Genomic DNA, 60,948 nt, shown 5'->3' on the forward strand with positions numbered 1-60,948 from the left:
TTCTGCTCTGGACAAGCAAAGCACCTTCTCTCAGACTACTAACACTGTTTGTGGTTTGGGTTTTTTCAATGAAAGGTTTTCTTTAAAAATAAAAATGGCACGTTGCCCCGTTACAGATGATCACAAAGGCAACTCAACAGTCATAGGCACTGTAGGAATTTAGAACAGAACTGTCCATACGAAAGACTGAGGGCTTGAAACCCATCAGTTTTTCAGAGATAAACAAACTTAATGCATGCAGATTTTGTTGCTAGTCTCCCTAGTGACCAAATAAAACATCACAATCTGTCATACTTGGCACTGTCTTCCTGATTGTTATGCAAATATATGAACACAGTTTTGACTATTAGAAATTCAAAAACTGCTAAGGTACAGAATGTCAAGCAGCAATCCAACTACGAAATCAAGAGAAAGCAATAACTCAAAATATTTCCCCCTACAATGGCCTATTCATTACTCTGCCACTTCTCTGAAACACCGTGGATTTGCAAAGAAGTGGTGCAGGACTGCACAAATTAAGGCTGAGTGGTACTTACAGACACACAGCACCACGAGGAAGATCACGTACGTAATCAGCTCCCGCAAAACGCTTCTCAGGTATCTCTCTCTGCTGGTGTTGTTTTCTTCCATCAGCCTTGTGCCCCACAGACCTAGCAAGAAAAACATGCATAGTTACATACACAGGTGTCTGATAGCAGATACCTGGAGACATGGCCAATGATATACCCAATGGCAGACATGGACTAAAGTGCCAGATGGACTTGAAAGCTTCACTAATGTCATGTCTGAAAATATTATCAGATAAGCAAAAATGCACATTCCACATCAAAACACTTTTAGTAATTTTAATTAATTAACCAAAAGAAGTGTACATCAGCCAAGCACCTTGAGCTTCACAGTGTCATACTTGTGAACTGAGTCACGGCCAGAGCCATTGATTGAGCACCTGTGGAAAGGACCCAGTCAGCCCTGGGAGCACAGGTGAAGGCAATTCAGCTGTGAGACAAGAAGGGGTGAGCCTGGCTGTACCCTTCTTAGACCTCATTGAAGGGCTGACTGCCAGGGAAAGGATCTCTTTTTAGAGATCCCTCCTTGGTGGAGCTTTCCCCTGCAAACCTAGAGTCTTCTGTTACAGATAAGCAATCTTCTTCCCTTCCTTCATAGGACCTTTCCACTTTCCATAGTACTAATCCTTCCATCATAACACCTCCAGTGTAATGCCTTTCCCATCATATTGATCTGTCCAATTGCTACAACTTGGCATTCCCAAACATGCAGCCTAGGAGAACTTGTCAGACAGCAGTCAATCCTACCAAAAGGGTAACAAGAAAGCAAAAGTATCTTTTGAATGGAGCTGCTATCAGAAATAGCTGTGTGAGAATGGAAAGCAGTTGGTGACTTCGATTCTTATTTCCAGTGTCTAATACAAACCAGAACAAAACTGGGAATGGCTGCTGATATTCAGCCGAGAACTGCTGCTGTTGGGGAGCATCTCTTTATTGAAGCCTAAATACAGCAAGGTGATTTATCTAAGCTTATGACGGGAGAAAAAGACATCTCAAAATGGAAGTTCTCTATTGCCAAACTTCTACCCTTTCAGGTATTTTAAATTGCCAATCTTTTAAAGCATCCTTCACATTCTCAAATGATGGCAACAATGCAAACCCAACATTCCTAGGAAAAAAATTTTGATCCATCAAATACACCACAGTAACTTGAAGCCACTTGAGTCACTATTAATATAGAACTCCACAAATCAAGACTTCAGTATAGCAGTACGTTGCACTAGCAACCCTCATAATAAAAGCAGGAAAACATTACAGAAGAGAGGAAGAACAGGCTGGAACAGCCAGTGAGCAAGCTGGCGAGCGTGCTGAGTCCCGGCTGTCAGCACATTACTCACCAACAAGAAATGCAGTGAACAGAAAGCTTGCAAGCTCCATTTCTGTCTTGGTAGAAAATAGCTGCAAGTCAGCAGTGAACAGAAAGTTGCATACAGAAAAAAAAGCCAACAACAAAAATCCAACACGAGAGATCACACAATGATCCTTCCATTAAGTGGTCTCTAGATTTGCCTGGCAGCCACCTGTAAGCACTCACCAGTAGACACGTTTTTAGAGGACTTACAGTACTCTCCTTTTTGCTTTATTTGAATTCTGTTCTATGTGCATCTAAATGCACAGTGGTTGTAAACAATGTTGAATTTGAGTTGACATCTTCTGCCAGTACCAAAAACATCACTTCTAGCCTTGATTAAGGATTTCCACTTCATTTCTTATGTAAACTTGCTATTTCTCCACTTTTTGACTTTACATTTATATACTTACACACACAAACAATTTGTATGTATTATGTATATATATGTAATATAAGCATGCAATGTGAGGAAGAACAGGTTAGGAAGAAGAGATGGAGGAAGCGGAATTATGAACAGAAATGAAAAAAAGAAAATGTGAGAAGGAGAAGCAAAGTAGAAGGGATGAAGAAGAGAATGAGAACAGATGAAGAGGCAAATGTGAGGGAACAAAAGAGAGAAGATGAAGGAGTGGAGATGAAGGAGTGGAGATGGGAGTGAAGAAAGGATAGAAAAGGAACAAAGAAAGAATGTAGAAGAGAAGTAGAAGGGATGGAGGAATGGGAATGACAGAAATGAAGAAAAGAGAAAGATGAGAAAGAAGCAATGGAGAAGGAGTGAAGAAAAGAATGAGAAAGAAAGGATAAGGAACAGAGAAAAAGGAAATGAAAAGCAGAGAAGAAGGGATTGAAGAGCTGGGAAGGAAATGGAATGATGAATAGAAAGTAATGAAGAAAAGAAAATGATGGGAAGGAGACAAGAAGGAGAAGGAACAGAGAAGGGAAGGAATAAAGAAAAGAACAGGAAAGGAATGTACACACATATATGCACACATATATGCACACATACACCTTTACATGTGAATATCCAATTTATAAGGTACAGAATGCATTCATTTGTTTTTATGAAAAAGTTCTGAAAGTACTCAGTAGTTGTGCAGAGACAATTACAGCTGTCCCTCACCACACAGTGCCAAAAACAAGTCCAGGTGGGCACTGCTAGCTAATCTGCCTACGAAGAAGTTCAAGTGCTAGCAGAGAGTGAGGACCATAGCCCTGAACAAAAGCTGATTCCCCCCAAGAGAACAAGGGCAACAAAACCACATAACATTCAAAAAGAAGTTCACACTCCTTCCTATAGTGCTGTCAGAGCCAGCACTAATTCAACTCCGTACAAATTGGATGATTTTTATCATAATGAATTAATGACTGAAAATGGCATTTGATATTTCCACCGAACAATAACCAGGAAAATCTTCCAAGACAGCCTCTGTGTACACAACTTTGTACTGACGCATGTGATGACATAGTAACACTGGGAGATGGAGTACAGCTCTGATGAGAAGATTGCCTTTCCAACCTGGCTCTGGAAACAGATGTTAATCTTATCCGTCAACACTAATGAAGACTGAATGACTTCCTCTTAACAGAGGTGAACAGCCGTGACCTCTTCTCCCTGGGCAGCTGGGATGGCTGCTGGGGAGATCTGCAGGAGAAGAAAGTTTAAGGCCACTTAATGGACACTTACACCAGAGGTCAAAGAGGATCTCCGAAGACAGGAGAATGAAAGACAGATAATCATATGCAGTCAAGTTTCTACTCACTTGCTAGCTCCTGCTACAGTCTCCCTGATCACTGAAGTTACCAAAATCCTATTACAAGCAGATGTACTTCACAACTAACAGCAAGAAAAACTCAAGATGTCATTGAATATCTCTCAGCTGCTGAGCAGCAGTCTATCCATGTTACCACCACCACTATCTGTGATATACAAAGGACTAATCCTCTGCTTTCTTGCATTGCAAGAAAAACCATAGAATCATAAAATAATTAAGATTGTAAAGATCACTAAGATCACCTAGTTCAGTCATCAAGCCCATGCCTGTAACTACTCTGGACCACATCCCTCAGTGTCACATCTGTCTTTTACTTGAACACCCCCAGAAACAGTGACTCCTCCACTTCCCTGGGCAGCTTGTGCCAGTGCCTCACTGCTCTTTCTGAAAAGAATCACAGAAACACCAAGGTTGGAAAAGACCTACAAGATCATCCAGTCCAACCATCCACATATCACCAACAGTTCTCACTAAACTATATCCCTCAATACAAAATCCAAATGTTCCTTGGACACGGTGACTCCACCACCTCCTTGGGCAGCCCATTCCAGTGCCTGACCACTCTTTCAGAGAAGTAGTATTTCCTAACGTCCAGCCTAAATCTCCCCTGGTGCAGCTTGAAGACATTCCCTCCAGTCCTATCACTGGTTACAAAGGAGAAGAGGCCAACCCCCAGCTCACTACAACCTCCCTTCAGGTAGTTACAGAAAACAATAAGGTCTCCCCTGAGCCTCCTCCAGACTGAACAATCCCAGCTCCTTCAGCCATTCCTCATAAGCCCCTGTGCTCCAGACCCCTCATCAGCTTTGTCACCCTTCTTTGAACCCAATCCAGAGCCTCAATGTCTTCCTTGCAGTGAGGGGCCCAAAACTGGGCACAGTACTCAAGGTGCGACCTCACCAGAGCTGAGTACAGGGGGACAATCACTTCTCTGCTCCTGCTGGCAAAACCGTTTCTGATGCAGGCCAGGATGCCATTGGCATTCTTGGCCATCTGGGCACAGTGCTGGCTCATGTTCAGCCTAGCATCAGTCGATACCCCCAGGTCCATTTCCTCTATGCAGTTTTCCAGCCACTCTGCCTCAAGCCTGTAGTGTTGCCTGGGGTTGTTGTGGCCAAAGTGCAGGTCCCAGCACTCCATCCTGTCCAGATCCCTCTGTAGGGCCTCACTACCTCCAGGCAGTTCAACACTTCCAGCCAACTTGGTGTCATCTACAAACTTACTGAGGTGCACTCAATGCCCTCATTCAGCTCATCAATAAAGATATTGAAGAGGACAGGCCCCAGCACCAACCTCTGGGGAACACCACTCATGACTGGTTGCCAGCTGGATTTAATTCCATTCACTACCACTCTCTGGGCCCAGCCTTCCAGCCAGTTCCTTATCCAGTCAAGAGTGTACCCATCCAAGCCTCGGGCTGCCAGCTTCTGCAGGAGAAATTGCTCCTAATATCCAACTTGAAACTCATCTGGTGCAGCTTGAGGCCATCACCTCTCATCCTATTGCTGTTACATAAGAGAATATGCCAACCCCCCACCTGACCACAGCCTCCTTTCAAAGAGCTACAGAGTGATAAGATCTCCCTCAAGCCTCCTCTTCCCAGACTGAATCAGCCCAGAAAATGCAGCTTTACACCACTTTCAACATAGCACGCATTTGATTAATGGGCTTTCACCTACATCAGCTGAATGTATGCAGGATGCTACTACGCCAGAGGGGTCCTCATCTTTCAGCCTGAAAGCAGAAATCAAAGGCTCGAGTGACAGATGGGCACCAGCTCTCCAAGTGCTCCTTCCAGCACCAGAAATCTTGATACATGTAACCACTGCAGTTATTTTCTCCTGGGTGTTTTGCTCTCTTGTTATAAAGTGACTTATTTATTGCAACACTTTCTGCTGCAAAGATCCTCCAAGCCGTGACCTCTGCAAGCTGACCGTATCAGCGCAATGATCGGGAGGGACTAACTGCGGCCCGGGACAGAACTATCGTTACAGCAAATAACTTCTGAACGCACACGAAAGACAAGCAAAGGCAGAAAGCAGAGGAGACAGCCCAACTCGAACCCCCTGCATAACACCAAGTGTGTTCTGGCGCTTCTGCCCACGCCACGATAGGCAGCGACTCGAGGAAAGTACATCTCACCTCGCAGCCGCCGTGCCAGCCGCTTGGCCCAGGCGCTGCGGAGCGGCGCGGAGCTCTCGGGCGGCCCCGGGGGGCGGCCCCGCACCTCCGCCGGGATCCGCCGCTGCCGCCGTCCGCTGCCCACCGAGGACGGAGCGGCCGCGGGGCCGCCCCACTCCGCGTCCATCTCCAACGCCGGCCCCGCCGCCACCGCTCCCTCCTCCTCCTCGGGCTCGAAGCCCGGGTTGTCCCGGCTCCAGGCGGACAGTGGAGGGGACGGCGGGCAGCAGCCGGCCCGCGCCGCTTCCCCGAGCCGCCCTAGCTCCAGCTGCTCCCGCCCGCGGGCCGCCATCGCCCGGCGCTGAGCCGCCCCTTCTCCGCCCTCGGGGCCGGCCCGGAAAGCCCGGGGCACGGTGGGAGAGGGGGTCGGGCCGCCCTGCTGCCTCCCGCCCCTTCCCCCTCCTCGGGGCCGTCCCACTGGAAAAAGTGTTTTTGGGGTGGAAGCACGGGGAGGGGCTGGGTGTTGGACCCGATGCAGGGAGGAAAGGGGTAAAAGCTCACACAGCTGCCACAAAGCCCAGAGGTTTTTGTGGTTTTTATTTCAATCCGGTTACAAAATATACACAGGAGCAGCGGGACGCGCAGCATCCCCGCGGGCAGCGCTCGCCCCGGCTCGGTACGGCTCAATGGCACCGCGGTGCCTCGACCTAAGCACGGCCACACGCTCTACATTTACAAACACACGCCGCTATGGTTCTTCTCCCTCCCCCCAGCCCTGCGCTTGCACAGAAATTACAAAAAAGAAAAAAAAAAGAAAAAAAAAAGAAGCAATGCACAGATTCTCCTTAACGGGTGACCTCATTGTTTTCAATGCTGCGCCGATCTTCGGCATCCTCAGCGCTCTCTAGCGTCTGGTTGCTAGTGTCGACGGCGGGCACGCTGCCCTGGCTCTCCCTGCTGTCCACCCCAGCACTGGCCTTGCTGTCACCTCCGTCCACCTCAGGGCTGTCAAATTTTGGCTGGCTGTCGTTCTCCACGCTCTGATGTTGGGCCAGCTCACGGCTGTCCTGTTCGCGGCTCTCCTTGGGCCACCAGAGGCCCGCTAGCTGGCTGCCCCCAACCTCTGCGGTGGCGTCATCCTCATTGAGCTGCATTGCATAGAGGTAAAAGGGAGAGCATCAGCAGCTGAACATGAGCCAGCAGAGTGCCCAGGTGGCCAAGAAGGCCAGCAGCACCCTGGCTTGTGTCAGAAATCGTGCAACCAGCAGGAGCAGGGAGGAGATTGTCCCTCTGGACTCAGCTCTGATGAGACCACATCTTAAGTACCATGTTCAGTTTTGAGCCTCTCACTACAAGACAGCAAGACCCTGGAGCATGTTCAGAGAAGGACAGGGGAGCAGCTGAGGGAACTGGGATGGTTCAGTCTGAAGAAGAGAGGAGGCTCAGGGGAGATCTTACGGTTCTCTACAACTGCCTGAAAGGAGGTTGTGGTGAGGTGGGGGTTGGCCTCTTCTCCCAGATAACAGCAATAGAATGAGAGGGAATGGCTTGGTGATCTTAGAGGTCCTATCTCAATCTTAATGGTGCTATGATTAACTGTTCCCATCCTCACCACCCTTCCCAATAACCCAGGTGCTGCTGCACAGTGCTGCTCACCTTCCTGGCAGTTTTGCGGAGCTTGCTCGCCTTTACCATGTGGGCTTTGGCCCTGAAGCCATATGCCACACTGTCACCCCGGCCTGCGTTGTCCCCACGGTTGAAAGGTGTCACGGGTGCCTCTGTGGGGAAGTCTGTGACGACTTCATCAGACTCATCAGTGTCATTGGAATCATTGTCATCATCATCATTGTCATCCACGGCCTCTTGGCTCTTGCTTGGAATGTCAGGAAAGTCCTGGAAAGCATTTAGCATGTATGAGACAAATTTATTTATCCAAGGCATCTCCCTGTTCGTTGCAGAGGGTTTGGACCAGATGGTTTTTAAAGATCCCTTTGAACTCAAAAAGCTCTGTGATTCTATGAGGTGTGCTGAGAGGTGTCCCTCTGGTAACCCAGTGCTTAGGTGCTGCTGCAAACTTAAGTTCATAAATTGCTCTCAGTCAGTCTCATCCTGCCCAAAACCTTGCATTATTTATGAAGAAGTGTTACTACAAGAGCTGCATTTAGATGAGGAAAGTGAGTACTTCTATGCACTGGCTGCCATCCAGAAGACTTACCGGCTGTTCTGGGACATCAGCATTTTCTTCTGAAGAGTAATGAGTCTGAAAATAATAGAAAGCTCACTGTTAGCACACATAGTAGAGCAAGAAACAAGCTTGATGTTCTTCAAGCCCTCAGTTCTAAATCTTGGCACTGGGAGATGTCATGCTTTCTCCCCAGAAGCTGGCTCTACCTGTTGAAGTGAAGCCAAGTCATTCTGTGTCTGCTGCAGGTGCTCCTGAGACTGAGAATCCACGTGATCCTCGTGGTACCTGTGTGTGTGATGGCTCCTGGGGTCCTGCAGGAGAAGAAGGGAGGTTTTAATACCCAGAGAAGCACAGCAGAGCTGATGGCATCATGTGTCCTTAGATGGCACAGGTGAGCAGCACTGATGCATCCTCATCCATTCACTGCCATAGGGAGAGGACTAGGAATAAAGCACCATATCCCATTTGAACATTAGTCTTAACAACTACTTTATTAAAGAAAACAGGCAGAATGTTAACAAAAAGGAACTTACGTATTTTTCTTCAGAGCTGGCAGAAATGGCATGCTGCTTGGATTTGCTCACCTTGAAGAGAGGAAAGAGAAAAAGCATTTGTGAGTATTAATTTATTGCTAACATGCCCAGAAAACATGCACGTGACTGCTAATGACATTTAGGATTTACTCACTGGCCATGCGGCAGCGATGCTGATAAAACATAAGCAAAGAAGTGCCAGCTTCATTGTGATGTTTCACCTGGAAAACAGGTTGGAACAGGGAATCATTAAGTCAAATACCCCCCAAAACACCTTTCCTTTCTGCTGTTTTTGTTGTGCCAAGAACATCTTTCTGGCAAGGATTTAGCCTGCCCATGGCAAAGTCATTCCTCCATCCTCACAGCTAGCTGGCTTTATGATGCTTAGAAACTGAACAGCAGCAAGAATTCCAACTCAGGTTTGTTTTTCAGTTACTTTAAAACTAGTTTTCAGAATTATTAACTAGAATGGCTGTAAATTAAGTTTACATGCTGCATTTATGGCCAGACCTTCATTTCACCCTGCAGACGTTTGACCACAGTAACCTACGTTTCCAAGCAGGAGTCAAAGATCTGCTCACATTGCAGAGAGAAGCCTTCAGGGCTTTCAGTGACCTCCTGACATCCATCAGCACACAGACATAAAGCTGCTATTTTAACTGCCACACCTGGCATCACTTAAGAAAACACCTTCCTCCTAAAAGCAGAACTACTCCCATAGAAAAGCATCAAATATTCCTCCCCAGTAATGCAGCTTTGCAGCCTAATGCCTCTTGAGCAAAAACTATGTTCATAATGGCACACAGCATGTGAAAAAGTAAAAAAAATTACCTTTCCTGTGCTGGAGAAGACAGCTGTTCGAAGGGGTTCTGGCAATCCCAGCAGCAGCTCCTACTGTGGGCTGAGTGAAGCTCTGGCTTTCTCCCCTTGTCCCTGACTGCCTGGCATCTGCACCCGTGGGGAATTTAAACCCTGTCCCAGAGAGCAGCCACCAATCCCTGCACAGCGGAACAAGCTGAGGTCATGAGGCTGTTGGCCACCATCCTGCCCACGTTCTCATCCACTTCCTCTTTGGCTTTGTGGCTTCTGAAGCAAACAAAAGCTACTCTATGGTTAAAACATTACTTATGGGCAAGATCATTAACCAGCAGGTCTGCTGAATGCACAGCTGTTGGTATCGTGTAGGAGGGTTTTGGGGGCACATCCGCCCTCCTTTTGCAAGGAGTCAGAGCCTGGTTCCCAGAAACCCTTCACGCCCTGTTCTGTAAGGGGTAGGGATGTGTCATGTCTGCAGTATGAGGAATGCCAAGAGTTTTGGGAACCAAGGGACGTCATAGGAACAAATCCTATGTCTGCTATCTAGCAGCAGTGTCAGATCTGATCATGGGGGTCTGTTTCAGCTGTGCCTTGCCTGGATCTGGGGGCCTCACCTGTCTCATCCATGACATGCTGTAGGTCTCACAGAGGATCACAGAATCATTAAAGTTGGAAAAGACCTCTAAGATCAGCAACTCTAAGCCAAACCCATCCCTATCATGCTCACTAACCATGTCCCTCAGTTCCACATCTCCACATTTCTTGAACACCTCCAGGGTCAGTGACTCCATCACCTCCCTGGACAGCCTGTGCCATACTCTTTCCCTCAGTGTATCTGTGAAATTGCGATGAGATGTATCATTAAAGCACAGAAAATCTTTCCATGCAGTCTTTTAGAAGGCAAAGTGTTCATAGCTGTCTTAAAGTTGTTATCTCTCTCTACAATTTTGATCAGCAAACCACAGTATGGTTTGAGTTGGAAGGGACCTCAGAGTCAACCCACTCTAGTCTGAATCTAGGCTGATTGCCACCCAGCAAATCAAGCTGCCCAAGGGCTCCATCCAACCTGGCCTTGAGCACCTCCAGGAATAGAGCATCCACAGTAGCATACCTGGCTACTGATTTTGCAGCTTTTGAAGATGTTCACTTTGTGAGAGAGAACGGCTGATTGCCCTTAATCGCACACAGATGAGATAAGCGCTTTGTCACAGCCACAGCCACCAGGCATCCTGTACTTGCCTACATTTCGTTGTCTGGTTAGAAACTCTGGGAGAAGGAGATCCAAGTTCTCTCAGTGACTGCTCATGACATCATCATGCCCACCTATCTAAAGACATTTTTGGTCTGATAATAGCAACAGACTGCATAATCTGCGTAATAATAGAAGTGAACAGCCTAGGAGAAGATCTAGTACATCTCTAGCACATCAGTAACTGCTCTACATGTCCATAAACCCATGTCTAGATCCACGTGAATGGTGACCATCACAATTTTCATCTTTGGAGCAATGTGGGACCCTTGTTACTTACTACCTCAGTGAATACTATCCAGAGCTTTCCGGAACAGAGATTTCCTGGGGATTTAGATGGTTTCTGTTGCAGAATCATTAAGGCTGGAAAAGACCACTAAGATCATCTAGTTCAACCATCAGCCCATCTATGTCCTCTCCCAGCACGTCTGCAGCTTGGTGCTTCTGGAAGGCAGAGCTCTCCCTGAAGCCCCTGAATTCAGACACAGGCTTCCAGCTGCAGGTAGAAATTTTCACTTGAGCATTAGGTAGCATGGGATATGCCCAGATAAACACACATTGATGCTACTCAGTGGATTCTTCAAAACGGCACTGTTTCTCTCCCCCAGAGACGTGATGTGCCACAGGGGAGCTGTTTCTGGCTGGCAACCAGTGTTTTTGCCCACTGGGATGTGACAGTGCTTTTGAACACTATTCCCAGAGCTGGAGGGCTGTTTTGCAAGAGCTGAGCAATGACATTCATGTTTCGCAGTAATTCACAAACAGGACGTGAAGTGACAGTTACTAAAGAGCTTAATTTTATGCAAGATCAGCTGGTGCATAGATGTAGTAAATTTAGCACTCGTCTCACATCCCTCATTATGTGGTTATTCATCCTGTAAATTATTTTGCCCAGCCGAGAAATTCCTGTCCCTTGGCAGGAGGCAGTACTCCTCATTCTCCCACTGATAAGGAACAAGCAGGGAAAAAGAGGACTTTCACCATTTCCACTTCCTACATTGAAATTCCTACAAACTCCAGAGGGCAGGGTAACAGCAGGATCATAGAAAAATTAAGGTTGGTAAAGATCTATAAGATTATCCAGTCCAACTACCATGTTCACTAACAACGTCTCCCAGTGCCACATCCACATAGCTCTTGAACTCTTCCAAGGATAGTGACTCCACCAACTCCCTGGGTAACCTGTTCAAATGCCTCCCCACTCCTTCTCAGAAGCAACTGTTTCTAATATCCAACCTGATCTTCCCCTGAGCTCAATTCATTGCATTTGGAAAAGCGGGAGTGCACCATATTTTGACTTTTGGGGCTATTGGAGTTTGTAATATGTAATCCGTTGCAGGTAGGTGATGCTTTCCCTTTGATGTTCTGTTAAACTCTGAGCCCTTGTCAAGGGAAAACCCTGCCCATGATGCCCTGTCCTAAAGTAGAGCCAAACTCACTGCAGGTGAGCCCAATGTGTATTTGGCCATCCCACAGCCATCAGCATTCTGGGTGCAGGTCATCCTGGCTCTGGTATTTGCCACGGATCCCACTTAGCACACATAGGGCTGAGAAATTCCAGCTGTGCTCTGGGACAACAGAGCAACATCCTCAAGAGAGAGCACTGAGTGGAACTGAACTTCACGCACAGCTTTGCAGAAGACTGCTTTTTGCACAAAGCTTTGCAAAAAGCATGGTGACTCTTTTTTTCCCCAATCCCCTGCCATCTCAGCATCCCCGTTTCCTATTCCATTGGCAAAATTTTCTCCTCCAAGAAGAGGGCACACAAATGGAAACATCTGCATGCATAGAATAAATGTGGAAAGAACATTGCCTTGTTCTACCTTGCGAAATCACTGGAAAGTCACCCGACTCCTGTGACACAGAAGCACAGGCAGCAGAACAGCTCGCAGCACTTTTTGCACCCTGCATGAACCTGCAGTCACATTTTCATGTGCTCAAGCAGAAGTGAGCCCCAAAAATCTTGCTGTCAACCGCAAACGTAAGAATTTGTAGGGCACTCTGTTCCAGGCAAGGGCTTGGTGCAGATGAGTTACAATCATAGAATCATTAAGGTTGGAAAGACCACCAAATTTATCTAGTCCAATTGTCAGCCCATTCTCATCATGCCCGCTAACCATGTCCCTTAGTGCCACATCTTCCCTCTTCTTGAACATTTCCAAGGATGCTGACTCTACCATCTCCGAGGGCAGCCTGTGCCAATGCCTCACCACTCTTTCTAAGAATAAACATTTCCTAATATCCAACCTGAGCCTCCCCTGGTGCAACTTGAGGTCATTCCCATGCATCCTGTTGCTGATAGCTGGGAGAAGATGCTGACTCCCACCACTCTACCACCTTCATTCAGACAGTTGTAGAGAGAAATAAGGTCTACCCTCTGAGGCTTCTCTTCTCCAAATTAAATTATCTCATTTCTCTCAGCTGCTTTCCATAAGACCTTTATGTGCTCCAGAACCTGTACAGCTCCACTGCCCTTCTCTAAACACACTCCAGGGCTTCGATGTCCTTCTTGTAGTGTGGGGCCCACAACTGAACAGAGTACTCAAGATGTGGCCTCACCAGAACTTAGCCCAGAGGGACAATCATGTCCCTACTCCTGCTGGCTTTACTATTCCTAACACAAGCCAAGATGCTTCTGGCCTTCTTGACCAACTAGATGCACTGCTGGTTCAGGTTTAGCCAAGCATCAACCAACACAAGCAGAACATTTTCATCCATGCAGCTCTTCAGCATCTCTGCCCCAATCCTGTAGCGATACATGGGCTTGCTGTGACCAAAATGCAGCACCCAGCACTTGGTCTTGTTGAAGCTCATACAATTGGCTTCAGCCCTGATCCTGCCTGTCCAAATCCCTCTAGAAGCCCCTCCTATCCTCAGGCAGATCAATTCTTCCTTCCCACCTTTGTGTCATCTGCAGTACTTTGATATTGTGTCTGACTATTAAAAAAAGAAGTAAAGAGGGCACAGACAAACTCAGTATTCTCTCATCCTCAGTGATAACATGTTCCTCACTACATCCAACAAAAGTGGGAGAGACTCACTGACCTCCCTCTAGCTGTTAGTATATATTTGTATAACCACTTTTCTTTAACAATGGTGGCCAGATGAAGCTCTTGCCTGGCTTTTGCCTTTAGGAGTTGGAGCAGTGGCAGGCAGGAGAGCAGGCCAGATACCTGCGGCTGCCTGCACACAGGGCCTCTAGTCTGCAGCCTGCTCCTCCAGCTCCAGGAGAGCTGAGATATGGCACAGGGCTGCTGGGATCAGCTATGACCCCACTGCTCAACCTGAACCCAGACCCAGCCATGGCTGCACACCACAAACCACCTTGCTTTTGTACAAGTTTCATGTTTTCTGTGAGTGGTTTTCATGACTTCTCCAGGACTGGAGGGGGACGGATGCAGCGCTGAGTCAGCATGAAAACAAATATCTCCCCCGGGTGCTGCGTGCCTGGAGTGGGAGGAAAAACCCAGCCGTGGGCATGGCGGGGGGAAATTAGAGAGCTGGGTACCTGGTCTGGGGAGGAAGCAGCCTGATCTGATTTTGTGGGGGAACCAAACACTGGCAGATTGTGTCATGGCACAGAAAAGTGGCACAGCATGGTTGACAGAATGGCAGCACTGATGCTTTGAGTCCTGGTCCCCTTCTGTGCCTCCCAGTGCCTTTGGAAGGGGAGTTGTTTTGGAGAAGGAAAGAAGATAATCATATCCAGATTTAGGAAATAACATTTTGCACATAATTCTTAGTGGCTACCTAGAAAGATTGTTGGTTGAGTTTGCAGCTATAAATTTGGCAGAATAAATGGCAAACTGTGGTTGGCATATGGATGCAAAGCAGGAAGTAAGCTGTAGCTATACATTAACTAGAGAAAAGGAGAGCCTAAGAAACTTGGTTAATAAGCAGGCTAGAAAACAAACAGCAAGAAGGGGCAGCCAGCTCTGCAGACACATACACGACATCAGGGATTTGCATTAGGAACATTGGGGTCAATAAATAACAAGCCAGAACTGCATGTTGCTTACTGAGTCTTGCTTATCACCAAGAAGTCAGATGACTTCTCCTCATCCATGGAAAATGTGAGCACAGAGGGTGACACACAGTTTTGGGAAGAAACTTCCATTCTGTATGGAGAAACTCCATCTTCTAGGCCCAAAATAGCTGATGTTGAAACACAGCTTAAGTTGCAGCCAAGCGATCAACCAGGCAGCAGGAGGCAGGGCTGGGTTGGGAGCAAGGTGTTAGCAGTTGGTAGGTATGGCACAGGCTCTCCAGGGTAGTGGTCATTGCCCCAGGCTGTCAGAGCTCAAGGAGCTTTAGGTCAGTGCCATCAGACATAGGGTTTGGATTTTGGGTGGTGCTGTGCATAGCCAGGAATTGGACTCAACTTTCAAATCAGGATATTCTGTGGTTCTATTCCTATAGCACTGCTGTGCTCGGTCACAGGCACAGGTATAGAAACACACACACACAGAGTTAATATGTGACATCCCTCTCACTGGACCTCATGAAACTCTGGAGATCTGAGTCACACAGAAGTAACAAAATAAATGGAAAAAACCAACACTCTGGATGTGTGAAATGCCAGAAGTCCTAATGCAAATAGCCGAAGATCCCTGCTTGAAGCTTGAGATGGAAAGAAGAGGGCTGGATAACGTAGAATTTCCACCAAAGGTAACTACAACTAAAGCACAGTAGCTTCCTGGCAGTTATCCCAGGAAGATGTTCAGACTTTCATTCTACCTGGCATCTACTTACTATGATATTAAAACAAGAGGTTCAAATCACTTTCAGCACAGGTAATTTAGACTGGATATCAGGAAGAAATTTTTTATACTGAGGGTGGTGAGGCAGTGGCACAAATTGCCCGGAGGGTTGGTGGATGCCACATCCCTGAAGATATTCAAAGTCAAGCTTGACTGAGCAGGTGATAGAGAGGTAGATGTCCCTGGTAATTGCAGGGGAGTACGTCTAGGTGGCCTTCAAGGGTCCTTTCTGATGCAAATCATTCTGTGTTCACATTAATTTTGTCCCTGCCCATTCTTGCAGTGTTGCTGCACAGGATGAACTGGTCCTTGCTGATCATGCATTTATCACTCCTGGGGAAGGTTTAGAAAAGGATCACTGGTGCCACATCACTTTGCCCATCAATTGTCAGCTCATGGTTCAGCACCACCTACACATCAGACATGGCAATGATGCCTGAGAGAAGCTCAAATCTCACCCCTAACCCACAGCTGTGCCCACGTTTCTCTCAACACACTGATTTCCCATCAGCTACTACTCTCCAGGAAATCTCGATCCGCGCAGAACCTGCCCTAATGAGTGCGGGGGGAAATGGGGCTTTCCAATGCAAACAGCAGGCGGTTGGCTTGTTTGTGTTTTTCTTTCAGTGCAGTAATCTCTAGCAGGACAGTCTAGGAAGGCAGAGGAGAAACGTGTCTTCTGTGAAATGTAATTAACATGGTGATCTTCCTGTCACAAGGTATAATTCCAAATAGAACCCAAAGCACAAGAATGGGGCTATTTTGAGCTACGGGCTGTGCATTTCAAAACAGCGCAACGGGTTTGGTCTGTAACACTGAAGAAGGGCAGACGTCTCTCTGCCTTCCTGTTTAGGGCAGCGGTCTGGGACGGGCTGCCACAACCTATAATGACAGCTGGCCTGCTGCTCCTTTCTCCCCGTCTATAAATGCAATTCTCCAAAGAGTAAACATATGCCACAACATGCGCGTGCTTGTGAGCTTCAGCTGGACACAACAAACCCCGTTCTGATCTCAGGTAGTTGTAAAAACCCACGTACAAACACTGCTCCCCACAGCCCTCACATATACGTGTCTGCATGCACAGCAATGTGGGATGTTCCTGCAAGATTCTAGAAATCTCAGCCCACAGAGCTGAAAAAAACATCCACCACTTCCTACCCTGTTCCCCAAAGGTGCTACAGACATTACAACTGAATCCTCTGATGTGCATTTCTCATGTTCAGGAACCTTCCTGGGAGGAGGTTTTTGGCGGAGATGATGCAAACCAATCCACAGTATGGGGAGAAAAGAGATGGCAAAAGTACCCCCAGATATGCCTGGCGTGATGGGAGGACTGGGGTGATGGGACACAGTGTGGTGGTGGGACGTGGGGTGGAACCAGAAGCAGTGGTGGTGGAACAGGGTGGGGGGACCTGAGTGTCAGTGGTGATAGTGATGATGATAGGACCTGGAGCGTTGGTGGGAAGATCTGGGTAGTGACACTCAGGTGCTGGTGGCGTTGGGATATGAGGTGAGTTCTTGAGTGCTGGTGGTGGGACCAGGGTGATGATGGAAAGATATGGAGTGGTAGCAGGACCAAAGTGATGGTGGGACATGGGTTGGAACTTTGGAGCAGTGGTGGTGGTGGTACATGAGGTAGAACTTGGAGCAGTGGTGGTAGCACTATGGTGATAGTGAGACAGCTGGGGTAGTGGAGGGAACCTGGGGTATTAGTGGACCCACCTGCCGCTCGCTACTGCTTTGGTGGCCCCGGCACTGCAGATCTCCAGACGGGGCTTGCAAACAGGCTGATGGCCTGGGAAAAGGAACAGCTGCTGCCCTCCCGAAAAGCAGGGGAGGGGCTTCCTGGGGGCTAAATAGCTGTGGGGCAGGGAAGCCCTGGGGAGGTTTTGAGCTCCTCTTGGTGCAGCTGTGTGTGTTGCCTTGGGAAGGAGTGACACCTGACAAAACTGGATGTTTTATCTGTTGGGGATGCAGCCAAAAACCAGCGCATATGATGAGGAAGGTGCTGAGATGCTGAACATGAGCGGCAGACACGATGGTTTCTGCGGAGTACTGCAGTGTGGATGTTGGGCTTCCCTCCTGCATGGGGAGTGACAAGAAACCCTACAGTACTGCCTCAAACGCCACCTGGTGACAGCTCCCAACCCAGGGACACCACTGGGACCAGCGATGGAACGCGTCACAGCTCCATAAGCCAGGGCTTCCCCCAGCATCTACAGTTCCATTGAGCCAGCGAGCACATTGTGCCAATGGCAATCATACTCTGCTGGAATGCCCCAGTAATCAGCCTTTCCTCGGGAAACTTGGAAGGGTTGGAAGGGTTCCTTCCAACTCAAACAGTTCTACGACTCTATGAAACACACAGCTCAGCTCTGTGCTTTAACCCCGTTCCTAGATGGTGTGTAGGCTGAGGAGCGCTCGCCCACCAAAACGTTTGCCCACTAGATGGTGCCCAACGCTCGCTAGTGGCCATAGCCGGCATGGGGACGAGCTTGGGTTGGGGACGAAATTAGACAAATGGCAGCCATAGTGATAGAAATGCCTTTATTTCTTCAGAAGCACGATGAGGTTGGAGGGCTTTTCTCCCCACGGTTTTCCTTGGAAACAATGCTATCCTACACCGCCGAGAGGGTGCTCCATCACCCTGACACTTTTGAGGGCACTCCTCAGAAGGATCCCCGGCCATGGGGATACCCTCTGAACTCGTCATCCTCTTCAGCGCTGTCGCTGTGGCTGCCCCACTGCCCCTCGTAAGACTGGCTGCTGTCGGCGCTCCAGGGGTCAGCGTGGGCTGCGTGGGGCTGCAGGGGGCTGCCCACCCCACTGAGGCCATACAGTGCCCGCTCATGCAGGCGCAGCCGGTCGGCATGCCTCACCTGCTCCACCTGCCTGGAGTGCTCCAGCTCTGTCAGGCCCCCCATCCTTTGCCCTCCGTGCAGGTGGGCAAAGCCTCCTGTCATCTTGCTGCCCCTAGTGTTCTGGGCCTGGGGGTAGGCGCTGCCCCACACCCAGGGGTCCCTTGGCACATCTGGGGACTTTCCCATGGCATTTCTTTTGTCCCCATTATAGGCTCCGCTGGGAGCTGGCCTGGCCACCCCCAACACTCCAGGTGCTGGTGCTGCCCCTGGCCAAACCCTAGCCCGGTGCCCTTCTGGGGCCACAATTCCCCCCATGGTGTTGGGTGCTGGTGCCACCTCTGGCCTCGTTGCTTGTCCAAGCCTGGCTGATTCTGGTCGCATCCTGGCCCTGTGCCTCTCTGAGGTTACTGTTTTTCCCACCATGCTGGGTACTGGTGCTACTTCTTGCTGAGCCCTGCTCCTGTGCCTCTCTGGGGCTGCTGTCTCCACTGTGCCAGGTGCTGATGCCACCTCTGGCTGGCTCCTGATCCCATGCCCCTCTGAGACCACCATTCCTCCCACCACACCAGGTGCTGGTGCCACCTCTTGTTGGGCCCTAGCCCTCTGTCTCTCTGGGCCTGCTGTCCCAACTTCCCTGCTCTCTCCTTGCCCTGCAGTGGCCCTCTGGCTCCCTTTCCCAAATGGTGTGCTGGCAGCAGTGCTGCAGTCCCCCGTAGTCAGCCCTGAGGAGGCTGTACCTCTGGCACCCTGAGTTGTCATGGTAGCAGGAAGGCTATGCTTCCCCACTGGCCTCTGCCCGCTTCTCCCCTTGCCACTTTGGCCACCGACTGCCATGGTGATAGTGGCATCATCACCAGTTCTCTCCCGAGGGCTAGGGACCCCCAGATCTTGTCCACTGTGGATGGCAGTGGCACCATCCCCACTGTTTCCCACAGAAGGGTGGCCCCCAGGCCTGCTGGCGGCACTGTCCCCGTGATGCAGGGTGGCCATGGTGGCTAATTCCTCAGGGTACCCCTGAGGCTTGGCCGTCACTGCCATAGGGATGACATTGGCCTCTCTGGTAGCACCAGTGCTGCCCACACTGCTGTCATTCTCACCCACTTGAATGTTGGCTCTTCCAATGAAAATCTTCACCTCATCTTCTGGAGAGATATGTGTTTCACCGTCCTGCCCCTGGGTGATGGTGACAGCGTCTACATCAGGGATGTATGCAAACTCATCTATGCCTTCCGCATCCACATGGACATCCTCCTTCTTGGTGACAGAAGTGATGGCAGAGTCTCCCGTCCCCATGGTGCCCGCTTGCCCTTGGTCGGGCGCAGTGGCATGGCTGCTGTCCTCACCCCAAACCCCTTCAGAATCGGTGGCCCTCTCCCTCCCTGCTGTCACAGCCCCATCCACCAGGACACCCAGTGTAACACTGTTACCACCAATGCCATCTCCATGAGGTCCACCAGGGCGGGTGCTTTGGGGGAGGCCATCTTCGCCATCGATGATCTCCCCCAGCAACATCGAACCCATATCACCGCTGCCTTCCACACTGGTCAAGGTGGGATACACACCATTGCTGTCACCAATACTGGGGCGCAGAGCACGGCCTTCCCCTTTGCTTGCTGGAGTGATGTGGCTGTGGGGCTTGGGGCTGTCTTTGTCCTCCGGCACATGGCTGCTTCCAATACCTTGCCCCGGGGCCTCCCCATCCACCTTACCCAGCCAGCGGCCGTGGATTGTGCCCTGGTGGTCACCTTCTTCTTTCTGTGGGGGCATGGGGAGGGTGAGCACAGGGCAACAGGAACACCCCAGCATCCCATGCTGTGCCCCCATCCTGCTCACCTTGACCTGTGTCTGGTTTCTCCGCGTGAAGAAGGAGTACATGTACTTGAATACATAGAAGCCGTGTTTGGTGTTGCAACCTTTCAGCAGTATCTTGGGTGAAAGAAAAAAAAATTATTTCCTTCCATCACTTACGTGCCCAGCGTGTCTCCATCCTATCTCACTCAAGTCCTGCTTTTCTCCCTTTCCACACCCATTTTAGTGGAATGTGATCTACCTGGTGCTGTCCAGGGCAGTTTCCTCTTGCCCTGGCTGGAGGTGGCACCTGCAGGCAGGAAAGTATCAGCATTAGATGAGTATTCAGTGGGGTAATAAATGAAGTAATCAATGGAGTATATAATGGAATATTCCAATAGGTTAACTGACATGTTAGTTAATAAAGTATTAGATGAGGTATTTGATGGGTAGTTAATAGGGTAGTTGATAGAGAAGCTATTGGGATATGTAACGGTTTACTTGATGGATCAGTTAATAGGGTATTAGATGGGGTTTTCAATGGGGTAGTCAACAAGATATTTGATGGGGATAATTAAGGGAGTATTTGAGGGGGTAGTATATGGGGTATTTGATGGGGTTATTGATTGGAGTATGGGTATTTGATGGAGTAGCCAATGGGATATTTCACAGGAGTGTTCAATGGGGTGTTGAGTAAGATAGTTAATGGGATATTTGATGGAATATTCCATGGGATGTTAGATGGGGTATTTGACTGAGCAGTTAATAAGGTAGCTGGAGTGTTGAATGAGATATTCTGTGGAGTATTAGATGGGATATTGAATGGGGTATTCAATGGGATATTTAATAAAGTAGTTAGTGGGATAATTAATGGGATGTTGGATGGCACATATGATGGGACAGTTAATGGGGTAGTTAATGGAGTATTTTACAGAATAGTTGATGGGGTATTAGATGGGACATTGGATGAGCCATTCAAAGGGATAGTTAATAGAGTAGTTAATGGGGTGTTGAATGGGGTAGTTAGGAGAGAGGGCAGTTAATGGGGTACAGGACAGAGTGGTTGATGGAGCAGTTAGCGGGACATTAGATGGGCTATTCAATGGGGCGTCGGAAGGGGCATTCCCGGAGGCAGTGCTATACTCACGGGTGTGGGCAGCACGGTGCCCAGCAGGCAGAGGCAGAGGCAGAAGAGGGCTGCGCGCATCCTGGCTGGCTCCTGGGGGCACAGCATGACCCTCTGTGAGGTGCAGCCCTGTGCTGCAGACTGAGGGCAGGGGGGAGGGAGGTTACCTGTGCTGCTTGGAACCCAGTTCTGCAGGCGATGCTGGGGGCTCTGCACCCTGTGCTGAAATTTAAAGTTGCCCAGGAGTGCCCAGAGCCAATCAGCTCCAGCCCAGGGCCATTTGTCAAGGTCCGCGGGTGCCGGGGGGGAGTAATTTCCATCTAAAAATGTGCCTGTGGTGGCAGGCAGCTATCAAATGTTCCACCTGGCCGCACAAACAGAAAGCATGATGTATAAATATCTGCCCCAGGGCCACAATTGCTTGATAATTAGTGCGGCACCCAGCCAGTCCTGCTGCTGTGGGGACAGGGCCATGGGAATGCCGGGGCTGACGTGGGGACCAGGCCCTGACGTTGGCAGCCACCCCAGGGTCTTATTGGTGTATTTGTGGTTGCGGGTCTGGGCAGGGTGCAGTGTAGTGAGGTTATTGCCTGAGTATTGCCTTGCCTCTGCCATTGGATGCTGCATTTATCCCACTGTGCCCCAAACCACTTTTTTGGAGAGGACCACATTGAGGTGCTTTCTGCTGGCTGGTACAAGGCAATGTGCAAAGTTCACACCCCAAACAACCAAAACCCCATGGTTTGCAGGGATCCCCAAGGCGCACACAACATGTGGTCAGAAGCAAACCAAGCCTTGTGCACGAGCTTCACTTGTTGCTTTATTGCATTTCTGCGATACATGGATGACAATACTCAGGCCAGGGCGGTGTTGTGTGTTCCACCACTCACTCACTGGCTGTAGTAGTAATCCTGCCCATAGATGTCATAGCCATGCCCCTTGTAGTAGCCGTACTCATCCTCATAGGCACGGTAGCTGTCCCCACGTGCTGGCTCCTCCTGGTCCCCATAGCTGCTCTCAGTGGGACCTTCGTCCCCGCGGGCTCCCACTGTCACTTCATACTCCCACTGCTCCCCAGCTGTTGTGGCCTCAGAGTGCTGCTCATCACCCAATGTGGTCGCCTCATCCTGTGCAGTGGTGGCAGCAGTAGTGGTGGCTTCAGCTTCCTCCTCCTCCTCTTCTTCCTCTTCCTCCTCCTCCTCATCATCCTCCTCCTCCTCAGCCACTGCAGTGCTGTTCCCATGGGGTGCCTCTGCTGTGGTGTTGGTGCTGGTCCCATTGACACTGACATCCTGCTCCTCTACCTCTTCCTCCTCCTCCTCTTCCTCCTCTTCCTCATCACTGTCCTCATCTTCCGAGTCACCCCGTGTGCCCTTCTGGCCCCCTTTGCAGCCCTGCAGCACACAGGGACAGGGCAATAAATAACCCAGCATCAGCCACACCTCAGGGCTCTGAATTCAGAGGGCTTACCTGATGGGTGGATGCAGCATCACCTCCCAGCCCCCCGTCACTGGGGGTCAGACCCTCACCTGCTCCCTGAGTACCTGCATGGGGCGGTGCCTGTGGAGTGAGGAGGAAACACAACAAGAGGCTCACACTCATCCAGAAAGCTGGGGGATGGTTCAGATGCAAGTCCCTGAGTTTCTGCATGCTGGAAGCCTATACTCACCCCCCCTTCCTCCTCCTCCTCTGAGCCGTCCCCCTCTTCCTCCGAGGAGTCACTGCCCTACGTGAAGGGAGAGTAGAGCCATTGCCATCAGTATCATGAGCATCACAGCCTCAGCCCAGCGGGGGCTTTTTGAGGCAATATCCCTGCACATGAAGCTGGGACCCACGGAACCCAATGGACCCACCTTGTAGCGATGCAGCGGCGGGTAGGCGTAGCGGTACAGGTAGTACCGGTGCCGGCTCTTCAGCACCTGCCAGGAGAGGAAGGGAGTCAGCCCCACAGCTTGGGGGGCCGCAATGCTCCAGCACCGTGGTGGCACAACCCTACCGCATTCTCCTCCGAGTCGCCTGCCCGGGCTCTGCGCAGCCAGCTCCTCACCGAGAAGGCAGAGGCGGTGGCCAGCAGGCAGGCAAGCAGCAGCGCCGTCCTCATGGTGCCACTGGGCCAGCACTGATTTCTTGTGGCCGCTGCCCTGTGGGTTATAAGGCAGTCGCGGCCCCCCCTCCCCGCCACAGCCTGTCACCGCCCTGCCCTGGCTCTGCCCGCCCAGAAAACCCCCAAATTTTGAAGTGCCCTGCTGCCAGAAGGGATGCACCACAGCACTTAATTGAGGGTCTGGCCAGGGCTGGAGGGTATAATAATGTGCTGGGCCTTGGTTAAAATAAATATTGGGAAATCTGGCTTGGGGATTGTTTTCTTTTTCTTTTTCTTTTTTTTTCTTCTTTTTTTTTTTGCCACCTCCCTTTTTGGGAAATTCTGCCACTGTAAAGCAACCCCCCCCAAAAAAAAGAAAGAGTGACCTCACCACAGTCCCTTGGGTGAAAGCATTGATGGAGAACAGGCTGAGAATGCAAGCAGAGGAGACTGCCTGGAGACATCTCTTTCTGCAACATGAGGAAGAGACCACATGGTCCCAACCTCCCATGGGGTGACACGGGCTGGGGATGCGCTGCTTCCCATCAGTGCAGGTCAGACCACGCTGATTTCTGTCCTTGCCTTCATCCCAACATCGGCTTGGATGTTTTGGGGAACAGCTCATGCCGTTCCCACATCTGAGTGGGGCAGAGAAGTCCCTGTGGCCACCCAGAGGTCCAGTGGCCCTGGTGCCCCCAGTGACCACCCTGTTCCCACCCCCAAAGGCGCAGCTGCCCGTGGTGTCCCTGCAGTCATAATTACAGGGGACGCACAGGGCTGGCCACAGCTTTCAGCCAACACTGCCTCTGGCCAGGAAAAGCCACAAAAAAAATAAAAATAAAAGGAAATATCTTTAAAAAGCAGTGCGGTTTTCCAGTGCCAGCACTGCACTCGCTGCTAAAGAGGTGAAAAATGTGGAGCTAGATGGGCAAAATGGGGATGGGCATCAACAATGGCGATGGAGATGGAGACAAGCACAGCTTGCTGAGTTTGGAGTCTAAATTTAATTGGAGAGTGCTGCCAGGGGTGATTTTTAATGTAATTAGAGGGACACTGGTTTAAAAAAAGAACTTTGACTCTAAAAGCGCTGATTTCACCCAAGATCCCTAAAAAAAGCTGGGGCATAATGACCGCATACCCAGTGCCTATTTTAGCTGGCAAGGAAGAGCACGGTCTGGCACCAACCAGCCCCATGTCCCTGTGGTGCCACACGTGGGGCTCGGCCCCACAGAGCGCAACCCAACACCTACAGGCTCCACAATGGGCTCATTAGGGCAGGTGATGACGAACGCAGGGCCCCCCAGGAGAAGGAGGAGGAAGGTGAGGAGGGCAGCCTGTGCTCTGCCCCATGGAGCCATGTCCCATCCCGGTGCTACCCAGCACGTTGCAGTGCGCGGTGGGTATTTTTGCAGCATGGTGAGGCGGTGCCACCTCCCTGCAGCTATGCTGGCAGGAAACCTCAGCACCAAAAATAAGCACAGCAAACACAGGCAGGAGCGCACGGTGCTTGGCTAAATGCATCAGGCCGTAGGTATGAGCATCTGACCTGGCTCTTTGCATCAATTCAATCTGTGTTTTATGCCATTTCCCACGTTACGTGGCAGGAAGACAGGTGAAGGGAATTAATGCTATGTGCAGTGCTGCAGTAGTTCCGGATCCAGCAGCAATACGGAGCTGCAAGGCATGGACAAGGAGCTGAGCATGTCAGGAAAAAGTGTTTTTACTAAGAGGGGTTTGGAAGTTCATGCACCGCAATGGACTTCATGTGCTGTAAATAGACTTGGTGTATTGCAGGGGCTATGCTGTGCTGCAGCAGATCCCACACACAGGAGAAACGTGGGTCAGCACCGGCTCTCAGCTGGCAGAAGGCTGGTGCTGGCACAGCTCTGCTCCAGATTCAGCTCTGATACACAGAAACCTGATCCCAAGACAAAGAGTCAAAGCAGTGCCTCTATCCAGCTATGCACTGAAACCACTGTTCATGTCCCCTCTGCCCAGCCATGACCCCAAGTCGCAGAGAGAAGCAGCAGCAGAGCTGCAGCACTGGGGTCTGATGGTTTTAATGTGAACCAAGGACATACACAGGATACATTTCAGCATGGAGAGATAAGTGCCGTGGACACAAAGAGGTTACAATCGAAGGCTTTCTGTACATTTCTTACAAAATATTACATACACCCCCCCCCCCCAGCGTGGTATGATGTGCACCGGCATAATGCTGTGTGTTGCTCCCAGCAACAAGGGCAAGGAGAGAGCATTGGGATGCCCCCACCTGCAGGTCAGGACTTGGGATTCCCCACAGCTAGCCCCACCACTCACTGCCCACATGGCCAGCCCTCACCCTGTCTGTTTGCAGAAGCAGAGGCTGATCCAACTCCACCACCACAAACAAATGATGCAGCAGTGCCATCAGTACCCATCCTGGCAGTCATCATCATCGAGCTCAGCAGCCTGCTTCCTGTGGTAGGCACCCGGCCGCCGCCTGCGGTTCTTCAGGCTGCGCAGTGAGCTGGCATCCCCACGGCTGGTAGCCTCCTGGGAATGCTCATCATCATCATCATCATCATCATCCTCCGGGGAAGCACTGTTGGTGCTCTCTGTGGATGTGCTCTCTTCACTCACTGTCTTGTCCTCCTCACCCTCACCGTCCTCCTGGCTGCCCTCTGGGGATGAGCTCTGGCTCTCAGTTGACGCACTTGGAGCATCCTCGTCAGGCTTGGAGACATCTTCCTCTGTCTCCAAGCTGTCCTCTTTGGACCTGCTCTGTTCCTCCTCAGTGTCAAGGTCAGACATTGTACTTTTGTTCTCTGCGGACGCCCGCTCCTCCCTGCTGCTGCGTTCTTCGGGTGTGCTCACCACCTCCTCTGAGCCGTCCTCTGCAGACTCCTCATCTGATGCCTCCTGTGATGGGCTGTCCCCATCCTCCTGGGATGGGCTGTCCCCATCCTCTTGGGACGGACTGTCCTCCTCTTCCCTGGATGGACTGTCCCCATCCTCCTGGGATGGACTGTCTCCATCCTCCCTGGACCTGCTGGCCTTGCTGTTCTCCTGTGAGTGACTCTTCTCCTCACTGTCTTCCACAGAGTTGGTGTCCTCAATCTCTGGGGATTGGCTGTCTTTGTCCTCCCAGGGGCTGCCAGAGTTTCCTCGGCTGTGATGCCTGCCACCCAGGCTTTCGAAGACTGAGGGGTCATCACCCTGCATGCCTTCACTGCCCAACCCAATGCTCTCCGCATCATCCTCTTGGCTGCTGCTGCTGCCTCCTCCCCACCTGGAGCCGCCATGGTATCGGATGTGGCGGCGAGGGGCCATTGCACTCTCGCTGCTGCTGCTGCTGCTACTGTCACCATGTCCTCCAGTGTCCCCAGTGCCGTAAGCAGGCCCTTCACCCTCTTCCTTATCCTCATCAAAGGTGTCATCCCCGCTGTCATCCTCCTCATCCCCAGGCCAGGCAGGCAACCCGTTGTGCTCAGCAAGGTCTCGCTCCACATGGTTCCCAATGGCCACGTCCGCATCACCGGTGTCCCATGGCCCCACGCCGGCACGGAGGTGTCCATGGTCTTCATCACCCAGGAGAGGACCCAGTGCATTTACCACATCCCCTGGTGCTGCATCCTGTGGGCAACACAGCACGTTGGGTGCTCAAGCATCACTGCATCCCTGCTGCTCCCAACCACAGCCCCACAGCGCTTCCCAGCTCACCCCTTGGGCTTGGATGATGGGAGTACAAGGCAGAGGGACGGCCCTCCTTAGCCATGGGCAGGCATGACTTCGGTCTTTAACAACTTGTCATCTCGTACAGATACAAGTATATGGAGGCTTTGAGCTCAGGGAAGCCCAGGCCACAGCAGTTTGGAGCACAGAAACTCCTATTTTTTATTAGTATGAGCACAGCATGGCATACCAGGTTAGCAGAAATGGCATGAACTGAAGCCCCTCCAGTTCTAATGGCCCAAAGCAGTGGACAAAGCTCCCAGACCCACAGCACTGCTCCCCATCAACACCTCATAAAGAACACCCTACATCCATGGGCACACCACCTTACCTCAGGCTCTTGGGACACAGAGAGATGGCCAGGCACCTACACACAAAGAGAAAACCTTGGGTCAGTTTGGGGCAGAGCCAGCATGTCTGAGAGGAGAGCCAACTGGATTCGGAGCAGAATCAGCTGGTTTCAGGGCTGTGCTGGGTACTTACAGGGTGGGCGCGGGCTGCAGCCCACAGCAGCAACATCAGCAGCACAACCTTCATCCTGCAGCTGAGGTGTAGAAGCGTGTGGTGCTCGTGCTGCCGTCCCGGCACGGCTGCCTGGCATTTAACTGCTGCCCGGGGCCATGGACAGCCAATGGCACTGGGGCCAGGCACGGAGGTGTCAGCGGGAAACGGCCTCCCACGCTTCCTCCGGCGGGACGCCAGCCCCAAAAACAGCTGCTGGTGGGGGGGGGGGGGGGGGAAGGGTGTTGAGCAGCCAGCCCGGCCCTGTGTTTTCCTTGCTAAATTTACCCCCTCAGTGCACACTTCCAGGCGTGACGTGCAGGAAATGAGGCACCCACACTGGACCCCGGCCCTCGGATGTATAGTGTGGGGCAGGGGGAGGGAACAGCAATAGGCACAGGTCCTTATGGGCATACAGTGTGTGGATGTACCAGCGGATGGATACATCCAGCAGTCACTCCAGGGTCCCCTGAGGCAAAGGACTGGGACCAAGACCATGCCCATGTCCCTGGAGTGTTACGTGCATTTTCTGTATCACACCACTACACCCCTCCTCCTCCTCCGTCTCACCCTGCAGATGAGGTGGGATGTGTTTTCCTCTTGACCTATGACCAAATTATACCCCTGGCCCCCGCCAGATGTGAGCATATATCACCAGCCTTATTTTAGGCGCCTCGAACAATTACCACCTGCTGTTGTTTGGCTCTTGGCGTCTGGCCTGCATCTAACTCAACCCCTGAAGACCCAGCACCAGTGAACACAAAAACAGGCAATGCACAGCCAAACCCCTGCAAAACAGAACACAGCTCAAAATTGGACTAAAATGCCCCAAATTCCAGGCATAGACTGCAGCACCTCTGTTCACCACCTTTCCCCAGCATGGAGATACCTGAAAGACAGCCATGGTTGTCACTGAGCTCTGCCATCATCATGCTATCCTCCAGCTAAACGCATTGCTGTAGCTGGGCAGAAGCATGGCCGCAGCCACATTCTCACACACTAGTGGGAAGTAAGCAGAAGTGTGCCCACCTGCAGCAGGTGATGGCCCTCTGCTCCCCCCAAAAATGGTGCAAACAGAATCATAGAACCATTAAGGTTGGAGAAGACCTCTTAGATCCTAAGTCCAACCACCAACCCATTCGCCATGCCCACTGACCACGTCCCTCAGCACCACATCTCCACAGTTCTCAAACACCTCCAGAGACAGCAGCTCCACCCTTTCCTTGAACCCTGAATCCTAAGCTTTGAGCGTCAGAGGGACAAAAGAAACATAAATACAGTGAATGAAAGGGCAGCTGGAAATGCTGCTCCCAACCTCTGAGCATCTTGACCACACACACCAATCCAACCCTAGCCATGGGCTGGTGTTCATGTTTCTGTTCACGCCAGCTGTCTCACATCACCTCTGGGGGCCACAGGGTCCAAGCATGGTGACACTACGTGCACTGTGTTTCGCTGGACAGAAATGGTCACCAAAAAGTGCTTTATGCATAACACTGCACATTACACTGCTCCAAATGCCTCATTAATGCAAACACACACACACCTCAACACCAAAGCACATCGTGACATCTCACATCTACTGAATCAATATAGCTCAGAAACTTTCAGGTTCCATCCGTATCTACCTGGTGCTGGCTGAACCACCCTTCCTGTTCTTGGTTTTGTTTTGCTTTTTTTTAATACGTCTTTTTAAGAATTCACTCCACTTTGGCCAATATAGAGCATTAGTTGAGTCAGTCTGGCTGAGGGGCAAAAAATAGCCATCTCTCTGTCTGCACTTTAAAATAGCTGCTCCCCAACGGGAGTCAAATGTTCCCGGTTCAGGAGGGATGTTTATTTCTCTCCCTCTTTTTTAAACTTTTAATTTCAGCTTGCGTAGGCAATGTGGTCAAACACAACACAGCCCAGCACTGCGGCTCAGGGGCGACAGACTCAAGTCTCTAATACAGAGAGCACAGCACACCCCGGAGGACCAGCACTCGATTTAGCAGTCACATACAGGCAGCAGCAGCAGTGTTGGAGCCACTTCCCGCTCATCACCTCCATACGTTGTGAGTATGTGAGGACCTGAGTCCTGGCTGCTGTTCTTTCTCATCTCCCATCAGGAAAATCACGTTACAAACACATCTAAAACAGGTTTATTCAAAAGTGATAATGAAAAAAAGAGAAAAAAGAAGCAATGCACAACAGCAAAGTGATGATTGGTTTTGACAGAGTTCCCCCTTGGGCTGGCTTTGTGCTACGCAAATAGGGCGCAGATCAGTGCTGCAAGGAGGGATGAGCCCAAGGAATCCGTGTGGCCACAGCCAGGAATTCCTACAGTTATTTTAATAAAGAGCAAGAAGGGGGGAGTGGGACACTGGGATTAGATGAACCATGAAAGCACCTTGCGTGTATGGCTCTACCTTGGTTGTAGAAATGTAGATGATGAAGTAAATGGACTTAAAAACCCTCTTCTTCTTCTTCTTCTTCTTCTTTTTTTTTTTAATCTTATTCTGCATGTGCTTGTTTTCATTTTCTTTTTAATGAGATGCCACGTTTTGTTGACATTTTTCCCCTCACTAAATTCTTAGGAAACAGCTCAGCTAGAAAACACACATTGTCAGCTCATACGTATTTATTGTCACGCTCTCACTGAGTGCGAGTTTAGACAGGGCATAGGAGAGTGCCATCTCTCATTAAGAAGTGTAAGTTTTAAATTTCAGAAAGCCATACGAACACTTACTTACTCAGACTGTAAGAATTCCAGTCTGAGTTCTGGACGCCCTCAGGAGGCATTTGAGTTTTCATTCCTTGGGGGTAAAATGGACAGATGGAATCAAATACTCATTTAAGTTGGTACAGAGGACAAAATTTAACACCGCATATAAACCAGCATTATACAGTCCCTATAATTACCACTGCAATTATGCTCATAGCTCCATCAGCACTGTCTGGTTGAATATAGACCCAAGCCCCTAGCAAGCCCTAGAGAAGGCACAGCAGACTCCAAATGCTTTCACACCCTTTTTTCCCTTCAGTAAATTTTTAAAAAAGAAAAAAAAAAAAAACCAAAAAAGAAAGCATAGACACATAAGCAGATATTATGGATACAACCACTGGTGTATTTACACAATTTCTTTACGTATTCTAAAGACCACCTGAATTTCAAGGTGTTTGCATTATTCCTAATGCGGTGTAAAGCAAATCTGACAGAAAAGTCAGGTCTTTGACTTGCTTTATTTCAGAACCAGGACCGGCACTGAGGTTATATTGCACTTGACATACAGGAAACCTGTGAATCCATCCTTTGCACCTGGTATGCAAATGGTGGCTCAACACCACTCCCTTGTGGGCACAGGTGTGAAGGTCTATGACTGCACTGAGCACACAGATGAGCACAGCTCCAATAACAACAAACCTGTCCATGCAGTTCCTCCTGCCTGGCAATAAAACACAAGACAGTTGTTTTACTAAGACAAGCTTCCCCCAGCTCATCCTCCTCTTACTTTGCTGATGTTCATTTACCAAGTGTTCAGTCCCAAGTCTACAGACATCGGAAAGCATCTTGCCACTGACATGGCTCCTGGGCACACAGGCAACAAGCACAGCCCTGAAATGCAAACTGAAGCCAAGGCAGCAATGCAAACTATGGGGACTGCTGGCATAACACAGGTATGCAATGTCAATGCAATGAGGTCTTGACCTTCTACTGCCAAACCACCATAAATACTGCCACACACCTTGCCAGCTGTCACCTCCCCATCAGACACACTAGCATCCAATCCATTGTCCCACGTCAAATACAGGTGGGGATAAGATATAATTATTCAGTTTCCAAGTGATATCATCTAATGAGTCACAACAGTAATTTTGAGGTTGCAGTCTTCCAGGGAAGGAGCCACTTGGCTTCTTTCCCCCCCTATACTTAACCCTGACAAGTACAGCACCTCTTCTTGGGCCTGGATCCATCCATCCACAAACAAAAGCATTCCCTACAATGACCCCTCTGGCACAGCAGGGCTTGCTATACACATTCCCAGTAAAACCAGTCAGATATTGCAAAGAGAGATGTTTACGGCGTACCATAAAGCTTTGAATAAATAAGAAGGATCATCTTTTTTTAAATGCACAACAAAAGGAAAAAACATAAGCTCTGAAAGCTCACCTCTCCCTTCAGACGCTGACTAGCCAACAGGACAGCAGAATTTCAACTCCAATAGGCATCAATCAGTTTCCAGGCAGAGAAGCAGAGATAAAAGAGAAAGGGATTTATAGAGTTTCTCATGGTATTTTGTCAAAGTTTTATTTTCTGCATGGACTACAGAAACAGGGCTTGGCAGTGATATTGTTCCTTTTTTTTCACTTGTTTGGATTTATTACCAATAAACTCTGTAGTTGGCCATACAGAAGTTAAGTTTTTGTACAGTGTAGGAGTGGATCCAGCTGCATCTAGGTCCTTACCTTTGTGGTTCAGGGGTTAAGAGAGCAATGAGGTCCCCTCCACACTTCACGACACAAAGGTAGGGAGGGCCTCCTGGACAAAGATACTGAATCTTGGTGCAATAAATAATCAAGTGCATCCAGCCATCTCCAAACTTGTTAGACCACCATGTAGCATTATACCAATAACATACTCCTGTTTCTCTTGCAAGTGAGGTGCACAGTATAGTTGTTTCCACACACAGCAGTACAACTTGCAGATTTTCACACATATACCAGCTCCCTCTGCTAGCATCATCACTATCTGAGAGATGGCACAGCCATGGCAACAGCACTAACACAGGTAACTCAGGAATTATGCAAGACTCCAAGACTGATTTTTTTAAAAATTACTTATTTATTATTATTATTTTTAATTTAGAGCTTTGCTTTTATCTCTATTTCTTTCTTTCCCTCCACAGACTTGCATGTACATTGCACGGTATACTGAAACAGCTCTGCAAAACTTAGCAAGGACCAGCATGCTCCTTGCTTTACTTGCTTGCAGCCAGTCAACATGACTGTCCCAGCTGATCTCTTGTTCAGCTCTTTTGGGGCCAGAGTGACAGAAACTATTGCACCCATTCCCTTTGGCACCCCTCCCTCTGAAAGGCTAAATACGCCCTTCCCACACTATTGCTGAGCCCCACTGGCCCAGAGCCTGCGAGCACTGAATGCTTTTTCTCATTTGATTAATTCAGCAGAATTTCACTAATTCATCCCCCAACCTCTGCACCTCATCCAGTGGATGCCCAGGACCGTGCACCATTCCGTTTTACTGAGATCCAGAGTCAGACCTTCCTCCTCAGAAGCTCACAAAAAACACGCTTTCTGAAAGATTCCATATTCAATGCCAAAATATACCACGAGAAAAATCTGCAAGGCTCACGGATTTCCAGTGCACCAGTGGCTAACCAAGTAGGAACACCTCCTCTACTGCTATGGTACTGTTTCTTATTAATTTCTCAGTTAAAACCTTAAATGTCTTTTATGTAATCCTCTATTTTTTTGTTGCTAGGTTGTTCGTGTTTTTTTTTTTTCCAACTGAATTTCTTAGAGTATTGTTTGCTTTAAGGATAAACCGTATGAGGCATTTATGCCTGGAGCAGTGTTTTGTGGAAGAGAAGGCACAGTGTAATTATTGTGTTGAAAAAGGTGACCTTTATTTTACCAATGAGACCATTATTTTCCTTCTGATTCCACAGAACAATAAAGCATTATACGATGACCAACAAAAAACATACAGTCGTCTACCATGAGAGGTGCGTGGTGACCTGATTTCCCACAACACCTGCCACATCTCCTGCAGCATCAGTTCAGAAACCTCATCCAACAGACAGGGATACAAAAGGCAAGGTACAGCCTTGGCCCTTCCCATAGGCAAGAGCTGAGGCAGGAGATGTGGTTGGTCTTGAGGAACCTTTCACAAACGTGGTTGCAGAACAGGTAAAAACCCGCAACACGTATAGCATCTGCAAAGGAAATACAGATTCCAGGATGTGATAACAGACAAATTTTTATCATCCTGCCTGTTTAACAGGTCTCATCTTGGAACTTCTCAAATTTAATCAAAATAGCTCTTTTTTGGCTTGAATTTGGCTTAAACTACATGGGGCAAGGGGTGAGGGGGAGTATGGAAGAAAAAACAGAACTTTAGGAAAAATAAAATCAAATGCCTTATTTTGTAGAAAGAGTATAATAGGTCTAACAATTTATATTACATGAGAATTGTTTAAAAACCATTCCCAAGGTCTCTTGACATAATGCTGTTTTTCCTATTACTGAACTGAGAAGCCATAAAGGACATACAGCCGATGGCTTTTGCAGCTAAAGAACAGGTGGTGTCAAAGAGATTGATTCTTATCACTGGAACAGAGTAAAAGAGTATAATTCTTCTCTTCTGAAATCTATTTTCTAATTACATTCTCTTCGTTGATTCTGTTCAGATCCAACTCTGTCTTTGCTGTATATATGCATACACATGAATTAGTTTATGGATATGTATGCGTGTACACACACACACACTCCTACAAGAACTTTTGAAACAGTCTGTGCTTTACCAGCTGCACTTGAAGAAAATCAATCCTGTTACCACATCCTGATAACAGGGAGACATTGTACAGTTCTTAGTTTCCATACTGCAATTCATGACTTTCCCTTAGATATTTGTACACAACTGTGTACAAATCACAGTACTGTGATTATCATCTGCCTATGAGGTACACATATTTGAAGTATTTACCCGTGAGGATGTGGGCATCAGCATCTGCATTTCCTGCTGAAATAGACTGTATCATTTTACCAAGATATTTCAGGGTACGTGAGCAAAAGCTCAGTTCTGAAGCCTCTATTGCTTAAATGATTATGAAAAAAGTTGCAGTGCCTTTTCACATTTGACTCAAAAAACTCATCATCTGAGTCCCATCCTCATGAGACAAGAATTTGTGCCCGCTGTATACAATGAAATACTGAGTTCCAAAGCTGACTTGCCTTCTCATTCTCTTTCCCAAATCCTGGACAGCTGCCACACTCATTAAGGGTGACAGAAAAGGCACCTCCATTTTTCTAGAATTAGGTCTAATGACAAAGGACTATGCAGAATTTTCTCCCACTGCCAAAGCTGAAACTAGGTCAGTTTACATGCTTTTGTTTATCACAAGGCATTCATCACCTTCAGCTGCAACCTCTGCCAATTAATCATTTCTGGGTGGCATTTCATAAGCCTTGAATACATGATGGCTGCATTGGATTTGCTGTGCCAGCGGCTAACCAAAAATGCCCAATTAGAAACAAAACACAAAGGAAGAAGTAAAAGCTGCACTTTCCACCTCATCTATTCTTGCAGATGGTTTTCTCTCACTTCCCATTTAAGCTGCATACTTCATGCTGTGAGCAATGACAAACAGTGAGCCCTGGTGAAATTCCTGGTTGATGAAGGGGAACTGGTCTTAGCTAAGAATGGGCAAGACTGGCAGGCCAGATATCATCACCTGAAGACCTCTAGACAAAAAAATTGTGTCATTGATCACATTACAAGTGACTGCTGCCACACTTGACAAGAGTGGTAGCCCCTGTGTAGTACTTTTGCCAGAGATAAGCTCATAAGTAATTGCTGGTCACCAATAGTGCATTGCTCACATGCTCACAATGACACCAGCAACTGCAGGAGCACTAAAAGTGAAATAAAGCCATAAACAAGCATCTCTGCAACCTGAGGTTTGAAGACATTATCAGAAGTCTAGGTAGAACTTGAACAGGTGGTTATAACTTTCAGGCTTCCCAACAGAAGAGATGCAACAACAAAAACGAGTTGCTTAATATGACTTAGTGCATCCACATCCAATAGGGCTGAGTAAGAAGCATCCTTAGGTCCATCTCCACACAGCAGCTCTGTGCTGTTCTCTGGAAAAAAACATCATTCCCAGGTTGTCTACCCAAAATAGTTGCCATTTGTCAGGACAATTTTTTTTTTTTCCCCCTTTTTAAGCCGAGATGCATGTATCCTACAGGGGACTCACTGTAGGAGTAAGTGAGTCAAAGCTTCTGCCTCCTCCAGGTTTCAGGCAAATAAATTTCTTCTTTCCTAGACTGGAAAAAAAAAAAAAAAAAAAAAAGTCGGTGAAAGCCTAGTTAGCAATGCTTTCTCAGTATGCCAGGTGTTAAATTCCCCATTTCTCAGAGCAAGATACTGCTATGCAAGAAATCCATTCCATGTTTGTCTTTTGATCAAGCTTCCTTACAGATCCTCATTGCAAAGCACGGTGACTGCGTTTCTTGAGGCAGGGGCGTGCTGCTTTCAGAATAGCTCCATCTGCAATACTGACAGTTCCGCTCATCTGAAGTGACACAAAAGCTTGTTTTTAGAAACACAGTTCTGTGGGACAAATTTGGAAATGAAGGAAAGAACAAAGTGTCTTCACATTTAGATTTCAGGGTAGAAAAAAAAAATAGCATCACAATGCAAATCCTTGCATCATATGACAGATAATGCTGAGCTTTTTCCATGACCGTCATCTTAGTTACTGTGCATTACATTTGCACCTGACCAGGCAGTAAGTCTGTAACAAGAATGACTTGTCTTTTCTAACATCAGAAGACTAAATGAGAAAGTGCAAAAAAAATCCAACTGCCATAAACCATGACCTTTACAGTGAGAAGGGCAGCAAGCCTACAGGAAGAGTTCCCGGTGCTTTTCTCTCCCTAAGCTCAAACTTTGCATTCCTTGCCTCTGGCTCCAGTAAGCCACCTCAAATCCTTCACCCAAATTGCTTGTACAAAATAAAACTGTTCTCTTGGGCTCTGGCAAAAGGTCCTGGCATATTTCACAGTCATTCCCTGGCACTTCACTGAAAATGAAGTGATGCCAAGAGAAACATTCCTCTCAACCTTGGAGGATGGAAGGGCTACAGTCCATTGTACAAAGATTTTTTCTCCCTTTGTTGAGGCAGCTGCTATGGTTATTGACTTTGCAGCTTTTATGACAGTAATCCCAGCTTCCCCCACCGCTCCCTCTTCTTTATGAGTGCAGCCAGCATTGAAAAATATTTTTTTACTGTGGCTTTTGAAGTAGTCTGGTAGTTTCCATCCACCTATTGCAAACAGCTCCCAGCATAATGGAACTGGTAGCAGAAGACAAGAAATTACCTATTTCAGCAGTGAGGACCAACATGAGGCACAATCAGCGCTCTAAAAACCGATGTGAGGAGATGCTTCCTGCTCAGAAACAAATCTTGCTGCCTTCTGAGAAAAAGTCAAGCAACATGATTAACAAGGGCAATACTTGCACAAACATCATAGTCCAAGAAGGAGTTTAACTCTTAAAGATGCTGCTTACTGTTTAGGGCAGATTAACCTGTATTTGGGTAGTTTATAACTGCTGGCAACTCCTTCGGACTACTGTAACATGAAAAAAGATACCTGAATAGGCTGTATTCTTATACTCAGTTCAAGACTGTCAAGACTTCTCCAGTAAATAAAAAGTAATGGTTCTCATGGGCCACTGCAGGCTGGTGATAGGAAAAAAAAAAAACACATCAAATTTCTATTTTGTTATATGAACTTCAGACTGACTTCAACTACATTTTTCATTATTTGGACAAAGGCAGAGGCAATGGAGCCAGCTTGCAAGCCAGTAATTATAAATTTATTATACATTTATAGCTATCAAACTGCTTTACGAAAACAAATACACGTAATGGGGTTTCAGAACTGAGAAACTCAGTGCCCAGAGCTGTACTGCTGATTTGAAACAAAAAGAAAGGAAGGCTATGCAACTTCTAGTACTACCATTCAAGTACTTCTTCCCTACCAGGTCTTCAAGAACACAGCATACTGTTACAAGGGCTCTATATCTATATTGTAAACAGATGTAGGCATGGCAACAGCCAGATTGGTTGTTTCTTAGCTCACATAAATACGAGCTTCCCTGGAATCCTCTTTTGAGGTTTTGGTCTTCCCCCCCCCCCCAACCAAGAACATTTTGAAAACATACACTGAGCCTCATTTGAATTACATTTGAATACAACTGACCCAACTGACTGAAGTACTGCCAATGTTTTCATGTCAGAAAGCTCCACCTGTAAAAAGAGACACCATGAACTTCAGATAACAAAGTGACAAGCGTTTCACTTATGTTGATAAAGATACATGGAAAGGAATGAAGATGGAAACATGTGAGGTAGAAATTGAAAATATTTTAAAGAGCAGCGAGGAGAGGACAGAAGAGAATTTCCAGAGATAAAAACAGTCAGTAGAATGCAAACAGGCACAGAAGCAAAGTGAAAATCCCAGCGATTACTCACAACCACAGGGAAAAAACATAGGACAAAATAAAAAACAGAATGAAAGCAAAATAGTGAGTAAGATCAAGGAAAAACTGAAACAATGTTTTATTTTTTGTATTCCTGATGATACAGCTACTGCCATATGAAATTCCAGTGCATATATACTGCAAAGGTGAGAAAATATGCCAGTGATTTCTGAAAGGTAAAAACAAATTGCCTTTCGCCCACTTGAGAACATTAGCACAGAGTGAAGAAACCCCTACATGCTCTTCCAGCCATCTGCCTCATGCTACAGTGCAGCACAGTTGGGTTTGGTGCTTCCTGAGCAGGAAGGCTCTAGAGCTGGTGGATGTAGCACGCAGCCTAAGTCTTGTAAATGGGGCAGAACCAAAGTGCCCTCTAGATCATAGAATCAAAGAATATCCTGAGTTGGAAGGAAACCTTAAGAATCACCAAGTCCAGCTCCTGGCTCCACACAGAACCACTCAATATTCAAACCCTATGTCTGAGGGCACTGTTCAAATGCTCCTTGAAATAAATTGATCAAGATCCTTAATTTATATAGACCTGGGCATTGCATGGAAATGTTGGGTTTTCTGACTGACCTTCAACCTACAGCAGCCGCTACATCGCTTCCATCAATGATTTCTAAACCATGATGCCTACACCCTAACTTTGTTTCACTTCATGTTGCTTGCAGAAAGAAAACCTTCAAATCCTACCACTGAACCATTAGTTACCATCCTGATTAAGATCTGAAAAACATGAAGACTGTAGTGCTCCTGATTTGTCTTCTAGGATCTGCTTTCACCACTCCAGTAAGCACTGTCCATGCCATTATTACTATGCACTTGAACTTTCCATTTCCATGAAAACTCTGTTAGCCCAGATTTATAAACAGATTTTTAATATAATTGTTTCTTCTAGACCTATCCCCTGAACTACCAATTTGGGGCCCATGGACAGAAAACTGCGGAAAAGGTACTTTCATTCTTTAAGCAATAAGAGGCGACCTACATTTTTCATATCAACTACATAGAAGCCATTACCATACACACACATTAGTTAGAAAAATCATACACAGATTCTCAACCACGTAAGAATTTTGGCCACAACTCTACACAGAGCGTTAGAAAGACACAGCTCATCTTGGCAAACTATACAGTGGCTGACAAACCAGACAGGCAGCTCTGGTGGTAATGAGACAGGTGGCTTCAACAGCACGATGCCATATATGCAGGCTAAGTACAGGGCTCACAGTTTTGCATTCGTGGTCAATCCAAGTGGGAACTGGCCTTTATTGTGTTATTCTGATGAGTACCTGTAGCTCAGACACAAAGGACTTGGGTTTCAAACCAACAAATGTTCCATAAAAACAAAATTAAGAGAATGCTGTATAGAAATAAAATACAAGATGCCTTCCCTTCCAATAACATTTTCAAATAATGAATCACATCTAGCTATGTGCAGCTTTCTAGATGCATATCATGCTAATTCAGATAGTGCTCTATAATGAAAAAGCAGAAAGTAACTGTTCCTCTTAGAGTTTCCAGCAGAAACTTGGGTGTGAACACCTTTTCAAACAGCTTGCAGCCTACAGTTATACCTCAGAAACAACTCACACAGAAGGCATCTGTATGAAAATAAAACACAGTATCAGTGACAGATGAATAATCAGTTCCAAGTGAAGACACAATATTTCCCAAAGGCACCAGCAGTTGACTATAGCCATGCCATACTGACTAAACCTTTTGTCACTGTACTAAGTATCCTCAGAAGTGAGGGGAAAAAAAAAAAAAAAAAAAAAAGAGGGGATGGAAACTTGCTAAACATGGAAAGGCTACCAGCTGTGAATTTCATGCCCTAACATTTAAAAAAAAAAACAAACCAAAAAAACAAAACATAAAACAAGAAAATCAGAGTTATATTTGTTTTTCCAATCAGGCAAAAATCCTGTCCAAAGGACTTCAAATATACTCCAAGATTTATTAGTCTATTTGTTAAATCTTTGGTGGTGCTTTTTTCTCCCCCCACAGACTAAATATACTAATTCTGAAACCTCAGAGGAAGAGAACACGGGGTCTGTAAATAAGGGTGATGTGCTGTCTGGCCACAGGACCATAAAAGCAGAGGTACCAGTACTAGATACACAGAGGGATGAGCCCTGGGCTGCCAGAAGACAAGGACGAGGTGGTGGTGAGCATCAAGCAAAAAACAGCCTGAGGAGCATTAACTTCCTTACTCTGCACGGTAATCCAGGCTTGGCTTCTGATAACTGGGAAAGCAACTCTGGCAGCAACAGGGAACAGCTCAGCTCTGAGCACCACCAGCCCAGGAAGCACAAGAAGCACAGCAGCATGGCTGGTCAGCAGGCTCTGAGAGGAGAAAGTCCAGCAGATGCTCTTGGTCTGGTTCGTGAGCTCAACACATGGAAATATAATAAAAACACAGTTGGCCTAGATGAAAACAACAGTGAAAGTGATGAAGAGGAAGCAGGGGAAGAAGAAGATGAGGAATGGGGTGAAGAAACTGATTATAGGGATATGAAGCACAGAGCACATGGGACAAGTCACAGAAGCCAATACAGGAGCTGGCAAAATGAAAACAGCCGGCCATCCGGTGAATTCTTGAGAGATTCCAGACTGCCAATGCATATAACCAAGAGACATAGTGAGAAATTCAGCACAGAGGAGGAAAGTCAGGAAAAACCTTACAAGGAAGGAAAACTCCTTCTCTCAAAGAAAAATCATAATGAGGATCAAGGTGAAAAAAGACAAAGCCAAAGAAGCAAAGAGCGCTTTCAAGTAAACGATCAGCACAAACAAGAAGCAGTGATGAAAAGGCAGGATAAGGAGGGCAGCAATGCTGAGGAGGATGATAATGATAGTGGTGATGATGGCGAGGAAGATCTCAGCAATGTCTGGAGGGAAGCAGTCTACGAGGAAGAGGAGAGAATGCAAAGCAATGACCAGGACAGCATCAGTAACAAGCAAAAAGAGGAAGGAACTGCTGGAGATGACAGTGGAGTTTATAGGAGGATGGAAGATTACCAAGGTGACAAAATTAAAGACATTATTCACTTCGAAGATGATCATTACCACTATGAGCCATCTAATTCCAGCAGCAAGAGACAATTGCAAAGAAATAGCTCTGCTGAGAGCATGAATTCAACGGAAAGTGAGGATGAGGTAAATTCTCTTTAAAATGTAACTAGAAGATCAGAAGAGGGAAAAAAACACATATTTAAGTTCCTTGTGATCAAAAGTACGCTTTGGACACAAACAAGTCTAACAATTTAATACTATTTTTGAGGTCTCACTACACATTATTACCCAGTTAGTCATGTGTAACTTCCTGTACAACACTGAAATAGGACCAGAAAGGAAGTGAGCACAGTTTACATCCCATAGGGTGCTCCAGCCCCAAGCAGCTCCCCAGGCACTGCTGAGATGCAGTCCGTGCTCACTAATGCCAAGTAAAGACTGAAGCCATGGTTGTATTAACCTCAAGGTACCACATGCTGCATGTCACTTATTGCAGACTGTGAGGAGCCCAGGTCTTACTGAACTCCTGACTGATCCAGAGAAGAGAGAACCCTAATGCTCTTAGAGGTCTTATCCCTCTTGCATGTTTCACATAGCAACCTCCTTCTGCAGCAAATATGGATCTGACTCAGTATGCTATATTTGTATCTAAGAAAAAAAAATTTCCAAGTATTTTTTCCTTCCAAGATTTACCACAGCTTCTGTCTCTGACTTACATAGGTTAAGACCACAGGAGGTTCATATAATGAGGAAAGTGCAAGGAACAGCAGTAGGAAGGCTCTCTCGGGTGAGTAAACCGTATGCCAAGCCCACACATCACCACTAACTCACTGTGGCTTGGGAATCTGCTGGCCTGCACTTCTTTTCTGCCTTGAGCAGGGTGTGATTTCACATGACTGAGTTGTGCTGGTGCATCATTCTACACCAGATATGTTCCAGAGAAGAATCCTTTTTGCATGCCCTTAGATTTACTGCAGTTTTCTGAAAAATATATTTAGGTTGTGCATACATTTTTGTGTCAGCACTACAGGCTGGGAATCATTTTCTACTAAAAGCCCTCAGTTTAACAATGCTAGCCTGAATTAAGCTGGGAATGGAATTAAGCAAGAACAGGTGGGACACATTTCAAAAAAAGTTGAAAGTAAACGTCAGCCCCTAAAGGAGAAATGGCCTTTTCTGATAAATCTGTTTCCCCGTGTAACTTATACGTGGGAGTGCTAGAAGTTGCTTAGAAAAGTTCACTTAAAAAATTGACTTTTATTCAGTGAAAGATTCAGAAACACCCTAAGCTTGCAAAAAGCACTTGACTTCTTGGTGAGCACTTGTTTCTATTTTACTTTGTGCGTAGCACTTGACAGAAACACTTGTTTTCATCCCATTCTCTCTTATACTCTCTCCTTCTTGACATTATTTCTAGATCTTTGTAGGAACTTCCACTGCAAAAGAGGAAAAGTCTGCCAAGCAGACAAGCAAGGAAAACCTAGCTGTATTTGCCAAGATCCTGCTGCTTGCCCTTCCACGAAAGATTATGAGCGTGTGAGTATTACATTCAGAGCACAGCATGTGGGAAAGCCAGCAACAACACTTACAAGACACCACATTCCCCTGCTAATATTTAGAACAATTCTACCCTAAGAATCACACCAACAGGCTTGGATCATTTCAGTAACTGTCAATTTGAGTAGAGTATCAATACTTACATTAATTGGAATAGTATAAACCTATATAGCCAATGTGACTTGCTTCTATTAGCCTCCCAGGGAACACTGTTTTTTCCTGTCATTAAAAACAATAATTTACCAATTCAAGCTTTCAGAGTGCATAGCAAATACTAGTACATACCTAGTGTTATAATCCAGTAGCATCTCAGACACTGTATTATCACAAAAAAAACCCAACTCAGAGGTCTTGAAAATTGCATAACTACAGCCACCTAATTCTTAAGCAAGCATATTGCAACTAGAATTTTCAGTACATCTGATTACATGCAATCTCTGCGGGTATTCCCACTGCTACGTCATATTGCAGCAACCCTTTTATTGTAAAGCCTCCATTATTGACCAGGTAATTTTTCTGAACATAGACAGAGGGGTGTGCATGTTTATTTTTTGCTCCCTTAGGTTTGTGGAACAGACAATAAGACTTACGATGGCACATGCCAACTCTTCGGCACCAAATGTCAACTTGAAGGGACAAAAGTGGGACGCCAGCTGCACCTAGACTATATGGGCGCCTGCAAATGTAAGACCTCTTTTTCCATAAGATCTGTCTACATATGAGGAGCCTTAGAATCACCAGCTAAGCATAAGGAATCTTTCTTCTTGTGCTCTCCCACTTCTCTATCAATTATGCACATGACAAAAACAACCTTCTAATTCTGTCACACCACTCACTTTTCCTACAGTTAAAGTTATTAAATGGCTGAATTCTAAAGACATCCCTCCTGTGCTTAAATCTGGCTGTTAACTCTATCTTCTCCTGGCACTGTCCTTTGTGTTAATACAGCTGCCAGTGCTTTACCATATGAAGATTTTTTTCACATCTATACAGTATATACATCAACTTAATAGATTGAAACATCGCGTTAAAAAAAAAAAAATCATAAAGCTACCTACACACCTAATGCAGAACCATAGAATCATCTAGATTGGAAAAGACCTTAAGATCCAACCCTCAACCTTAACTACAAAATCCCATCAACAACCCATGCCCCTCAATGCCACATGCAAACAACACAAATGCACCCAAAGTCACAATCCAAAAGCTAGAGTTGATTTCTAAGATCTTCTTCAGCAGCCACGTACCCTAAGAAGAAAGAAGACTCACTTAGCCAGAATATTCCTTTGCTCCCAAAAACTCTGCTTTCATACAATCAGTGGTCTGAAAATGACTTCAACTGCACTTCACTGCATGATTCTACTTTTATTGTACACAGATAAGTTAAACTTGTGGCTTGCGTGACCTGTGATGGATATGCACCAATCAGCAAACTCTGGGTGTATTACTGAACCCACTAAATGCATTCCCAGTTTTATATATTACCAACTACATCAATTTTAAGCTGAAGTTAAAGTCTGTTATTGAGAATCAAGCCTAACTTAGTTCAGAAATGCTTGAATAGGGACTTAACAAAAGCTTTGTGTTTTGGCACAGACATACCCCACTGCACTGATTATGAAGTGGATCAGTTCCCTCTCCGTATGCGAGACTGGCTCAAAAACATCCTTATGCAGTATTATGAACGTGATCAGGATAAATCTGGATTTCTGACTGAAAAGCAAAGAAATAAGGTAAGTGATCCATATACAAACAGGAAGATGCAGTGACATGATTAGTACAAACCAGCTGAAACAAGTGATTTACAGAATCACAGAACACTTGAAGTTGGACCACACTTCTGGAGATCACCTGGGCCCACCCCTGCTCAAGCAGGGCCACATCCGACAGGTTTCCCTATTTCATATTAGCATTTCTGTTCTGGTTAGGGTTCTGGATATCAAATCACATGCAAGAAAGTGCAACTATGAACTGGACAATCTCCATACCATTTACAGTTTCCCAAACACACCTACACGTCCCCTCACAGTAATCTAAGCTTAGACACATTTCTGCTATAAATATTCATTTTTGTCAAAGTGAATCTAAGGCAGGTACGTTATTTTTCAGTGTGTACTTCCATGCAAGGGGAAAAAAAAAAAATAAATGCACACCTATCTATTAACTGTTCTCTTGAGACGAAACAACATTGCTTTTGTTGTTCAGTAAGCAATTTGAGACAAACCTTTTGTCTGATCAGTTAATGGGAATAAGGATCCGATTCATGTGGTCGATGCCATTTTCCAGCTCTTCTGTTCTTAGGACATATCTTATGCTTGGCAATCAATATAGAAATATGTGAAATTGGAATGAACAGTTATGGGTGTCTTCTACAGGTTTTAATACAGTTTCATATACTGTCAATTTACAAATCAAGCTTGCAGCATGATATTCAAGGGATAAAATTGACTGATACTCAGCCTGTACAAAATACGTAGGAGGACTGTTAAAGACTAGCCCTGTAACTACAAGAGGGATCATGGCCCACCATGAAAGACTCATACTAACAGCCATGAATTACACAATATCTGATACAGCAAAGCTGAGCAGCTTACCCCAGAACTGAAGGTATGCTAACATCAGAGTCAGTTTTGCCTCCAACTCTCTGAGGCCACTGTCTTGTTTACCTGGGTCTGATGCCTACTGAGTCGGGGGGGGTCAGACTTCCTTTCCAGTCACTATTGAAGTTCACACAGTAACCACCAACACCCACCTGGCAAATCTGAGACAACCTTTTTCTACACTGTACATTTTATCAATAAAAACTCATTTCCCCAGTAGTATTTCATCACATTTAATTTCTTCAAATTGCCTCCCTGGTGGAGAGTTCTCTTCAGGCCACGTCTTGTCCTCAAAACAAAAATCAATTTCTCTTATGTATCCAGGTCAAAAAAATATACCTGAATGAGAAGCGCCTTGTGTCTGGTGAGCATCCAGTTGAGCTTCTCCTGCATGACTTTGAGAAAAACTACCACATGTACGTGTATCCTGTGCACTGGCAATTTTATCAGCTTGACCAACACCCCATTGACAGGTAAGAACTCTTTGTATGTTAAATTCTGACTTAGGTCAAGTTAAGGATGTTTTACTTTCCTAAACCACTTGAAGCATCTTCTACATAAAGGACTGGTGTCCCTCAGCTGATACAAGCCAGCACTGATCCTTCAAAACTTACCTCTGAGAATAAGATTCAGACTTCAGGCCTTCAGTCATGCCACTTGACAGTGGGATTTGTGTTTCAAGGGCCTTAATCCCTCACGTCCATCACACTTAACAGAACATAGCTAAGCATCTTTGCAAGCTTCTCCTGAAGATTAATGGTAAAATAACAGGACTGGTGAATTGTGAACCAATGACAGTAATAACTCTTCCAGAAAAAAAAACCTTTTAAAGAACATAGAATAGTTAAAATGTATAGACTTCTATGTCAATATCACTGCTACCACTTTTCAGACACTTAAATTATCGATGTCACCGAAGATGCTCTATCACAGAAGTACACCTCTACCTGTGTTCTCCTCCTTTCAGATCACTGACGCACTCAGAGCTTGCTCCTTTGAGAGCCTCCCTCGTTCCCATGGAACACTGCATAACGCGTTTCTTCCAAGAGTGTGATGGAGACCAAGACAAACTTATCACTTTGAAGGAGTGGTGCCACTGCTTTGGGATTAAGGAAGGTAAGCCTTGAAGACCAGGAAAGCACACAGTACAAAGCATTCCCACTGCTAAGTTCCAGATTTCAAGAAAAATTCTAGGCAGTCAGAACAGCAAGAAGTGCAAGGTTCTGAATTTCTCTAAAATTTCAGTATACCATTTTTAATAACAGCACTACATAAAAACAGCACTTTGACAAATGCTAATAACACTTCCTTCTCTGTTGCAGAAGACATAAATGAAAGTCTCCTGTTCTGAGCCCGGCTGAGCAGAGTCCCTGTGCAGTGCTACAGCTTGTCAAATGTGATGCCCACTTACGACTGCAATTAACAGCTCTATAATTTTCAGTAATAAGTTGGCATAAGATTCTTGGAGGCAGAATTGAGTTACCCTCAGATAACACATGTGCCTAATCGTTGCAAATCCATTAACAGCAGTAGTGTTTAAGAACTCTAAGTAGCTCATACCTGAACAGTGTTTTCTTCTGCATGTACCAATAAACTCTTAGTAGGACTAACGTGAGACTGAGTTGTTCACAAAACCTTTCAGTAGAATTATAGGATGTGAATTTTATAATACACTGAAGAAAACTACTTTGAAATAGGTTTTCTTTTGTTGTCGTTTACTGTCAGTGTAGCCTTCTGCATAGAAATATTGAATAAACAAAGTCTACCTAGATTTTTGTTTAGGTTTCTGTTGTGGTCAACTGTCATACTATTATATAATTAAACATATCTACCCCTTGACTAAAAAACACACAGGAAAAACACTAGTAACTCTTCAATAACCAGTATCTTTAAGGGCCCACACTTGCCTTTTGACTGGAAAGTACTGCCATCACCTAAAAACACAACCCACATTTTGGAAGTCTGCTTTGAAGGCCACACATTCCAGTGATTCTGCTTACAGCACTGCCTCCCCAGCAGCTGTACTTTCACAGGCAGTACAAAGAGAAGCTCAATATCTGCCAAAAACTAGTGAAGATGCATCTTCCAACAGCAATATTTTTAGATGGAAGCATTGTAAGACATCCACATGTGAACACCATCCATACTGCAAGCTAGAAAGCAATTAAAGGTGAAAATTAATCACAGATCAGAAAAGTCACTGATAGGACATTATAAGTGAAACCACTCAGAAAGAAGATCACTCAAATACATAGTTCTTTAATTCATCTTAGTAACTATTCAGGTCATCATCCTACAAACCACAGACTTGTGAGAGATTTACACCCCTGACAAGAAACAAGTGCAAAAATAGAGCTTGAGTGTAGCTCAGAACTACATTAAGAATCCCAGCAATCTCTTGCAGTTCTGCTGATATAAAAGATTTGGCTGCAAATAATTAAGACATGAAGTTAACAGCTCCACGTTCATCTCATTTTTCACTCGTTGAGAAATTCAAAGAAGCCATTTCAAGCCTTCTAAAAACATGTTTCGTCATAGCTAGCTCTGCCTGACCTGTGTACACAAATCCCACAGTTGGGTGGCTGTACACAGGTGACACAGGTGACAGTCATTATTATATGTTACTTGCAGCAACAAAGTCTCTTACATGTGGTATATGCTGTATTTGAGCACTGAGAAGTTCAGCATCATCTCAACTCCAAGGCTGCTGAACACCAGCCTTCACACATGGGTCCGTTCCTCCTTTATATCACTCAGGGCATCTACAACCAGGTTCCTCACTCCAGTGGGCTCCCCATTTCTCCGTCACAAGCTTAATGAAGTAGCTATGATTTGCATACAGCTTGAGCTTCTCACTGATGTCAACCCATTTCACCATCCCAGCATCATCACCTGCTTCCAGAGGCAAGTTATCCATGGTCTCACCTGTCCACAAAACAAGAGTTAGACACATTCTTGCATCTTCTCTCCCACCTTCTCTTCTCACACCTAATCAGTTCCTCCCTTCCACTATTCTATTTCTACTACTTTAGGAACCAAATTCTGAAAGTGATGCATACTTATACAAAATGAGAATAATTAATACTTTATTAAAGCCTCAAAAGTATTTAAAAAACCATTCAGTGGAGACGCAGAGAAGAGCTTCTGAATTACTCTCTATAGTTTCTAACTGGTTTCTGAGTCAAGTCTCAGTACTGCATAAACAAGACAATAAATGACTATTAAAAAAATAATATGAGAAACAAATATCAAAGGAACAACCTTCATTACTTCTGGGAGTTGATAAATTAAGAACCAACAGCATGCTAAGCTTCAACACTTACCTTTTAACTACCCAAAACAGCAAAAATGATAGTAAACCAAGTCAATTCATCTCAAGAGGAAAGACATGAGAACTCAGAATTACGGATCAAAGAACAAGAAACATATATATGCCCATTCTACTTGGTTTACAAAAGGAAAATAAAGCACAAAAATTACTCTGGTAGAGTACCCAAGATAAAAGGTGTCAAGAGTAACCAGGATCTCCAAGCAATAAATGCAGTGAAAATCTGCCACAGGCAATGCTCCTGAAGCACACAGCTGCTGAAGGAGAATAAAAATGAGCTGAAGGTCCTTCACCATTGAAACTGGAAATTAAACTGACTCAAGTGACCAAAAAGAAACCAGGCCTAGCATTCAGTCTCCACACCAAGGCACATTTTGTGGTTTGGAACTAAAACAAAAACACAGAATTTGCCTGAATATGACTTAATTTTCTTAGTTCAGGATAGAGAGAAATCAAAGGGGAACAGCTATTACTTGCTGTGGGTAAACATCACAAAAGACAAGATTCTCACACGTACTAGTTTCAGTCCAAGAACTCACACACCACTTTCATGCTCATACATTTCCATTGCACACCTCAGCCTCAGAGACACCACTATTTCAGAAGAGTACCTGCAGTAAAAACCAGCTAAGAACACAAGCAGAGATACCTACCAGTTTCATCGTGGTAATTCACAGCCTCTGTCTCCATCCAAGCATTATCGGTGTTACGAGGGTCATCCACATATCCTCTGTACACCTAATGCAGCAAACAACCAAAAGAAATGTAACAGCATAAAAATGAGGTGGAATCATTACAAAGTGTTTTCCTCAGATTCACCCTTAGAATCTTACATGACAAGAAATTGAGTATCACAGCCTATTTTAGTATCAGCTACACTTCCTCAGTTCCTCAATAGCTACAGTTTACCTACAGAGCTCAGAGGTTACCACAAAGACACACAGCTTACCACAAAGTGCTCTTGGCTGAACAGTCTCTGGAGTTGCTTTTCCAATTCTGCTTTTTCCTCAGGTGATTTCTGTAAGGAGTTCAAGGCCTCTTCTCCAAATTCCCGCTTCAGAGTAGCGCTGATCTTCTCCCCTGGATCCACCATCCCCTGACAGGCAAAGAAATATCAGTACCCTCATAGCTCACTTAGCATAGTATTCTTTGAACGGCGTGTATTACAACCACCGGCACCACGCTCTGGATCTGAGAGGAAGTCTGTATTTGTGGATAAAGAACAAGCATATCCATCCTCCAAAATCTGGAGCAGATTAAATTATATCTACGTTAAGCAAAAGACAGTATCAGAATTAAGTATATATATATCTTGCCTTATATTGTGGAAAAGGCAAGAAGCCTACCAAGAGAGGCCTGAGAAAAAAATATTTGTAATACCTTTCTCCATCCCTCTTGTACAATCAATGAATATTAAGATGTTATAATTATAAAATAAACAAGAGAGTTTGGCAAAGCAGATTACAATAACAAAAGAGAATAGACAGAAAGCTTACCCATACCATGGGCTCACTTACAAAACTCCAGCAGAATGAATCTCCAGAAGAGATCCTTCCCCACTGCCAGTCAGCTCTTAAATAGGTCTAGGAATAGAATTGCCTTCACCTGTGCTCCTGTGGCTGACTCATTGCTCACCTCAGCTGATCAATCAGAGGTTCAGGCTGCGACTCAGCAGTTCCCATACACCTCCACAAAATGATGTCACTCTTACAAAGCAGTTTTATCACATACACGTCAGTTATCAGCTCTTGACTTTGCCAAAAGAAATCTTCCACTTCAGAGCTCTGCTCTTACCCCAGGGATGGCCCATTCCCCACAGTCTCTCCTCTTGATAGCTACAAACTGCAAGATGTTTTTGCCAGTAACTGGGTGAGCAATTTTACTGCCACTTCTATCCCTCTTCCACCTGCAGAAAATGATGAAGAAGAAGATTATTTTCTGCTTTTTTGTAGGAGGAAAACATAACAATGGAACCTTCGCACATTAGTCTATCAGGTAGAGTACAGTCTCTGAGCAAAAACAGACAACAACTGCCTGGGAAGATCTCATCCATGCAGCTTTACTGCTAGGTCCAGAACATCTGTATCTACTGAAACTCTCATTATAAAGCTTTCACCTCTAACTTTATTTTTGCCTACTCATGAGATGAGGATAATAATGACTTCTGCTAGAAGAGTCATTGGCTGCAGTACTTCCAAATCATCTACTTAGCACCAACAGAAGGCCACAAGCATCCACTGTACTGTGTCTAGTAAAGGAATTAGAAGAACTGTAGTCACTAAAGCAAAAATCTAATTGAAGGGGCAAAACAGAACCAAGATTTGCATTATTTTCACAGAAATAAATGAGTAGCTTCAGTAGAGTTCTGATAATGGCAAGAACTAAAATGCAGTAGCGTGTCTTTCATTATAGCTGTACCTTAAAAGTATTGCATTTCCTAGCTTGCAGCTTTGTTATCTACACCATCTCTCCTAAAACCTTTGTGTGTCCCTCCACACGTAGTTACACAGACTCTGGAGGCAGAAACACCAAAGCAGAGCAGGCATTGACAGAACACAAACAGACAAACAAACCAACAACAGATCATCCAAACCTTATGTCCTTTTACACATTAGACCAACCCAGTATTTCCTACAGTGCAAAAACAGGCACACCACTGATTTTGCAACTGAGCCACTCACTATTTTTCTGTACTGTACATCACCTTTCAGTCACCCATCCCTTACCTGGTCACAACAGGATCAGCAGCATGGTTTGGTCCCCAGCGCCCCAGCAACCCTCTCCCTGTGAGACCTGTCCTTCCTGCTGGGTTTCTGAAATAAGTGGCACAGAGCATTTAACAGCACTATTTGCCCACACAGAGTTCCAAGTACTCTAAGGAAGTAGCTTTAATGAAGCTTGAATAACAGAAAGGAAAGGAAAGCAGTGTACACCCAATGTTAGCATTAGCTTTAAAGAATAAAAGAGAACACAGTTTTCTCTGTCATCATTGGATTCATTGAAAGCCAGGCTGGATGTGGCTCTGGGCAGCCTGGGCTAGTGGTTGGTGGCCCTGCCCGTGGCAGGGGGGTTGAAACTAGATGATCACTGTGGTCCTTTTCAACCCAGGCCATTCTATGATTCTATGATCATCATCTTGTAACCAACAGCATAAGTAAAGGAGAACAAAATGACTTTGTCATTTCCCCGATCTTCTGCCTCCCTAAAGTCCCCACAACCCACTGCTGGGGCAAGTCCAGACCAACCTTTTCATGCCTCTCTGCACAACTTTCTTCCAGGAACAGTACCCTCACATTGAGGTATCATTCTTTTCTGTCTCTAGGGAAGACTACCCTCAGTTTGTTCTAGCAAGTACCATCTATTAGAACCGATACACATGTTTAAGAGCTATACAACTAAATCACTGAAACACATAGACAAAGAAAAATCACTCACCGGGGCCTCCCGTTTTCAACCACATACAAGCCATTCCAACTTGTCCTCTCCACTTGACCATCTCTCTCATTAAATTTGGGAGAGAAACTTTTATCACTGTGGGAAAGAGCAATTAGAAGTTATAAAGCCCATAACATCCCTCTGGTTGAAAGCCAGCCATGCAATCTGTAATTAACACCCAGTTGGCTAACAACCAGCTTTTACCAAAACTTAAAATGCAGGCCCTCCCTTCTCTGTAGGGGGGTACAAAGTTTGAGCAATTGCTGACGACAGTCTGTTTAAATCTGCAGATAAGCGTGATGCTCTAAAGCACTCAACATTTCTTCCTTTTCATTTAGGCAGCATTGCAAAGCTGTTTTTGTTCATATTAGGGAGCATAAGATGTTACCCAGCGATGAAACCAAAAAATGCTTTCCTAATTTAAGTGCAGTGTGCAGATATTTTATTAGGTATGCTTTATCACAGTTGCTACACGCGATCACTGACTTTCAGAAAGTGTTTAATGCCTACACTCTTCGTGCATCTCTGGAAGTGAAACAGCATGCTGGTAGGGAGGCAGCTCTCTACAGAAGCATATTTATTGCTCTCCAAAGCAATTCATCTCAAACTGTCACAAGAATCAATTGACTGACTAGATTTTTCCACACAAACAATTCAGGAATCTACATTAAAAACTGAGTCTGCATTTTCAAGTGCTATCAACACCTACTAAAATACTATCTGACAGTAGATTAAGGCATGCATCTAACTAGCTAAGCAGCACAATGTGTTCCTTGGGAGTAGAATGTATTCACAGAATCAGTACAAAGCAATACAGTCACAATGCTACCATCAGGCATTCAGCCTGCCTCACTTTCTGAGTCAGAGCGCACTGCTTCAGGCCTCCAATTCTGCTCAAGTTCTTCTCATCTTGCACACGATTCAAGAACAAACAAGCAAATACATGATGGCAATTTTCTCCCAAGTTCTTAATGCCACAATGCTATTTTCTCATGTCAAAAATGATTGGAAAAGACAAATCAGCAAGGACACTAGAATTTCTACCTGTCTCCCTTCCACTCACCTGACCTGAGGATCTGCCCACTGAGGTCCAGACAAAATAGACACTGCAGTGTACTCCACAGGTTGGTAGTCTTTCCACTCAGTCAACCAATCCACTTTATCTGCAGGAACATGGGTACGCTCAACATGCGATCTGGGATACGGGGAGGTGAGAGCTTTGTTGTGGTAGAAATTCTTAATGCTATAACTGTCACACATGTTAACAGGATGGAGGTGGGACCAGTGAGCTGCAGAAAAGTTACTGAAAGAAAAAAAATGAGAGTATCACCTTATTCCAAGAATCACAGAATACTTATTCATTAAGTATTAACCATGCTGTTTAAGGTCTCATCTGCATATTAGACTGCACCACACAGAACAGATTGGAGCTTTCTAGAGAACAGCAATACGTTATCGCTTCTTTCAGGAATCATGCAAACATATACGAGTAGGAAGCTGAGAACTGCAAGGGCCCTTCTGGGCTATGCAGCACTCTGAGCAGTTACTAATCATTTGAAAGGATTGGCTGGGAGGTGTTTACCACGGAGTGCAGCTTGAAGGCCTGCCCAAGCACTCACTCTCCACATGAGCAACGCACCAACAAACAGTTCAGCTTTACAAGAGGCCTGTTCTCACATCCATTGACAGAAAAAGTGAAAGTAAATACAAAATGTCCAAAACGCCAGCAGGCTTGGACAGGAGGATCCTCAATAGCCTCCTTCAGCTCCCACAATTCCAAGTAACTCCACATGGTGCTCTGAGCGGTGATACAACACTCAATGTGATGCAGTGCAGAATATAACACACTTCTCTCTTCTGCTGCCAGGAAGGCAATGAACATCCAAATAAGTCACTCACAAGAGAAAACCTCAAGACCACGAGCAATCTTATCCTGACACGGGTTTTCTGGAGCCAAAATTGCAGGCATTACACCACTGACAAGAGCAGTTTAGATTACGGGCTTGATGTGCAACTCTTCGAAACCTCACACGGATTTATCTCAATACACAAACTGTTGTTTTGTTTTTTTTTTTAACCGCTCCAAAAAAGAGACTGCCCCCAAATAAGAGGCTCTAAGCATAGCAAGAAGCCATAACCTACAGAAGCACGGATTTTTGAGAGCTCTTGGTGAAAAGTTTTGGGGCTTTTTGAGATGAGGAACCGCCCAGTCCCAGACAAACCCATATCCAGCGGCGATGCCGGCAGCGGCCCACTGTCCCTAACACAGCCCCGGTGCCGCCGTACCTGAGGGGCGGGCGGCGGCGCAGCGCGCACCGGGCGGGCGGGGACAGCACAACCGCGACAGACAACACGGCGACAGCCCGAGCGAGGCCGGGGAACGACACTGCACGCAGCACAGTGGCGAAAGGCAACATCCCCTCACGCCACAACCGGCGGTGAGATGCTCGGCCCGGGCCGCCGGAGTGACGCCAGGCCGGAACCGCCCTCCCGCAACCCCAACAGCCACCACTCGCCGGCGCCAGCACCCCCTTACAAGCTGCCCTCTCATTGGGCGGAGCGCGGCCAATCAGCGCCGCCTTCCGTCCATTGGTGTGCTCCTCTCCGCTGGGCACGCCTCCTCCCTCCCCACAACACTCTCCGATTGGTCACGACGGGCGATGTGTGCGCCACCTGGCGGCGGTACTGCGAGTTGCCGAAGGAGCGCTCCGGGCTGCCTGGTGGCGCCAGGATGAACGTCGGGCTGGGGCTGCTGGTGTTCCTGGGCACGCTGCTGTACTCCTACGCGGAGGCGCTGGTGAAGCTGCTGCTGCCCGCCAAGAGGAAGACCGTCCGCGGGGAGCTGGTGCTGGTGACGGGCGCTGCCCGCGGGCTGGGCAGGGCCACGGCCCTCGAGTTCGCCCGGCGCCAGAGCCGCCTGGTGCTGTGGGACGTCGAGGCGGTAACAACGGGATGGGGTCGACGGGGAGGTCCTGCTGGCGCGGGGGGAGCGGGGCTCGTGGCCGCAGGTGGCTGCGGGGAACTGGGAACCGTCTCTGTGTGCGGTGAGGGGAGTATAATGTATACAGAGTACAGCTGCCCCGCGGTGGAGATGTTTAGTAGTGTACTTGTGTGCTCACCTCCAGCACAGACTCGGGCATGCATGGCACTGCTCTTGGGATGCAGGAAGGGCTGAAGCCAAGCAGCAAGTCATCCGTCATGTGTCATCCATCAAATGCATCACTACGGGTTAGGGGCTGACCTCCTGCAAAGGAGCTCTGCAGAGGTTGGTGGCCAAGAACACCAGCGGTGTACTGGTTGACCAACAGCTGACCAACTGTTGACCGGTGGTTGGACATTAGCCGGGAATGTGCCCTCATGGCCAAGAAGTGCATTGCAAAGAGCCTGGCCAGCATGTAGAGAGAGGTTCTCTTCCCCCTTTATTCTTCCCTGGTGTGGCCACATGAAATCACAGAATGGCTTAAGTTGGACGGACCATAAAGATCATCTAGTTCCAACCCCCTGCCGTGGGCAGGGTTGCCAACCACCAGACCAGGCTGTGCAGTATCCAATCCAACCTGGCTTTGAATGTCTGCGAAGATGGGTCATTCACAACCTCTGTGGGCAATCACCACCTTCTGAGTAAAAAATTTCTATCTAACATCTAACCTAAATCTTCCCTATTTTTACTTTAAAGACGTCTAGAACACTGTATCCAGTTTTGAGCTCTCCAGTCCAAGAAAAAAAGGGATCTCCTCGAGGGTCCAGCAGAGGGCCACAAAGATGATTAAGAGCCTGAAGCATTTTCCTTTATGAGGAAAGGCTCAGAGTCCTGAGGCTGTTCATTCTGGAGAAGGCTGAGAGGGGATCTGATAATTGTTTATAAATACCTAAAGTGTGGGAGTCAAGTTGGAGGGGGTGGATTCTTTTTCAGTGGCATGCAACAGTAGAACAAAGGGCAGTGGTCAGAAACTGGAACACAAAAGTTCCATACTAACACAATGAAGAACTTATTCACTGGGAGGGTAACAGAGCACTGGAACAACTGCCCAGAGGGGTTGTGGTCTCTTTTTCTGGAGATATTCTTCAGGACTCACCTGGACACTTAACCTGTGTGACCTGCTGTAGGGAACCTGCTTTATCACAAGTTTGGACTCCAGAAGTCCCCCCTAACCCCTATGATCTGTGCTTTTGTTTTCTACCTCCTGTGGGAAGGGAAGAGGTACTGACCTTAGCTTTGTAGCTGCAACACTCACCCGTAATTCTGGGAGGAATGCCTGAATACATGTTAGCAAGCAATGAATTAGGTAGCTAAAGGAGGCAGTGGAACCCAGAGCTTTGGACAAGCTAAGAGATGATGGAAGGTCAGAAGGAGCATGGCACCGTTAATCTGTTTTGATGGAAAAAGATGGCCTTGTTATTTCAATCTAACACAAAACATGGACACCTTGGTCAACAGGCTTTCCAGGTTGTACATTGAGTGCCATACCTCCTTTCTCACAGGCAAACTGTTACTCCTGCCATATTCTGGGTATACTTGTGGTATCTCCAGGCTGTCACCTGCAGCCGCCCTTTAGTCCTCTGCATGCAATCAGGAGGCTGCCAGCTGTCACCTGGTGCCCACTTCCCACTGTCCAGCTAAATGAGCTTTACCGAGGCAAGGGCATTATTGTCTCTGTGTTCCATTTCTAGCAGCAGTCCTGTGCAGGTCCTAAATTTAAAGTCGTCCCCTAAGGTTCCATGGTGCCCAAACAGCAAAGCTCAGGCAATGTATGGTTGCACATGCAACCAAGCAGGCTGTACTGATGCCACTGCACTCACGTCATACACGTATCCTTCTTTCCTTCCTCCCACAGCATGGCCTCAAGGAGACAGCAACAGAGTGTGAGGGGCTGGGAGCCACCATTCACACTTTTGTGGTGGACTGCAGTAAAAGAGAGGAGATCTACAGCGCTGCCGAGAAGGTAGGGAAAGCAGGCACATGTGCCAAGGCTTACCCAAACATGCTTGGGTTTTGAGAAAGGCTGGAAAACAGCACCTGAGGTTCTCCACATAGATTGTGCCAGCTGTGACTGTGTAGAGCATATTTTCTGTGGATGATGTGTAGGAGACTATAAATACTGGCAGTAAATAAGGGAAAAACACCAGATCTAAATCAGCTTTCTGGATACTGCACGGTTCCTACCAGATTGGGAAAGAACATGATTTTCTCCTCTCTGAAAAAAAAAAAAAAACCAAAAAAACACAGAATTGTAAGAGTTAAATTAATTGTTGCTCACAACCTTGCACTTCTGTGATAATGAATGTCATGGGGCTGCACGTTCCTTTTGTCTAAAAGGTGAAAAAGGATATTGGTGATGTCTCCATCCTGGTGAATAATGCTGGTGTGATTACAGCTGCTGACCTCCTCTCCACCCAGGACCACCAAATTGAGAAAATGTTTGAAATCAACATTCTTGCTCACATTTGGGTAAGGGCTGCTACTGTTTTTATGCCTTCGTGTTTTTGTGAGTGTTGTTAAGGATGAAAATGGCACCTGCTTTATCCTCTGCAGAGCTTCACTCAGCTCTCTGCCAGCAGCCTGCTTGGAGGTGATGCAGCTGGGACATCTCAGAGCTGGGCTCTTGGCTGCTTGGCACTCTGGTAGCTTACCCTGGGGACTCAGCTGTCAGTGGGGCCTACAGGGTGGTGGTCACAGGTGTTAAAGAAATTCTGCTTGCAGGTGAAAAAAGGAGCGCTTACAGATTGTACTTGCTAGGGAAGAGACACTGGCAGTGTTGCTGCTGACAAGGAAAATCTAGAAAGCAGGCTAGGAGCAACATGAGCATCAGCCTCTGTTGATACTTGACTTTGCTGAAAGGTTCCCTTTGGAAATCAGATTGCACCATCTGAACAGAGAATGGGCATCTGCTTCTCAGGGCCTTGGGTGCTATGTAGCACCTTGCATTAGGGATAGCTTCACTTAATTGCAAGTAATTGGGATCAGTGTTGAAGACATCTAAGAAGGCATTGCTCTTTTCCTCCTCTTCCTCCCCACCCTATTTCTGCCCCTTTTTAAAACACCTTTTCAAGACAACAAGAGCTTTTCTGCCAACAATGATGAAGAACAACCATGGTCACATTGTCACAGTGGCTTCTGCAGCAGGTCAATTTGTAACTTCTTTCATGGTGGCTTACTGGTAAGTGACTTCAAAATCAGCTCTCTTCATTTAATTTTAATTGTGTCTTCTCCACCAGCAAACACGGAGTAAAAGAAATAAACTTCCCACTGAATAAGCTACTTCCAAAGGACAGTGCTAAGGAGAAAAAAGCCCACAACATGCACCACATAAGGAGCAATTGAGGTACCCTCTGATTTGCTTATTAGCTTTGACTGATTCAGGTGATCCAATGAAGGACTGACATGTTACAAATCAACTAACGCAATCTTCAATCTTTCTTCTCTCCATAAGTGATGTGGACTTTTGCTTACTAAGAAAGGTATTTTATTCCCTTCTTCTTAGACTGTAGTGCTCTCGTGAGTCACTGTAGTGTTATCAAGTGAACATATAATGAGCAGCTTTTCCTATTTCTAGCATTTGTAGCAACGACTGCAGTGCATAGAAATACTTCTGCCCCCATGTGGTAAAATGCAGGCTTCGACAGTAAACCTTTCACATGACAGAAGAAACACGTTAATACTTAGTGTTGCAAATATCAGGTCACTACTGAGAGGTCAATGCACTGCCCACTTAAAATGGAAGCATTTATAACTCATGCACAAAGTTACAGAAAAACTGTAACATGGCATATTATCAGACTGCATGTTGTTAGCCTTCTACTATGGTGGTTCCAAACAGAACCATTTTTCCTCAGAATGTTCCTGCACAGGGAGTCACTATTCTTAGCAGGAGAACTCCTGAGCCAGGAGTTTTAATCAGATTTCATTGTTCAGATCCTTAGCATCAAATATGTTCATCTGTTTCTGCTAGCCAAGAATTTTCTAACACCACTCTTAACAAGTAAACACTTTGGATTTATGCACTAACATTGTCAGACTCTTCATTATAAAGGTAACTTTCTGAAAGACACCCACTTTGCATCCCATAGCGTCTTCCCCAAGCTGCAATGTGTATTTCAGCACTACAATGTGGCACAACAAAACTTAGAATTAGTCCCTGCCTTCTCACTGTTTCCCTCACTACTCAGTACTGCATGTTCTTACAGCCCCTTTCCATTTCTGTCAGGCCAGAAATAACATTCATGCCTTCTGATTTGTGCTTTTTTCCTCCACCAGTTCAAGCAAGTTTGCTGCAGTTGGATTTCATAAAGCCCTAACGGAGGAGCTGTCTTCACTGGGAAAAGATGGAATAAAAACAACGTGTCTCTGTCCAGTTTTTATGAATACTGGATTTGTCAAAAACCCCCGTACTAGGTAATGGTCACAAGTCAGCATTACATATTTGCCCCTGCTTTACCTCTGTTATTCAAACTGAGTGTATGTCCCACATAGCAGTTGTCCTTTATTTACCTGACTTTGTGCACACACACGTGAAGCATCCTATTTCATATTCAGTTGCTGCCCATGTTTTATCACTGTTGATCTCATATATATGCTTTCTTTTGATTTTAGGCTTGGAAAGATCTTGGAGGTTGATGAAGTTGTGAAGGCACTGATGGAAGGAATAGTGACCAACCAGAAAATGGTTTTTGTTCCACCACAGCTGAGCTTTGCTTTACTTTCTGAAATGTAAGTGGCGTGCACACACACACACATACAAACAAACCACCAAAGAAGGGGGAAAAAAGATGCAACATAACTGCAAGAGTGTACAAGCATCACACCTGTTAACATCTGCTTCAAGTTTAAGCCTCACTGTAGGAGGAAGTGTAACTAGCACTGTTAGTAGTCAAATACAACATTTGGCAGCATAGAAATACTCTTGCATGACAGATTGATACGAGAAGTTTAGGTTCAACCTGATTTCATTTATTTTCTACTATCTTCAATGTTTTTCACCACTGCATTGAGTTATTTATGTCATTCCGTATTTTACTTCAGGCAGAGAGAGATCAAGGGATCACTTTCCCTTCACAAATGGGAATTGCCACAGGGCTCGCAAAGAACAGTTTCTCTGGACCAGCAGCCCCAGGCAAGCTCCAGAAATAGCTGAACAACTGCTGCTTTTTAGTGTTCATTTCCTGATGTCAACACCACAAGGTCTAGGTCATGGAGGCTGAGAATGCTGCTTCTCTCTGCCATGTGAAGTGAAATTTGTCCTCAGACTTCTTAAATATTCATTGTAGCTGCTGCTTTAGTGAGGCTCTGTTTTTATTGGAGCTCTGACTGGAAACCTGGCATTTACATAAGAACAACTACACTGACACTTCAGTTAATTGCTACAGCATCCCTGGAAACACTTCATAATAGCTTGTTAATGAAACTCAACATCAGACAGTTAAGAAACAACTCTTGCATTCCAAGGGATATTTGGACAGCAGAAGTGTGCAAAGCCACAAAGAAGTGGTGCTTACTACTGTCATAACCCTCAAGATAACTCCATGTTAAGCTAGGAGCAAGCAGACACAAAGAGACATGGCTCACGCTAAGAAAAAAAAAATCATAGAAGAGGAAAGTGCACATCAAGGTCTCTCTTTTACCATCCCATCCTTTCCTCAGACTGCTGCTTTTGAAAGCAGAAAAGCCACTTTATAAGCACAGCTGCCTACTCAGTGTTAAACCTTCCAGGGTTCTGCAAGCAGTGTTGCAGCCAACATCCTTTGCAGGGGATATCTGTCCTTGAAGTGATCATAAAAGAAGGAAGGTGCTGAAGGGACTGGAGGTCAAGCTAGACAAACAGTTATGAAGGCAGTGGGTTTTTAGGAAGTACTCCCCAGATTTAAGATCTGGTCTCAGTCTGATGTGAACATGCATTCTGTGCCCACATGAGCTCCAGTCTCACCTGTGGTGCCACTGCCTCCAAAACCTGAATTCTTACCCTAGGTTTAATTTCATCGGCTTTTTTTTTTTTTCCTTCATCCTCCAGGTTGATTCCAGAACGTGCCTCGAATGTTCTCAAAAAGCTGACTGATGTTAAGTTTGATGCAATTGTTGGGCATAGAAGCAATCAGTGAAAAAGAAATTGTTTCTCATTTCCCCATGAAATGAGTGAAAGCAGAACATATGCTGAGTGTAGCACAGCAATTTGGATTCAGAGCAGAATTAAGATGGGTACTTCTTCCAGGCCACCGCTTCCCATCACACCTTAAGGTCCATCCCACACCTGCAGCAGGAACAGATGTGCATAACATGGTGTGTTAGCAGAGCAGAGCAGAGAGGCAGCTCTAGAAGT

The 60,948-nt window shown here is 46.4% G+C and overlaps 8 protein-coding genes across 8 annotated transcripts in view; 2 read left to right on the forward strand and 6 right to left on the reverse strand.

Moving 5' to 3' along the window:
* The window catches only part of PKD2 (polycystin 2, transient receptor potential cation channel), a gene marked incomplete at both ends in the record, with an annotated part of 15,981 nt that extends 9,819 nt beyond the window's left edge, over positions 1-6,162 (reverse strand). Inside the window, 2 exons of the mRNA XM_079534414.1 lie at positions 537-650; positions 5,832-6,162. Of these exons, the coding sequence (XP_079390540.1) occupies positions 537-650; positions 5,832-6,162 (445 nt within the window). The remainder of the gene's footprint in view (positions 1-536; positions 651-5,831) is intronic.
* A 493-nt stretch (positions 6,163-6,655) lies between these two features.
* On the reverse strand, positions 6,656-8,736 carry SPP1 (secreted phosphoprotein 1; the record flags this gene model as incomplete). The annotated part of the gene is made up of 6 exons (XM_079534947.1): positions 6,656-6,958; positions 7,467-7,703; positions 8,026-8,070; positions 8,202-8,306; positions 8,529-8,579; positions 8,683-8,736. The coding sequence occupies 6 exons, from the start codon at positions 8,734-8,736 to the stop codon at positions 6,656-6,658; spliced, it is 795 nt and encodes a 264-aa protein (XP_079391073.1).
* Positions 8,737-18,022: 9,286 nt separating this feature from the next.
* On the reverse strand, positions 18,023-21,236 carry MEPE (matrix extracellular phosphoglycoprotein; the record flags this gene model as incomplete). Its single annotated transcript, XM_079534088.1, has 4 exons — positions 18,023-19,969; positions 20,048-20,140; positions 20,265-20,312; positions 21,150-21,236. 4 exons carry the CDS (start codon positions 21,234-21,236, stop codon positions 18,023-18,025), a joined length of 2,175 nt encoding a protein of 724 aa, XP_079390214.1.
* A 782-nt stretch (positions 21,237-22,018) lies between these two features.
* IBSP (integrin binding sialoprotein) lies at positions 22,019-23,229 on the reverse strand (the record flags this gene model as incomplete). Its single annotated transcript, XM_079534238.1, has 5 exons — positions 22,019-22,522; positions 22,599-22,688; positions 22,798-22,854; positions 22,982-23,047; positions 23,125-23,229. 5 exons carry the CDS (start codon positions 23,227-23,229, stop codon positions 22,019-22,021), a joined length of 822 nt encoding a protein of 273 aa, XP_079390364.1.
* A 2,391-nt stretch (positions 23,230-25,620) lies between these two features.
* Positions 25,621-27,462, reverse strand: LOC306945609 (uncharacterized protein; the record flags this gene model as incomplete). Its single annotated transcript, XM_079534358.1, has 3 exons — positions 25,621-26,826; positions 27,257-27,292; positions 27,409-27,462. The coding sequence occupies 3 exons, from the start codon at positions 27,460-27,462 to the stop codon at positions 25,621-25,623; spliced, it is 1,296 nt and encodes a 431-aa protein (XP_079390484.1).
* A 10,975-nt stretch (positions 27,463-38,437) lies between these two features.
* SPARCL1 (SPARC like 1) lies at positions 38,438-46,225 on the forward strand (the record flags this gene model as incomplete). The annotated part of the gene is made up of 9 exons (XM_079534348.1): positions 38,438-38,491; positions 39,710-40,861; positions 41,438-41,504; positions 42,135-42,253; positions 42,838-42,958; positions 43,871-44,007; positions 45,199-45,347; positions 45,842-45,990; positions 46,197-46,225. 9 exons carry the CDS (start codon positions 38,438-38,440, stop codon positions 46,223-46,225), a joined length of 1,977 nt encoding a protein of 658 aa, XP_079390474.1.
* Positions 46,226-47,623: 1,398 nt separating this feature from the next.
* NUDT9 (nudix hydrolase 9) lies at positions 47,624-54,188 on the reverse strand (the record flags this gene model as incomplete). The annotated part of the gene is given in 9 exon segments (XM_079534926.1): positions 47,624-47,799; positions 48,856-48,940; positions 49,152-49,298; positions 49,997-50,108; positions 50,929-51,015; positions 51,638-51,733; positions 52,701-52,940; positions 53,924-54,167; positions 54,170-54,188. Coding segments are annotated over 9 exon segments (1,206 nt in total).
* Positions 54,189-54,368: 180 nt separating this feature from the next.
* LOC306946077 (estradiol 17-beta-dehydrogenase 11-like) lies at positions 54,369-60,730 on the forward strand (the record flags this gene model as incomplete). Its single annotated transcript, XM_079535007.1, has 7 exons — positions 54,369-54,578; positions 56,473-56,580; positions 56,955-57,086; positions 57,689-57,795; positions 58,893-59,030; positions 59,229-59,345; positions 60,643-60,730. The coding sequence occupies 7 exons, from the start codon at positions 54,369-54,371 to the stop codon at positions 60,728-60,730; spliced, it is 900 nt and encodes a 299-aa protein (XP_079391133.1).
* Between the last annotated feature and the right edge of the window lie 218 nt (positions 60,731-60,948).

The sequence above is a fragment of the Tetrao urogallus genome (assembly GCF_951394365.1).
Source record: "Tetrao urogallus genome assembly, chromosome: 4".
Classification (NCBI taxonomy): domain Eukaryota; kingdom Metazoa; phylum Chordata; class Aves; order Galliformes; family Phasianidae; genus Tetrao; species Tetrao urogallus.